Here is a 62,029-nt window from a genome sequence, read left to right as displayed (position 1 = left end):
GAAAGATGTTGATCGGGTTTCTATGTGCACCCCGAAGATGCCTGTGTGTAGACCTTATTTCAGCTGCATTATTTTGTTGTTGTTTTGCTTTGTTCTGTTTTTTTGAGACAGAGTCTCGCTCTGACACCCAGGCTGGATTACAGTGGCTCGATCTCAGCTCACTGCAACCTCCGCCTCCCAGGTTCAGGTGATTCTCCTGCCTCAGCCTCCCAAGTAGCTGGGACTATAGGCATGTGTCGCCACGCCCGGCTAATTTTTGTATTTTTAGTAGAGACAGGGTTTTACCATGTTGGCAAGGCTGGTCTCGAACTCCTGACCTTACGTGACCCACCCGCCTCAGCCTCCCAAATTGCTGGGATTACAGGCGTGAGCCACCGCGCCCGGCCTTCCATTGCATTTACTGCAGGGAAAAGATAAAGATGGAAAACTGTTGGGTAAATGGAACTCAACAAACACCAGAGACAGCCAATTGTGGCAAATGAAGAGGAGGCTTACCATTTAATTTTGTAAAGATGGGGTGTCTGCCTCTAATCATGGTCCAAAAATCCTCCCACCCATGGCCCCAGCCCCCTCTCACAGCTGCCATGGTGGATGAGACAGGGGACTTCTTCAGTCCCAGTTACCCCAGAGCATCCTGCCAGGTAGCTGCTTGCAGACATGGAAGAGGGTTGTGGAAAAGTCCATGAAATTCCAAGTTTGTTCAAATATCCTGTTGCTGGTTAAAATGTCCCTTCAAATTCCAAATTGGCTTTTTAGCAAATTTATGTCTGTACTACTTCTCAGACTTGGAAAACACAATATGCAAATCATGATGAAAAATACGAACCTTTCAGTTTTACTCTGCCCCAAGAACCAGGGACTGAAAACCAGGGCCATCACATGGCTGGCCGCTCAGACAGAGCACGTGCCTCCTCCCGAGTTCCCACTCCAGAACTTTACTTTGAGCCTCTTCCAACTGGAAGGTCTTTTCTCCCAGCCTCTGCCCTCCACAATCCCACACCATCCTTCCTGGTTCATTTCCTCTGTGCAACACCGAGATTTAAGGGTCAGAATTAATTTCTCCTTCTTCTGGGTTCTGGCTCCGGGTTTTGCTCACATCATTATTATAGTTCTCATAACCATCTGCCTTATTTAGGGATTCCTCAGGCACACAAATTTATTGCAACAGCAAAAGTCCCCAAAACGTTTAAATCAATGTGAATTTATGTCAGCTGGGTGTGGTGGCTCATCCCTGTAATCCCTGCATTTTGGGGAGCTGAGGCAGGAGGAATGCTTGAGCCCAGGAGTTTGAGACCAGCCTGGGCAATGCAGTGAGACCCCATCTCTACAAATAAAAATAAAAATTCGCTGAACCTAGTGGTGTGCACCTGTAATCCCAGCTATTTAGGAGGCTGAGGCAGGAGGATCGCCTGAGCCCAGGAGTTGGAGGCTGCAATGAGCAGTAATGGTGTCAGTGTACTCCAGCCTGGGTGAGAGTGAGACTCTGTCTCAAAAAAATAAAGGAAAGTCAAAACTTTTGTATTCTTTTCTTTACCAAACAATAAACTGACTTCAAACAGGCCTTGATAAAGAGGATTTTAAATATAGGTCTTCTTGCTTCATCCTGCCAAGTATTCTGAGATACTTGGAAAACAGCTCCCACGACCTCTCTCAGTGCTGATTTTGTTCCTTTTCACTTAGGAAACAGTGATTTGTTTCCTGTGTTTTGAAAGCAAGAGAACACGCTGCTTTGGTTGCAACAACTCACAATGTAGTCAGTGCCTAAAATATCCCTTCTCTTGGAGGGGGCAGTATCAGGGAAGAACAGTAGCCACCCAGAATGAAGGCCCCAGACCTCCACCCCTTCAGAGCCACAGCCAGGAGTAACGGTCTGAGCCCCAAAAGGGGCCTGAAACAAGTGGAATTATTGTTGAAAACACCCTTACCCAAACTTCGCCACCAAAGGCAAAGCAGAAAGGCTTGGAGCTTTAAACAAAATACACAGCCGCAGATGCAGGGGCCGCAGGTTATATAAAACACCCACGTTTGCATTTCCCAGTTTATTTGTAACTGGTGCATGGTCAGAGGCGGGCAGCAGCAGGACAGGGGCAATTTTCTGGAGTGGTTCAAGCAAATGACTAAAGGCAAAATAAGAAAACAGCTTTGCCATCAGGAACTGAGAAGAGACCTGTGTTCCCGCTACAGCTGGGAGCCTCCAGAAAATGCTACTAGGACTTAATGGTTTGTTTCAAGTGTGTGCCTGACACTTTTTTTTTTTTTGGAGATGAGGTTTTGCTCTTGTCGCCCAGGCTGGAGTGCAAGGGCGCGATCTCGGCTCACTGCAACTTCCACTTCCTGGGTTCAAGCAATTCTCCTGCCTCAGCCTCCTGAGTAGCTGGGACTACAGATATGCGCCACCATGCCTAGCTAATTTTTGTATTTTTAATAGAGATGGGGTTTCACCATATTGGCCAGGCTGGTCTCGAACTCCTGACCTTAGGTGATCTGCCCACTTTGGCCTCCCAAAGTGCTGGGACTACAGGAGTGAGCCACTGTGCCTGGCCAGTGCCTGCCTTTTTTTTTTGAGATGGAGTCTAGCTCTGTCGCCTAGGCTGGAGTGCAGCGGCGCAATCTCGGCTCACTGCAACCTCCGCCTCCCAGGTTCAAGCAATTCTCCTGCCTCAGCCTCCTGAGTGGCTGGGATTACAGGCGATCATGTCCAGCTAATTTTTGTATTTTTAGTAGAGATGGGATTTCACCATGTTGGTCAGGCTGGTCTCAAACTGACCTCATGATCTGCCCACCTTGGCCTCCCAAAGTGCTGGGATTACAGGCGTGAGCCACCTTGCCCGGCCAGTGCCTGCCTTTTGAATCATGTGGTGCGGTGGAAGGCAGAGGCTCCTGGAATCATTTGTCAGATATCTAGGGGGCCACACAAAGGGTCTTATAAAAATGATCTTGCTGCGGGAGGGGATTGCAGGCTGACACCTATACCTTCTCCACACCCAGGGTGCCCTTTGCTGATTTTATTTGCACCCGCATTTAGCAGCCGGGATCTCTCTCCTGGGACCGGCAGGCTGTGCCTGGGGAGTATTTTAGGGCTGTGAGGAGGGTAGGGGATATTGAATCTCTGCATAAGGTGGGAATAATAGGAACTAATGTATCATGCTTAACTCTTTGCTGTACTGCAAAGGGAAGCAGAAGCTTTAAAGCTTAAGGATCCTTAAGGATCTCCACTTCTATCTAAATGGTTTTTCCCAAAGACAGTGACTACTTCACCCCAGCAGTGTCTCATGGGTGGCTTAGCAGGCAGATGAACTTACCTTGGTTGGTGTTTCTTTTTAACTTTTTCTATTTTTGAGACAGAGTCTCACTCTGTCACCTAGGCTGGAGTGCAGTGGTGCAATTTCAGCTCACTGAAAACTCTGCCTCCTAGGTTCAAGCGATTCTCATGCCTCAGCCTTTTGAATAGCTGGGACTACAGGCTTGTGCTTTCACACCTGGCTAATGTTTTTATATTTTTAGTAGAGACAGGGTCTCACCATGTTGGTCAAGCTGGTCTAGAACTCCTAAACTCAAGTGATTCACCTGCCTTGGCCTCCCAAAGTGCTGAGATTACAGGCGTGAGTCACTGCGCCCAGCCTTAACTCATTCTTTATCGAGTCTGCTGATGCATTTTTGGGTGCATTCAGCCTATGTCCCAGAAAAGTGCCCAAGAAGGGAAGGCTGGCTGGGAAGGCAGAGGTGAGAATCTGAGGTTCTGTGGGCCAAGGTAGCACTGACTTCTCATGGATGGGGAAGGTGACCTTCCTTGCTGGAGCAAAGGAGCTTTAAAATATTACTGGCAATACCAATACTCTGTTCTCAAAATAGAATTCATTTGTTTCACATTTTGTAAAAATCCATAGTAAAAAGTATTATTTTTCTTTTCTTTTTTTTTTTTTGAGATGGAGTCTCGCTCTGTTGCCCAGGCTGGAGTTCAGTGGCACAATCTCAGCTCACTGCAAGCTCTGCCTCCTGGGTTCACCCCACTCTCCTGCCTCAGCCTCCCGAGTAGCTGGGACTACAGGTGCCCACCACCATGCCCGGCTAATTTTTTTTTTTTTTGAGACGGAGTCTCGCTCTGTCACCCAGGCTGGAGTGCAGTGGCGCGATCTCAGCTCACTGCAAGCTCCGCCTCCTGGGTTCACGCCATTCTCCTGCCTCAGCCTCCCGAGTAGCTGGGACTACAGGCGCCCGCCACCATGCCCGGCTAATTTTTTTGTAGTTTTTTTAGTAGAGACGGGGTTTCACCGTGGTCTCGATCTCCTGACCTCGTGATCCACCTGCCTCGCCCTCCCAAAGTGCTGGGATTACAGGCGTGAGCCACTGCGCCCGGCCTCTTTTCTTTTTCTTTCTTTTCTTTTGAGAAAGGTCTTGCTCTAATGCCTGGGCTGGAGTGAAGTGGCACGATCTTGGCTCAGTGCAGCCTCGACCTCTTGGGCTCAAGCGATCCTCCCACCTCAGCCTCCCAAGCAGCTGGGACTACAGGACATGTCACTATGTCTGGTTATTTTTTAAACTTTTTGTAGAGAAAGAGTCTTGCTTTGCTGCCTAGGCTGGTCTCAAACTCCTGGCCTTAAGAGATCCTTCCACCTCAGCCTCCCAAAGTGCTGGTAGTACAGGCATGACACATTATGCCTAAGTACGTTTTAATTCATCTTTTTAATTGTTAACTGCTGAGGAACACTAGGAGCTTCTCAGGGCTGTCTTGAGAGGTAGATTAACGCACATTACAAAGATGTCGTCAATAGAGACTATAACTGAGATTTCATTCTCATTTCAAAAGCAGTATGTGTATTCCTGGGAAAACTTCTGAAAATATAGATAAAAGGATTAAGGGAAATTCTACCACTTAGACATCATCATTCTTAACTTTTTATTATATACCTGTGATTGGCAACATAATAGCCCCCCTGTATTAGTCCGTTCTCACACTGCTATGAAGAAATACCCGAGACTAGGTAATTTATAAGTAAAGAGGTTTAATGGACTCTCAGTCCTGCATGGCTGGGAAAGCCTCAGGAAACTTACAATCATGGAGGAAGGCAAAGGGGAAGAAAGGCACCTTCTTCACAGGGCAGTAGGAAGGAGAAGTGCTGAGCAAAGCGGGGAAAAGCCCCTTATAAAACCATCAGACTTCCTGGTAACTCATTCACTAACACGAGAACAGCATGGCGGTAACTGCCCCCATGATTCAGCTACCTCCCACCAGGTTCCTCCCAGGATACTTGGGGATTATGGAAACTACGATTCAAGATGAGATTTGGGTGGGGACACAGACAAACCATATCATTCTGCCCTTGGCCCCTCCCAAATCTCATATCCTCACATTTCAAAACACAATCATGCCTTTCTAACTGTCTCCCAAAGTCTTAGCTTATTCCAGCATTAACCCAAAAGTCCAAGTCAAAGTCTCATCTGAGACAAGGCAAGTCCCTTTCACCTATGAGCCTGTAAAATTGAAAGCAACTTAGTTACTTCCTACATACAACGGGGCTTCAGGCACTGGGTAAATATACCCATTCTAAATGGGAGAAACTGGCTAAAACAAAGGGGCTACAGGCCCCATGCAAGTCCAAAATCCAATAGGGCGGTCATTAAACCTTAAAGTTCCAAATGATCCCCTTTGACTCCACGTCTCACATCCAGGCCTTGGGCAGCTCCACTCCGTGGCTTTTTAGGGTACAGCTCCCCTCCCGGCTGCCGGCTGCTGGCTGCTTTCACTGGCTGGCCTTGAGTGTCTGTGGCTTTTGCCCTACTGCACTCCAGCCTGGGAGACAGAGGGAGACTCTCTCTCTCTCAAAAAAAAAAAAAAAAAAAAAGGAAAAAAAAAAGACTTCAAAAGAACTTTGGTCTCCACAATCTTTGATCTTAACCTCAGTATGGCCGGGCACGGTGGCTCAAGCCTGTAATCCCAGCACTTTGGGAGGCCGAGACGGGTGGATCACGAGGTCAGGAGATCGAGACCATCCTGGCTAACACGGTGAAACCCCGTCTCTACTAAAAAATACAAAAAACTAGCCGGGCGAGGTGGCGGGCGCCTGTAGTCCCAGCTACTCGGGAGGCTGAGGCAGGAGAATGGCGTAAACCCAGGAGGCGGAGCTTGCAGTGAGCTGAGATCCGGCCACTGCACCCCAGCTGGGGTGACAGAGCGAGACTCTGTCTCAAAAAAAATAAAAAATAAAATTAAAAATAAAAAACAAACAAAAAAACCCTCAGTATTCCCTTTCTATCAATCCCGTGTCTTTAGACAAACTCAGCCAATGGTCAACCAAAAAATCTTTAAATTCACCTATAGCCTGGAATCCCACCCCTGGCTTTGAGTTGTCCCACCTTTCTGGAACAAGCAAATGTATTTTTTTTTTTTTTGAGATGGAGTCTTGCTCTGTTTCCCAAGCTGGAGTACAGTGGTGTGATCTCTGCTCACTGCAACCTCTGCCTCCCGGGTTCATGTGATTCTTCCACCTCAGCCTCCCAAGTAGCTGGGATTACAGATGCCTGCCACCACACCTGGCTAATTTTTGTATTTTTAGTAGAGATGAGGTTTCACCATGTTGGCAAGACTGGTCTCAAACTCTTGACCTCAAGTGATCCTCTTGCCTCGGCCTCCCAAAGTGCTGGGATTACAGGAGTGAGCCACTGTGCCCAGTCTCAATGTATTTCTTAAATGTATTTGATTGATGTCTCATACTTCTCTAAAATGTATAAACCAGGCCAGGCGTGGTGGCTCACGCCTGTAATCCCAGCACTTTGGGAGGCCAAGACAGGTGGATCACAAGGTCAGGAGATCAAGACCATCCTGGTTAACATGGTGAAACCCCATCTCTACTAAAAATACAAAAAATTAGCCGGGCGTGGTGGCAGGTGCCTGTAGTCCCAGCTACTCGGGAGGCTGAGGCAGGAGAATGGCCTGAACCCAGGAGGCGGAGCCTGCAGTGAGCCAAGATCGCACCACTGCACTCCAGCCTGGGCGACAGTGCGAGATTCCGTGTCAAAAAAAAAAAAAAATGTATAAACCAAGCTGTGCTCTGACCACCTTGGGCAAATGTTCTCAGGACCTCCTGAGGGCTGTGTCTTGGGCCATGGTCACTCATATTTGGCTCAGAATAAATCTCTTCAAATATTTCACAGAGTTCGACTCTTTTCATCAACAATCATCACCCAGGGCAAGCAGTTATTCCCAGAGCCACTTCCATAACCAATGGCTACAAGATCCAGGCTCTCTAAAGAGAGGCTGAGGACAATGACCCTCGGAAACAATCATTTTTCTTGTTGTCCAACAATGCAAGCCACTTCCTCTCCCTGCAACCAAGAACGCATTTCCTTTCCGGAGCTCAGTCAACCGGCGTAATTACTCTAGCAGAAAAGTCACCTTTCAGAGCTTGGTGTTCTGAGACAGGAACACGTCTTATGTATTCCTTGGAAGACGAAGAATGTTCCTCAATGAAAACCGGGTAAACAACCCCATGCCTCTATTCTGGGTAACATGACAAAAGTTAAAAGGAAGCAGTTGGCCTGAAGTCAGTTCCAACTATTGTGTTGTTTGCACAGAAAGCACAGAATTAAAAAGCATGGGGGAGTCCAGTGGGTGCCAAGAAAATGGTTGCGAGCCCACAAATTATGAATTATGATGCCATTTTTTAAAAAAGAGGCATATTAGGATATCAGCATTTTATACATTTAGTTAATATAACAGCTAACAGTCTGCTAAACTCTGATGAGGCTGGGGACTCTAGTGGCTGGGAATGAGTAGATGCTAAGCACTGGCAGACTGTTTTGTTCCTTTTAGAACATATGTAACAGCATATCTTTCCAAGGCTAAGCATTAAACAATAAAAGCTACAGAAAGCAAAGAGAAAATATACCTTTGAACAGTTAGTTTCAGTTCATTCTCTTTCAGAGTGTTAAACAAAAATTATAGGAGGCCCTTGTTTTGGACTAAACTCCTGCACTAGGCCCCAAAAGACCAGACTAAAACCAAAATGGAGTCACCCATGCTCAGCAAACCAACACTGAGTTGTTGTCTGACTTCCCAAGAAATCAGGCGAGAGAAATAGAAGCCTAATTTCCCAGGCAGGCCAGTTTTAGTCTCCAGTCAGCACGCTAATGAAGTTCCCTCTGTTTTAACCCTTACAACAAAGAGTAACATGGTGGGCTCCGTGGCCCACGCCTATAATCCCAGCACTTTGGGAGGCCCAGGTGAGAGGATCACATGAGGTTAGGAGTCTGAGACCAGCCTGGGCAACATAGCAAGATACCATTTCTGTAAGAAAAAAGAGATGTAACTATGATTGGTTATCTTTTTCTTGTTGTCTTTGTATTGTCCTGTCTCTCTTTTCCTGCCTTACAAAGAATTTAACTTTGAAATGATCAACATGCTTTTTGTTGTTTCTGCTTTCTTCAGCCCTTAGTCTATAAAGCCAAACTCCAGTCTGGGCGTGGTGGCTCACGCCTGTAATCCCAGCCGTTTGGGAGGCTGAGGCGGGATGATCACCCGAGGTCAGAAGTTTGAGACCAGCCTGACCAACATAGTGAAACCCCATCTCTACTAAAAATACAAAAATTGGCCGGGCGCGGTGGCTCATGCCTGTGATCCCAGCACTTTGGGAGGCCAAGGCGGGCAGGCAGGCAGATCATGAGGTCAGGAGATCAAGACCAGCCAGACCAACATGGTGAAACCCCGTCTCTACTAAAAAATACAACAAAAATTAGCTGGGTGTGGTGTCAGGTGCCTGTAGTCCCAGCTACTCGGGAGGCTGAGGCAGGAGAATGGTGTGAACCCGGGAGGCGGGGCTTGTAGTGAGCCGAGATCGCGCCACTGCATTCCAGCCTGGGTGATAGAGCAAGACTCCATCTCAAAAATAAAAAAAATAAAATAAAAATTAGCTAGGTGTGGTGGCCGGCGCCTATAATCCCAGCTACTTGGGAGACTGAGCCAGGAGACTCGCTTGAACCGGGGAGGTGGAGGTTGCAGTGAGCTGAGATCACGCCACTGCACTCCAGCCTAGGTGACAGAGCAAGACTCTGTCTCAAAAAAAAAAAAAAACAACCAACAGATGACATATACATTCTTTTTTTTTTTTTTTTGAGACAGAGATGAACATATATATACATGTCATCTGTTTCTTTTGCTTGAGACAAGGGTCTGGCTCTGTTGGCCACACTGGAGTGCAGTAGCATGATCCTGGCTCACTGCAACTTCCGCCTCCCAGGTTCAAGTGATCCTCCTGCCTCAGCCTCCTGAGTGGCTGAGACTACAGGCATGCACCACCATGACTGGCTAATATTTTTGTATTTTTAGTAGATACGGGGTTTTGCCATGTTGCCCAAGCTGGTCTCAAACTCCTGACCTCAAGCCATCTGCCCGCCTCTGCTCCCAATGTGCTGGGATTACAGGCGTGAGCCACCACACCCAGCCTATACATTCATCTTTTATGCTGGGGTCCCATCCCTCTGGCCCTCTGTTTCGGTTACCTGTGGGAAGGACCCACACTAAGCATGGGGCTTCCACCTCCCAACTGTCCGGAGGAGACGTGCTGGACCCAGGTCTGCAGCAAGGGTTTCTTGCCCGATGGATTTGGGTTATGACGACCATGTTTAACGCAGAAACTCGGGACTCTGGATGGGGACAGTAGAGGAGCTCACAGAGTGCTGAGCTGAGTCATCACCATGGGCTTTATTGAGCATATTTATATGGCACCAGTACACACTTACCCAAACAGTTGGAGGAAAGCTGCTCAAATGGGGAGAATCTAAGTCCGTGTGTGTGTGTGTGTGTGTGCACACGTGTGAGCACGCATGTGTGGGGGCGGGGGTGTGGAACAGGGGGCTGAAAATTGACACAAACATTAATACCGGCTGGGAGCAGTGGCACACACCTGTAATTCTAACACTTTGGGAGGCGGGGGCGGGAGGATTGCTGGAGCCTAGGAGTTTGAGACCAGCCTGGGCAACATAGTGAGACCCCCATCTCTGTTTTTAAACAAATAAATAAAAAGTCAGTACCAAATTGTGTTCAGAGACTGTGGGCTAAAACCAACCTGCATGGCTCCTTTCTCAAAGGGACTTTCAGGCCTCTGTGATAGTGTCAGCCAGCTCTAAGTAAAGCTTGAAAACCAACTCAGCCGTCAGCACGTGGGAAACCTTTAGAACGCCACTGTGGAGCGGGCTTCATTGTTGTTAGCAAGAAAGTCAAGGAGGGCACCTTTACGTCACTGGGAGTCCCCCAAGCCCCTCGGTGTGTGAGGAGGCTGCGGTTTATTCTGCTATCCTCCATCGTGGGTGGGGATCTTCTGACCTGGTCTACGGACTCCTCTGTGTCTCATTTCTCTTTCCTGTTTTCTTGGACTTTCTCAATCTCTCTCCCTCTCTGCTTTTCATCTATGTCTTCATTAACTGGCGTAACACAGAAGAGAAATATATAATAGATTTTTGTGTACCGAAAATACTTTTAAATATTTTTACATTTTTCATTAGTTTGAAACTACATGAATGAGACTTTCTTTTCGTTTCTACTCAGTGCTCACTGGCTGTGTGACCTTGGCAGGTGGTGGTCCCTGGGCCTCCATCCCTGTCTTTCCAGTGGAGATAAGGATGCCTGCCTCAGAAACCGTTCTGAGGATTAAATACCAGGAGCCTGGAGCCTGGCGTGGGCTAAGTGGTCCTGAAGCGGAAGTGAGTTTTTGTTTGTGGCTCTTTGTTCTTTCCCCTGTGGGTCCACAGTGGCTGGCTGAATAAATTAGATTCTCCCCTGCCCCAGACTCTGAAGTCATTAAAGCTCTTCATTGATCAGCTGCTTCTCTCCAGTACTGAAGTGATCCCTGATGGTATGTTACACCTCATGGGGGATGTGTGAACTCTTTTAGGTGATGTGCAAATTACTGCTTTTCTGCAAAATGCCACCCTGGTGGCCGGATACAAGTATTCATGGGGAGTCAGCAAGGTGAGCAGAGAAGAAAAGCCCGGGGCTGGAGAACACAGCCTGTTTCTCTCCTGCGAACCAAATAATTTCTTTTTCTTTTATTTCTTTTTTTTTTTTTTGAGAAAGGGTCTCACTATGTTGCTTAGGCTGGAGTGCAGTGGTGCCATCAGGGCTCACTGCAGCCTCAACTTCCTGGGCTTAAGTGATTTCCCCACTTCAGCCGCCTGAGTAGCTGGGACCACAGGTGCGTGCCACCACACCCAGCTAATTTTTTTTTGTTTTGAGATGGAGTCTCGCTCTGTTGCCCGGGTAGAGATGGGGTTTCACTATATTAGCCACGCTGGTCTTGAACTCCTGACCTCAGGTGATCCACCCGCCTCAGCCTCCTATAATTTTGTTTTGTTTTGTTTTTTGAGACGAAGTCTCACTCTGTTGCCCAGGCTGGAGTGCAGTGACACGATCTCGGCTCACTGCAACCTCTGCCTCCCAGGTTCAAGCGATTCTCCTGCCTCAGTCTCCCGAGTAGCTGGGACTACAGGTGTGTGCCACCACGCCCGGCTAATTTTTGTATTTTTAGTAGAGACGGGGTTTCACCATATTGGCCAGGCTGGTCTCAAACTCCTGACCTTGTGATCCGCCCACCTTGGCCTCCCAAAGGGCTGGGATTACAGGTGTGAGCCACTGCACCTGGCCTCCCATAATTTTGAAATTATTTGTAGAGACAGTCTCACTATGCTGCTCAGGCTGGTCTCCAACTCCTGGGCTCCAGCCATCCGCCCACCTCGGCTTCCCAAAGTGCTGGGATTATAGGCGAGAGCCACCATGCCCTGCCAGAACCAAATAATTACAATGTCCCCTGACCAGGGAGAAGGAAAGTACAGGGTGATTTACTTGATTCATGGCAAAATTAGGTAGAGGAACTGATATCCAGACTGACTTTTCCTTTTTTTTTCCCTCTGAACTCTACTTATCTGCTTAAAAAACAGAATCTCTCAAAAGAATTCAACTGCCGGCTGGGCGCGGTGGCTCAAGCCTGTAATCCCAGCACTTTGGGAGGCCGAGACGGGCGGATCACGAGGTCAGGAGATCGAGACCATCCTGGCTAACCCAGTGAAACCCCGTCTCTACTAAAAAATACAAAAAACTACCCAGGCGAGGTGGCGGGCGCCTGTAGTCCCAGCTACTCGGGAGGCTGAGGCAGGAGAATGGCGTGAACCCGGGAGGCGGAGCTTGCAGTGAGCTGAGATCCGGCCACTGCACTCCAGCCCAGGCAACAGAGCGAGACTCTGTCTCAAAAAAAAAAAAAAAAAAAAAAGAATTCAACTGCCACAAATCCCCGCCCTGGGGATTTTTAGGGAGTTTTGCACGTCTCACCAGTCAGTCACTCACCAGGATAAGCAATCACCTAGGCAGCTATTGTCACAAGACTGACATAAATCCCAGCTGTTCTCCTCCGGACCCCGTTCATCCTTCCTAAGAGTCCCCCACTCCATGAAGATGGTATACAAGCCCCAAATCCTAACCACTTAACCTTGAGTCACATTTTTCTGTGAACTCTGGTATACCTGAATGTTTAAAAGTCTTTTCTCCTGTGAATCTTTCTTTGGTCAGTTTAATTTGCAGGCCTCCAACCATGAACATGAGGGTAAAGTTTTTCCTCCCTGACACAGGAGTTCACATCTCTGCATCATTTAATTTTGTTGTTGTTGTTGTTGAGACAGAGTCTTGCTCTGTCCCCCAGGCTGGAGTGCAGTGGTGCGATCTCAGCTCACTGCAAGCTCCGCCTCCCGGGTTCATGCCATTCTCCTGCCTCAGCCTCCCGAGTAGTAGCTGGGACTACTGGGACTATAGGTGCCCACCACCACGCCTGGCTTGATTTTTTGTATTTTTTTTAGTAGAGATGGGGTTTCACCGTGTTAGCCAGGATGGTCTCAATCTCCCGACCTCGTGATCCACCTGCCTTGGCCTCTCAAAGTGCTGGGATTACAGCCGTGAGTCACCGTGCCTGGCCACCATCATTTAATTTTTGGGATCTGAATGTTTCTAAAACATGGGGGAATGGGACTGTATCACCGAAAGAGGGTGGTAAGCATAATATATAATATTACAGACTTACTAGGTACCCAGTACTTTGCAAATGGGACCTCCTTGAACTCTTCTTTTTACGTGGGGCGGGGGAGGTGGTCAGCAAGGAGCATGTCACAGGCTAGAGGCACTTTCTCGCTCACGAACACTGACCACACACTCGAGCACTGTCTGGGGTATAGGCACAAACCACAAAGTCACCATGGCCCTGGAGTGGACTTTCTAGTTGAAGGTGTGAAAGGAAAATATCTTGGGCCCCCAAAATCACTAAGGAAAAGTCCAGCTGGAAACTGCTTAGGGCCAACTTGCCTCCCCTTCCATTCAAAGTCCCCGCTCTGATCGCCTTCTTTGGAAAGGCTCATCAGAAACTCAAAAGAATGAAATCACGTCTCACCTATCTGTGACCTGGAAGCTCCCTTCCTGAGTCTTCCTTCCTTCGCATCAAGTCGTCCTGCCTTTCCAGAGACTGATCCAATGTACTTCTTAACATATACTGATGGATGTCTCATGTCTCCCTAAAATGTATAAAACCAAGCTGCCTGACCACCTTCGGCACATGTCCTCAGGACCTCCTGAGGCTGTGTCACAGGCACGTGTCCTCAACCTTGACAAAAAACAAAACAAAACAAAAAAACAACTTTCCTTTTTTTTTTTTTTTGAGATGGAGTCTCACTCTGTCACCCAGGCTGGAGTACAGTGGCACAATCTCAGCTCACTGCAACCTCCACCCCCAGGGTTCAAGTGATTCTCCTGCCTCAGCCTCCTGAGTAGCTGGGATTTCAGGTGCCTGCTACTAGGCCCGGCTAATTTTTGTTTTTTTTTTTTTTTTTGAGACGGAGTCTCGCTCTGTCACCCGAACTGGAGTGCAGTGGCCGGATCTCGGCTCACTGCAAGCTCCGCCTCCCGGCTTTACGCCATTCTCCTGCCTCAGCCTCCCGAGTAGCTGGGACTACAGGCGCCCGCCACCTCACCCGGCTAGTTTTTTTTTTTTGTATTTTTTTAGTAGAGACGGGGTTTCACCGTGTTAGCCAGGATGGTCTCGATCTCCTGACCTCGTGATCCGCCCATCTCGGCCTCCCAAAGTGCTGGGATTACAGGCTTGAGCCACCGCGCCCGGCCAATTTTTGTATTTTTAGTAGAGACAGCGGGGTTTCACCATCTTGGCCAGGATGGTCTTGATCTCCGGCCTCGTGTTCCACCCTCCTTGGCCTCCCAAAGTGCTGGGATTATAGGTGTGAACCACCGCACCCAGCCAAAAAAATACACTTTATAAATTAACGCAGAACTGTCTTAGATTTTCTGGGTTCACAAAGGGAGACAAAAAAAAAAAAAAAGTAAACACAAGGCCGGGTGCGGTGGCTCACACCTATAATCCTAGCACTTTGGGAGGCTGACGCAGGTGGATCACCAGGTCAGGAGATCGAGACCATCCTGGCCAACAAGGTGAAACCCCGTCTCTGCTAAAAATACAAAAATTAGCTGAGCGTGGTGACAGGCACCTGTAATCCCAGCTACTTAGGAGGCTGACTGAGGCAGGAAAATTGCTTGAACCCGGAAGGTGAAGGTTGCAGTGAGCTGAGATCGCACTACTGCACTCCAGCCTGGGCGATAGAGGAGACTCTTCTCAAAAAAAAAAAAAAAAAAACAAAGTAAATACAAAAAAGATTCCTTTGGATATGGTCTCTGCTCTGATGACCTTGGGACAAAGTGAAGATGGGGTTCCTACTTTAGGGTGGGAGGAGAGGGAGGACCTCCCTGGTGGTATTGAGCTGTGAGCTGACTCACAAGAGGGAGTGGGAAGGACAGGGGCAAGGGCATGCCAGGTGGCAGGGTGAGCGAGTGCACGGGCTCCGGAGCAGGTCATAAGCAGGTGGCAATGGGATCCCAGCCAGGTACCACCTGGATCCATGGTCTTCCCACTAGGTGTTGAGACTCTATCCTCTTAACCCCATGGAGCTGGGCCTTCTGGCTGCCCATTGTCAAATGAAAAACAAATCCAGGCGTTGGAAGAGAGGCTATTGGAAAGGATGACTGCAAGGGCTGGGGACAGTAACTACCGCCATGGAGAAGCTCTGGCTGGATGGCAACGGGTTAAACCAAAAGAGAGGCAGGGCACGGTGGCTCATGCCTATAATTCCAACATGTTAGAAGGCAGAGATCGGGAGATCATGAGGTCAGGAATTTGAGACCAGCCTGGCCAACATGATGAAACCCCGTCTCTACTAAAAATACAAAAAAGTAGCCGGGTGTGTTGGCACGTGCCTGTAATCGCAGCTACTCAGGAGGCTGAGGCAGAAGAATCGCTTGAACCCAGGAGGCGGAGGTTGCAGTGAGCTGAGATTGTGCCACTGCACTCCAGCCTGGGCAATAGAGTGAGACCCTGTCTCAAAAAGCAAAATAAAACAAAACAAAACAATAAAACCAAAAGAGAGAGAAGCAGCCTAGGAAGAACCAGAGAAGTGGGTGGAAGGTGGGTAGGGAGAGACAGAGCCTGAGGTGACCCTATTCCTGTTGGAGCCTCTGACAGGTGCCCCGTGCTGGCTCCACTGAGGTGGGGCTTAAGTTCAGGGACCTGCAGGAAGGTGGGGAGTGCGGGGAGGTTAGGAAAGAACCAAAGTCTCATGAATGAGCATTTTTTCCCCCATTGATCAGTGGGGACGAGCAGTTCAGCAAATCACTTGCCAGACAAAGAATGGGAATTTGGGGGTCTGGGGCACCATAGATCAACAAGGGGGACACCTGTGAGTAGGGCCCAGGTAAAATTCAACATGGCCAGTCCCTGCTTTTGTTGAAGACATCACTGAGCAACTCAGAGGAACTAGGACTGAGCAGGGTCTTAGAAGCAGCCAAAACCCATTTCAGGCCAGGCAGGCTCACACCTGCAACCCCAGCACTTTGGGAGGCCGAGGCGGGGGGATCACAAGGTCAGGAGTTCAAGACAAGCCTGGCCAGCATGGTGAAAACTTGTCTCTACTAAAAGTACACAAAATCAGTTTGGCATGGGGGCGCATGCCTGTAATTCCAGCTACTCGGGAGGCTGAGGCAGGAGAATCGATTGAGCCCAGGAGGCGGAGGTTGCAGTGAGCTGAGATGACACCATTGCCCTCCAGCCTGGGGTGAGATTCTGTCTCAAAACCAAACCAAAACAAAAACAAAAAAAATAACAACAACGAAAAAAGAGAAATCTGGCTGGGCAAGGTGGCTCACGCTTGTAATCCTGGGACTTTGGCAGGCCAAGGCAGGTGAATCACCTGAGGTCAGGAGTTCAGACCAACCTGACCAACGTGGTGAAACCCCATTTCTACTAAAAATACAGAAATTAGCCAGGCATGATGGCATGTGCCTGTAATCCCAGCTACTCGGGAGGCTGAGGTGGGAGAATTGCTTGAACCAGGGAGGCAGAGGTTGCAGTGAGCTGAGATCGTGCCACTGCACTCCAGACTGGACTACAGAGCAAGACTCCCTCTCAAAAAAAGAAAGAAAGAAAGAAAGAAAAATCATTTCAGGCCAAGCAGTGCTCATGCCTGTATTCTCAGTACTTTAGGAGGCCGAGGTGGAAAATCACTTGAAGCCAAGAGTTTGAATTCAGTCTGGGCAATATAGTGAGACCTCGCTTCTACTAAAAAATAATAATAAAACAATTAGCCAGGCATTGTGGCATGCACCTGTATAGTCCCAGCTACTTGGGAGGCTGAGTAGGGAGAATCCCTTGAGCCCAGGAGTTTGAGGTCACAGTAAGCCATGATCACGCCACTGCACTCCAGCCTGAGCCACAAAGTAAGACTCTTTCAAGTAAACAAAAAAGGCCAGACACAGTGGCTCACGCTTGTAATCCCAGCACTTTGGGAGGCCAAGGTGGGAGGATCACCTGAGGTCAGGAGTTCGAGACCAGCCTGGCCAACATGGTGAAACCCCGTGTCTACTAAAAATACAAAAATTAGCTGGGCGTGGTGGCATGCGCCTGTAATCCCAGCTACTCACGAGGCTGAGGTAGGACAATCGCTTGAATCTGGGAGGGGGAGGTTGCAGTGAGCCATGATCATGCCACTGCACTCCAGGCTGGGTAAGAGAGCGAGACTCCCTCTCAAAGAAAGAAAAAGGGAAGAGACCCTTCACCTCCACCTCCTTCTCTTTCAGAATTTCTTTCTCTGTCCTTTTCAAAAGTGTACACATCTTTTATGTGGTTATATGAGTCTCCTGCCAGTTTCCCAACTCAAGTCGTGTTTCCCCAAGGACCTGAGCCGCCCACCTGAACTGTAATCATCAAGGAACATAACTGTTTTCTGGAGAGGTGATCCCAACTTCAGCTGTCACCTGATCCTAAATGGCAAAACCCACTTACACAGTGCATGGGCTCTATCCACTTAGCTGTATCAAAGGAGGAGATTTGTCTTTGTAATTCTTTCAGCAGGCTGCCTGTGATGCTCATCACGTTTTGGTTTAATGCTTATTCAATTGTAAAATTGTTTTCTTTTGCTTTTACTTTTGTGGCGGGGCTTTCTGGGTTGGGGATTTTGTTTGTAAATTATATTTCCCCAACAGGTGATGGCAGTTTTATTAAGCAAACAGCAAAGAGGTCTTTGGATGTTAATCATTGCCTCTTGACGTACCTATGTAAATAAGAGACCTCAGAGAACCCAGCTTGCATGACATAGAGACCCAGGTGAATAAACTACAAGAAATGGTGACTGCAATGGGACTGTTGGGAACGTTTTCCCTAATACAGGACACTGGCTTAAAGGAATTACATCAATGTGTAAATAAGCACCACCAATAGTCAGGATGATGTGTTCTACAAAGTAAGTCCACACCTAAGTCCCACCATCCCTGAGAAAGGACAAAGTGGTCCTTAGACCAGCAGTATCAGCATGGCCTGGGAGCTTGTGAGAACTGCCAAATCTCAAGCCCAGGCCAGACCCACAGAACCACCAGAAGCTGCATTTTGACGGGATCCCCAGGGAAGTCCTTTGCAAATAGTCTGGGAAGCATTGAGCTAGACAACAAATTCACTTATGTTCTTAGACCAAAAATGCAACAAGGTGGGCCTTCTGAACCAAGATAGGGATTCAACCATGACAGTTATGATGTCTGGTCAAAAAAGAGGGGCCAAGAACAGTGGCTCATGCCTGTAACCCCAGCACTTTGGGAGGCTGAGGTGGGTGGATCACCTGAGGTCAGGAGTTCGAGACCAGCCTGGCTAACATGGCGAAACGCTATCTATACTAAAAATACAAAAATTAGCTGGGCGTGGTGTGCACCTGTAATCCCAGCTACTCAGGAGGGACAGGATAATTGCTTGAACCTGGGAGAACGGGGTTGCAGTGAGCCAAGATTGTGCCATTGCACTCCAGCCTGGGCAACAGAGCAACAGAGTGAGACCCTGCCTCAAAAATAAAAAAAAAAAAAAAAAAAAAAAGGAGGGACTATATGCTTAACACTAAACCAGGCTTGGGACAGAGCCCTTTCTACCTGGTATAATTAATAAATTCATAACTTCCTTCTGGGTGGAGACTGGCAAGACTCGGAAGGAGTTTTCTGGGAAACCAGTTACTCACCCACCCAGCTGCCTGTCAGAACCATCAGTCGGTGACTCTAGATTTGGTCTAACCACAACAATCCAGCGCTTACATTTTCCTATAAAATATCCCTACCTAAACATGAACTTAGGAATTGGACTACTACAGACTGACCCCGACACACAATATTGTAACAAAATTTTAATGCAACTGTCTGAAAAGTCTTCTCTCACTTATCTAAGAAAAAAATCGGAATGGATAAATTAACTTGATCGACCTTACGGAAAGTTACGCTGAGAAGCCACCAGGAAATGTGGCAAGAATTTAGCAGGAGGTTCAGAGAAAGAAAGCCCAGTGAAAGAAAAAGCAAGCCAGGCTGGGCGCCGAGGCTCACGCCTGTAATCCCAGCACTTTGGGAGGCCAAGGTGGGTGGATCGCTTGAGGTCAGGAGTTCAAGACCAGCCTGACTAACAAGGTGAAACCATGCCTCTACTAAAAATACAAAAATTAGCCGGGCATGGTGGCGGGCGCCTGTAGTCCCAGCTACTCCAGAGGCTGAGGCAGTAGATTTGCTTGAACCCAGGAAGCAGAGGTTTCAATGCGCCGAGATCGCGCCACTGCAATCCAGACTGGGCAACAGAGTGAGACTCTGTCTCAAAAAAAAGAAAAAAAAAAAAGAAAGAAAGAAAGAAAAAAAGGCCGGACACGGTGGCTCACATCTGTAATCCTATCACTTTGGGAAGCCAAGACAGGCAGATCACGAGGTCAGGAGATCGAGACCATCCTGGCTAACACGGTGAAACCCTCTCTCTACTAAAAACATAAAAAATTAGCCGGGCGAGGTGGCGGCGCCTGTAGTCCCAGCTAATCGGGAGGCTGAGGCAGGAGAATGGCGTGAACCCGGGAGGCAGAACCTGCAGTGAGCCGAAATCGCGCCACTGCTCTCCAGCCTGGGCGACACAGCGAGACTCCGTCTCAAAAAATAAATAAATAAGTAAATAAGTAAAAGAAAAAGTCAGCCAAGGAAGGGGAAATTAAGAGGGACAACAATACAGAGTGCGCACGGCAGTGCGAGGCGGAGGGCAGCTTTTGCGCATGCGCACTAACACCGCATTGCACAGAGGACCATAGTGCTCGGAGGGTGCGGAAGGGGACGCAGAGGAAGGTCAGGCAGAGCTCAGTCCACATCTACCAGGAAGGAAGTCAACAGGCGAGGACCCAGATGAGTCAAAGAGAAGCAGCGCAGCACGCCCGCTCCTCGGAAGCAAACCCGGGCAAGCTGAAGGAATGGAAAATGGCTCCCGCTGGGAGTGCCAGAGCAGGGAAGTTTAGCCTAGTGTTAGAAGCCTTTTAGTTCCATGAATTTTTTTCAACTAATGCACATATTACTTTGGGAAAAAAAATTTTTTTAAACAAAAAGAAATGTTTTTGTTGTAATGTTGGGGCATGCTAAAAAAAAAAAAAAGAAAAGAAATGCGTGAAGCCTTTATTTCATTTTGATCTGTTAATACCTCCTTTTGCTCTTCCCCGTTAACTTTCAAAGGGGTTAAGTATCTCGGAACAAAAGAACAAAGACAGTACATTAGTGAAGAAGACTCATGCGCCTTAGGATTTTTTTGTTATTGTTTGAGAGTCTCTCTCTCACCCAGGCTGGAGTGCAGTGGGGTGATCTCGGCTCACCGCAACCTCCACCTCCTGGGTTCAAGTGATTCTCCTGCCTCAGCTTCCCGAGTAGCTGGGATTACAGGCATGCGCCACCATGCCTGGCTAATTTTTGTATTTTTAGTAGAGACGAGGTTTCACCATGTTGGCCAGGCTCGTCTCCAATTCCTGACCTCAAAGTGATCCACCTGCCTTGGCCTCCCAAAGTGCCGGGATTACAGGTGTGGGCTCGACCATGCCTTTGGATTTTAGGGGCTTCGAGATGTGCCTTAGGATTTATGGGGGTCTTTGCCCATAACTCATCCTGATAGAAGATGACAACTGAGCAAAGTTTTCAAACAGGCTCATGTCAGACATTTGACTTTCAGAAATCTACTCAATGGGGCCAGTCACGCACAGAGGGTGAAATGTGGCTTACAGAGCCTAGCGTGGGAGTTGACACTAAAACCCAAGTCTTGGTTTTGTTAAAAGGGATTTGTCATTCAAAGAAAGTGGAAGTCTTATTTTAATTCACTAAAATAATCTAAATGTTTTGCTGCTGGGGCTATAGTTCTAACGTGGCATTGCATAACCACTGTTACATAACCCTCCACAGCTGACAGTCTCTGAACATGTGACCTTCCAATGACTTACATGGAGCTCCTCTCATTGCAATAAAAAGAACTTGGTTTTGGCTGTAGCTGCATAATTGATCTGAAAAAAAAAAAATCACAACAAATAATTATTTCAAATACATTCATTACATGTAACCACATCAAACCCAAACAGGCTTCTATGAGAATGTAGTTTTTGTGGTCTTGTTGCTAGCAATTTAAATACTGATGTAAATGAAACACACATATCTATGTTGAAAAAGCAAGTAAGTCCAGGGTTCCCACCCTTAAGGAGTTAGTGTAGAGGCAGCATTCAGGGAAGCTAGGGCACAGGCAAGGAAACAATTCCAAAATGAGGGGGTGAGCTCTGTGAATGAGGTGGGCACTAGGAGAAGACAGATCCAGGGCTAAGGTCCTTGTCACAGAGAAAGACAGTCTCCAGCTTCATCACTGCAGTGAAGGGCATGCGATCTTTACGTGAACAAAGTCTATCCCAGAACACTTCCAAATATTGCAAGACATGTGGCTCAACATGAGCCAAAAAGACAGTGTCCCCATGCATAGAACTGGGATCCTCTCAATGGGCCAATGTGTAGGAACAGGAAATACTTTTTTTTTTTTTGAGATAGTTTCACTTTGTCGCCCAGGTTGAAGTCCAGTGGCACGACGGCTCACTGCAACCTCTGCCTCCTGGGTTCACGCAATTCTCGTGCCTCAGCCTCCTGAGTAGCTGGGATTACAAGTATGCACCACCATGCCTGACTAATTTTTGTATATATATTTTTTTGAGACGGAGTCTCTCTCTGTCGCCCAGGCTGGAGTACAGTGGCACGATCTTGGCTCACTGCAACCTCTGCCTCCTGGGTTCACACCATTCTTCTGCCTCAGCCTCCCGAGTAGCTGGGACTACAGGCACCTGCCACCACACCCGGCTAATTTTTTCTACTTTTTTTTTTAGTAGAGATGGGTTTCACCATGTTAGCCAGGTTGGTCTCGATCTCCTGACCTCGTGATCCGCCTGCCTTGGCCTCCCAAAGTGCTGGGATTACAGGTGTGAGCCATCACACCCAGCCTAATTTTTTTAATTTTTAGTAGAGATGGAGTTTTGCCATGTTGGCCAGGCTGGTGTCGAACTCCTGACCTCAGATGATCCATCTGCTTTGGCCTCCCAAAGTGCTGGGATTACAGACATGAGCCACTGCACCCAGCCTAGAACAGGAAATACTTCTGACATAAACTGCTATTGTGGGGGAAATGGTTCCTAAAAGACATGAGTAGAATATGGAAGCTATGGACAGTATTCAGAGAAAAGGCTGAAGTCCCACATTTTCCTCCATGTGAGGCCCCATGAAATCTGGCCTCAGTTCCCCCGCCCTCTCATCAACCCTTTTTGCTTGTGTGCCACGGCACTGGCTGCCTCCTCTGCTTAGGGTACTTTTCCTGGCCATCATGTGACTTACTCTCACTGAAGGATTTGGTTAAAGGCCACCTACACCCATCTAAAGTTGCAAACCCCACCACCTATTCCTCTGTAGCGGTGGGGTTGCTCTTTCTCTTCATAGCACTCATCTGTTATTCTGCATATTCTAATGACCTGTTTCCAGTCTCCACTATCCTGGGATGTAAGTTCTCTGAGAGGAGGGAGTATGTTTTGCTTCTGGCTGTATTTTAACATATCCAGCAGTACTTTTCAATTAAAACCATCAAAAAGCTGTTCACCAGGCTAATAAACCAGAGAACATACAGTACTCTATTGAAGATTACACTTTCAGAATGGTCATTCTCCCCACTCCCCGCCCCTGCCCAGCAAGTCCACTTTCCCACTGGCTAACAATTAGCACTCTTAACTGTGCTGGCTTATGTGCAGACTTTTTTTGGTCTTGATAGGTACCCGTCAATTTCAAGTATAAGCAATGTTCATGCCGGAGACACTTCTAAACCCTTAACGCACACTGTCTGGGATTTCAAATACTGGTACATGTTACACTGGATTCATTACAAAGAAAATCTTTCCCGATGTTCCCACCAGCTGGCACTGGGAATACACTGGAATGGATAAATGTATTAGAACACACTCTTATCTCTACATGCGGTGGCTGTGCTTGGTTCACGACACGATAAATGCTTCCCAGGAAAATGCTTATCTTATCACAAATCAAGACACCCGGACTGATTCCACTGGGACACCTGGACAGATTCCTAAGAGCCCAGCCCTGCAGATGAATCTTCTGCATAAGATTTTCAGTGAAAGTCTTGGCTAAATTATACAAATCAAAACAAAACAAAAAAACCTCAAAACCCAAACTCTGTACCAAGTTACAAAGAGAACACAGTCTGGTGTAGGATTACATCCTCTAGTGGACGAAGAGAGAAATTAAAAATCTTGACTTGCTGTAACTATTCTTTAGTTCAATTTCTATACCTTTTCTGATACAGGGCTTGTGTCCCACAGTGACTTTTTTTTTTTTTTTTTTTTTTTGAGATGGAGTCTCGCTCTATCACCTAGGCTGGAGCGTAGTGGCACTATCTTGGCTCACTGCAACCTCTGCCTCCCAGGTTCAAGCGATTCTCCTGCCTTAGCCTCCCGAGTAGCTGGGATTATAGGCACACACCATCACGACCGGCTAATTTTTGTATTTTCAGTAGAGACAGGGTTTCATCATGTTGGCCAGGCCGGTCTCAAATTCTTGACCTCAGGTGACCCGCCTGCCTTGGCCCAAAGTGCTGAGATTACAGGTGTGAGCCACCGCGCCTGGCATCACAGTGATTTTTAACCTTAAATACAACTTCTTAAACACATATTTAATTATCCATTGCCAACACTGAAAGCACCATCTGTAGATAGGCACGGTGGCTCATGCCTGTAATCCCAACACTTTGGGAGGCTGAAGTAGGAGGATCACCTGAGCCCAGGGGTTCAAGACCAGTCTGGGTAACACAGTGAGACCTCGTCTCTATTTGAAAAAAAAAAAAATACTCACTGCAAGCAGCTGGAACTGAATGACAACAGGAAGCAACCAGGGCCAGGGAATGTTCCCAACAGCCACATAAAACCTTCCTAGGCCTCCACCCATGGAGTCTAGACCTCCCTGCCATCACCCAAAAAGATGTTCAGCATGCCAGTCACTCGCGTCCATTACTGTGAAGGCTATTAATTTTTTTTTTTTTTGAGACAGGGTATTGGTCTGTTTTCTACGCTGGAGTACAGTGGTGCGACCCTTGGCTCACCAAAACCTCCTTCTGGGTTCAACTGATTCTCATGCCTCAGCCTCCCGAGCAGCTGGGATTACAGGTGCCCGCAACGACACCCGGTCGATTTTTGTATTTTTAGTACAGATGGGGTTTCACCATGTTGGTTAGGCTGGTCTCGAACTCCTGACTGCCCGCCTCGGCCTCCTAAAGTGTTGGGATTACAGGTGCGAGCCAGCATGCCCAGTCAATGAAGGCTATTTATTGTCTTGGGGTCTAGTGACAGAGAAAAGGCGAGCAGGTTCATTGTTAAGGAGCCACTTTTAGGCAGTGTTTTTGAAGACACTTCAAGCAGAGACAAGGCGGCACCCGGAAGGTGGAGGATTCCTGGGAAGGTGCAGCCTCAGCTCCTGTCACTGCCTCGGGACACTCACTCATCCTGTCCTGATTTCCCCGTTACTGACAGACTTCCACCTTAAGAGGTCGCAGACCAACAATGTCCTCCTGGGGACTCAGGCACCCTCCTTGGGGTGATAATGAGGAAAGCTCTCCTAAGTATCAACAGCTCTGTCCATTTTCCACACTATAAATAAGATGTTACTGCTCAGGGGGGGCCTAGGATCTAATTCTTCCAATCAAACTCCCAAACCAAGATTGAACCAACTCCTTGAGGAACTGTGCACATGGGCAGCAGCTGCTTGCAGAGACTCATATTCCAAAGACAGACAAGGCAACCCCAGTCCCTGTGGGGAAGCCGGCCTTCTGCATACAGGAAAGACACCACACAGAAGAATGAGTCAGTAACTGGGCATCAAAGTGGTTTATTCCAGAAATGTATATATCACATCTTAACACAATGTATTACTTTGGGAAATACATTTCCTTCCTCTAAAGACAAGCATGCAGGGGAGAACATAGGTAACTGTTCATTGCGGGGTATACACAACTGTTCATTGCAGGGTATATACTCTTGTGAGTGGCCCAAATCATGAAAACAAGGAGGTAAAAAAACATCGGCCGGGCACGGTGGCTCACGCCTGTAATCCCAGCACTCTGGGAGGCCGAGGCAGGCGGATCATGAGGTCAGGAGATCTAGACCATCCTGGCCAACACGGTGAAACCCTGTCTCTACTAAAAGTACAAAAAATTAGTCAGGCGTGGTGGTGGGCACCTGTAGTCCCAGCTACTCGGGAGGCTGAGGCAGGAGAATGGTGTGAACCCAGGAGGCGGAGCTTGCAGTGAGCCAAGATCACGCGACTGCACTCCAGCCTGGGTGACAGAGCGAGACTCCGTCTCAAAACAACAACAACAACAACAACAACAACAGCCTGGCTGGGCACAGTGGCTTATGCCTATAATCCCAGCACTTTGGGAGGCTGAGGTGGGCGGATCACCTGAGGTCAGGAGTTCAAGACCAGCCTGGCCAACATGATGAAATTCTGTCTCTAGTAAAAATAAAAAGTTAGCTGGGTGTGGTGGCGGGCGCCTGTAATCCCAGCTACTTGGGAGGCTGAGGCAGGAGAATCGCTTGAACCTGGGAGGCAGAGGTTGCAGTGAGCCGAGATCGTGCCACTGCACTCCAGCCTGGGTGAGAGTGAGACTCTGTCTCAAAAAACAAACAAACAAAAACAACAGCCTGCAGTAAAGTCTTACCTCGGCTCTCCTGCCCTGGGAGCAGGAATGCATCTTCCTGTGGCAAATGGCACCCGTCAAGACCCCAAACCTTCCTCTACGGCAGCACCCCAGGGAATTTCACAGCTGAAAATGCTTTGAGCCAGGCACGGTGGCTCATACCTGTAATCCCAGCACTTTGGGAGGCCGAGGTGGGTGGATCACCTGAGGTCAGGAGTTCGAGACCAGCCTGGCCAACATGGTGAAACCCCATCTCTACTAAAAATACAAACAATTAGCCGGGCGTCATGGTGGGCGCCTGTAATTCCAGCTACTCTGGAGGCTGAGTGAGGCAGGGGAATCACTTGAACCCGGGAGGCGGAGGTTGCGGTGAACCAAGGTCGCGCCACTGCACTCCAGCCTGGGCCACAAGAGCGAAACTCCATCTCAAAAAAAAAAAAAAAAAAGCTTTGAAAGTCAGAGAAGTGACAACAACATAGCTACCATGTCTAAAGTGCTCCCAGGCCCCAGCCCAACACCCCTAGCCCTCTCCTGAGTGCTTTATAGGATCTGCTCATTCAACCCTCAAATGTGCTAATCTGGGCCAGTGCAGTGACTCATGCCTGTCATCCCAGCATTTTGCAAGGCTGAGGCAAGAAAACTGCTTGAGGTTGGCCGGGCGCGGTGGCTCACGCCTGTAATCCCAGCACTTTGGGAGGCCGAGGCAGGTGGATCACAAGGTCAGGAGATCGAGACCATGGTGAAACCCCGTCTCTACTAAAAATAGAAAAAATTAGCCGGGCGCGGTGGCGGGCGCCTGTAGTCCCAGCTACTCGGGAGGCTGAGGCAGGAGAATGGCGTGAACCCGGGAGGCGGAGCTTGCAGTGAGCCGAGATCGCGCCACTGCACTCCAGCCTGGGCGACAGACCGAGACTCCGTCTCAAAAAAAAAAAAAATAAAATAAAAATAAAGAAAACTGCTTGAGGCCAAGAACTTGAGACCAGCCTGGGCAACACAGTGAGACTCTGTCCCTTATTAAAAAAAGAAAAAGGCCGGGCGCGGTGGCTCAAGCCTGTAATCCCAGCACTTTGGGAGGCCGAGGCGGGTGGATCACGAGGTCAGGAGATCGAGACTATCCTGGCTAACATGGTGAAACCCCGTCTCTACTAAAAATACAAAAAAAACTAGCCGGGCATGGTGGCGGGCGCCTGTAGTCTCAGCTACTTGGGAGGCTGAGGCGGGAGAATGGCGTGAACCCGGGAGGCGGAGCTTGCAGTGAGCCGAGATCGCGCCACTGCACTCCAGCCTGGGAGACACAGCGAGACTCCGTCTCAAAAAAAAAAAAAAAGAAAAAAGAAAAAAAAGCACCAATCTGGTGGGAGGCATGGCCATCTTCACTGTCCCATCTTACTGAAGAAGTAATGGAGGAAGAAACAGGGAGGGACCTGCCCCAGGTCGGGCAGGCTGGCGGGGAGCTGGGAGCTGATCATGTCAACAACGTGGTGGCCGCCGCTTCTAAGTGCTGAGGAGGCACTTGCTGGGTTGTTAGAACCCACCTGCTGCTGTGCTCCCAAAACTTCCCATGGGACCAGGCCTCCCCTCTGCAGACAAAGTTCCCTTAGATGATTAGAGGCTACACACTCAGACACATGGCCGGTGGGCACGGGAAGCGCGGAGCATGTGAAAAGTCACCTTGGCGTCTGAGTCTATTTATAGCCATACACAATAGGGTCTTAAGCAGTCACCATTCAAAAAATATGTGGTCAAGAACTAAACCAAACAAACCTGGATGATCCTAGGCCAAAATGATTCCTTTCCAGGCACACAGGCCCAGCAGAGACAAAACCAGATATTCATTCACTACACGCACAAGTCTTCCAGAAACTGACCTGCAAAGAAAAGTATATGCATCAGTTTTTATTCTACTTTACCAAGTCTGAATATTTAAAACTGTGAGCACTACGAAATGCTCTCTAAAATCTAAAATCCACCCTCCACCTAGAAAAACATAATAATAATAAAAAAAAATAGAGACGAGGTCTTACTACGTTGCCCAGGCTGGTCTCGAACTCCTGACCTCAAGTGATCCTCCCACCTTGGCCTCCCAAAGTGCACCCTGGCCTCCCAAAGTTACAGGCGTGAGTCACCACACCCGCCAGATCCTTGGCATATATGTTCTTATGTTGCCTTCCTTCAGAGCACTCACCTTGACTTGAATTATGCCCTTTTTTTTTTTGAGATGGAGTCTCACTCTGTCACCCAGGCTGCAGTACAGTGGCGCGACCTCGGCTCACTGGAACCTCCACCTCCCGGGTTCAAGCGATTCTCCTGCCTTACCCTCTTGGGGTTACAGGCATATGCCACTACGCCTGGCTAATTTCATGTTGGCCAGGCTGGTCTTGAAGTCCTGACCTCAGATGATCCACCTGCCTCGGCCTCCCAAAGTGTTGGGATTACAGGTGTTAGCCATGGCGCCTGGCCTGGATTATGCCCTCTTTTTTTTTTCGGAGTTTTGCTCTTGTTGCCCAGGCTGGAGTGCAATGGCGTGATCTCAGCTCACTGCAACCTCTCCACCTCCTGGGTTCAAGCCATTCTCCTGCCTCAGCCTCTTAAGTAGCTGGGATTACAGGCACTCACCACCACGCCCAGCTAATTTTTTGTATTTTTAGTAGAGACAGTGTTTCACCATGTTGGCCAGGCTGGTCTCGAACTCCTGACCTCAGAGGATCTGCCCGCCTCGGCCTCCCGAAGTGCTGGGATTACAGGCATAAGCCACTGCGCCTGGCTGAATTATGCCCTCTTAAGTGTGATCATTTAACCTTGTCTCCCTAACTGGGCTGTGGCTTCCAGAGAACAAGGGCCATGACTGTTTTCTTCATCGCTGTATCCCTAACATTTAACATATCAGGTCAATGTATCAACAAATGTTTATTGAAAGAAAGACATGACAGTAACATTGTTTATGAAATTTTGAAAAGCAAGTGCTCTCTGATACTAACTACAACCATTTTCTTTAAACGTAGGTCCTGTTTGCAGTATCATACATGATCACCAAACTGCTGCTAGAATGCTCACACCTGTTACTGCAAATTCAAAACCCAGGAAAGCCTTCTCCCGGGAATTTACTGTAGGTCAGGGTTGGGCTGCCTGGTACAACGCTGCACCCACAATTGGCAGGTTCAACAACACAGGAGCCTTTCCCGAGACCATCTGCCCTGAACACTTTGTCTCCATGCTTGACATACCTGGATCCCCCGCTGAGGTCACTTCCAATGCTCTTACCAACGAGGAGCAGGAAAATAGTGGTTGCTGCATGTTTTCAGTCAATCGTCAGGGGATATTTCTCATTTTCTGTTGAAACCTTGGGGAAAACTAACATAATGTGCCTTAAAAGGACAAAGGTCATTCGATGCTTACCACACTCCTAGAAACCTGGGCTAACCCAGCCAGGGACTCCAATGCTTTTCTGCTAGCTACGGGGCCTCCCTACAGCTCCTTATTCCAATTCCGGTGGCTGTGTGCGGACCAAGTTCTCTTTTGTCGCCTCCCGTCCAAGCCTTAGTTGCGATGGGAGGAGCCGTCCCTGAAGTCCCGGGCGCCGTGGAGGGGCTCTGGTCTCTGGGTCTCTGGTCACCCGGTCAGTGCCTCCAGTCCCCCGGCAGAGCTCCGTTATCGTCCCGGGGCGGGCCCAACTCCGCAGGCTACGGCCGGTGGCGGCGGAACTGTGGCCAGGGCTGCCCTGAGTCATCCTGCGGGCCGCGAGTAGACGACCACCAGGAGGCGAGAGTGGGTTTCCCCTCCAACAGGACAAAGCACATGTCTCCAGTTCCTTCCTACTCCCCTGGGCGGAAGTAGCTCCGCCAGCAACTTCCGACCGGAAGTGCGACTTATCATAGAGACAGCAGCTAGAGGGTCGCCCTGACATTGGCTCTGGGTCCTCCAAGGCAGACTTAAAGGGGTCGCACCCCACGGGATGTAATTAATGGGGACTAGAGACTGGGCCAAAGGAGAGGGCCCTGGAGGGAGGGAATCAGAAGGAACATCCCAATTCTTGAAAGCCCGCTGGGTGTCTGGAGCCGTGAAAGCATTATCTGTCTACTCCTCATGCAACCCTCTGAATTAAGTGCAAAGACCACTCTTGTCTTGCGGATGAGAAAACGGGCGCTGCGGCATTGCTTGGTTACTTTCCCAAGCACAGCCGGCCAGGAAGTGGCAGAGCTGGGTTCACACCTAAGTCATTTCTGCTCCAAACCCAATGCCCTTTCCACCACCCCGGGTGGCAGGAAGGAGAGAGCTTAAGAGCAGAGGGGCTACGTGAAGATGCAGGCTGTCCTGGCCTATTGGGATAACTCCTGGAAAGCCTATTGCTCCAAAAGACCTGGTCGATTCCCTACAGTTCAGTGTCTGTGGGCAGAGGAGGCAAGGAACAGGAATCTTGCTCTGAGTCTAATCCCACAACCAAAGAAGAATTGCTGAACCTTGTGTCAGAGGTGTTTGAACCAGAGCAACTCCATCTTGAATAGGGGCTGGGTAAAATAAGGCTGAGACCTACTGGGCTGCATTCCTAGTTCATGCAGGTCATAAAGACCTTGCTGATCAAACAGGCTGCAGTAAAGAAGACGGCCAAAACCAAGATGGCTATGAGAGTGACCTCTGGTTGTCCTCACTGCTACACGCCCACCAGCGCCGTAACAGTTTACAAATGCCATGGCAACGTCAGTAAGCTACCCTACATGGTCTAAAAAGGGGAGGCATGAATAATCCATGCCCTGTTTAACATATCACCAAGAAATAACCATTAAAAAAAAAAAAAAAAAAAGCCGGGTACACTTTGGGAGGCCGAGGCAGATGAATCACTTGAGGTCGGGGAGTTCAAAACCAGTATGACCAACAGGAGTTAGAAACTAACCTGACCAACCTGGTGAAACCCCATCTGTACTAAAAATACAAAATTAGCCAGGCATGGTGGTGCGCACCTGTAATCCCAGCTACTTGGGAGGCTGAGGCAGGAGAATTGCCTGAACCCAGGAAGGGGAGGTGGCAGTGAGCCAAGATCGCGTCACTGTGGCCGGGCACAGTGGCTCACGCCTGTAATCCCAGCACTTTGGGAGGTCAAGGTGGGCGGATCACCTGAGTAAGGGAGTTCAAGACCAGCCTGACCAACATGGAGAAACCCCGTCTCTACTAAAAATACAAAAAATTAGGCGGGCATGGTGGTGCATGCCTGTAATTCCAGCTACTCAGGAGGCTGAGGCAGGAGAATTGCTTGAACCGGGGAGGCGGAGGTTGTGGTAAGCTGAGATCGCACCATTGCACTCCAGCCTGGGGAACAAGAGGGAAATTCCGTCTGAAAAATATAAAATAAAATAAGGATCGTGCTGTGGGGAAAAGAAAAATCAGACTGTTACTGTGTCTATATGGAAAGTAGTAGACATAAGAGACTCCATTTTGTTCTGTATTTGAGATGCTGTTAGTCTGTGACCCTACCCCCAACCTTGTCCTTGCAAGAGCTATGTGCTGTGGTGACTCAAGGTTTAAAGGATTTTGGGCTGTGCAGGGTGTGCTTTGTTAAACAAGTGCCTGAAGGCAGTATGCTGGTTAAAAGTCATCACCATTCTCTTAATCTCAAGTACCCAGGGACACATACACTGCCAAAGGTCGCAGGGACCTCTGCCTAAGAAAGCTAGGTATTGTCCAAGGTTTCTCGCCATGTGATAGTCTGAAATATGGCCTCGTGGGAAGAGAAAGACCTGATCGTCCCCCAGCCTGACACCCGTGAAGGATCTGTGCTGAGGAGGGCTAGTGTAAGAGGAAAGAAGCGTCTTGGTGGTTGAGATAGAGAAAAGCATCCGTCTCCTGCCCGTCCCTGGGCAATGGAACATCTCAGTGTAAAACCCGATTGTAAAGGAGAAAACCGCCTTAGGGCGAAAGGCGGGACGTGCTAGCGCAATGCTGCTCTTTATGCACTAAAAAGGTTTATGGAGATGTTTACATATGCATATCAAGGTACAGCACTTTTCCTTAAACTTATGTCACAGAGATCTTTATTCATATATCTTACTGCTGACTTTCTCCTTATGATGATCTTATTATCCTGCTACTTCCCTTTTTCTAAGATGGTAAAGATAATTGTCAATAAATACTAAGGGAACTCAGAGACTGGTGCAGGACTCTGTGTGCTGAGCACCGATCCCCTGGGCCCACTTTTTCTTTCTCTATACTTTGTCTCTGTGTCTCATTTCTTTTCTCAAGTCTCTCGTTCCACCTAATGAGAAACGCCCACAGGTGTGGAGGGGCAGGCCACCCCTTCATCGTGCCACTGCACTCCAGCTTGGGCGACAGAGCTACAGTCTGTCTCAAAAAAAAAAAAAAAAAAAAAAAAGAAGAAGAAGAAGAAGTTAGAAGAAGAAGAAGAAGAAGTTACCGGGCCTGGGAAAAGTGGAAGTGGAGAATGAGGAATTATTGCTTAATGTATAGAGTTTCTGTTTGGGATGATGAAGTTTTGGAAATAGTGGTGATAGTTGCACATTGTGAATATAATTAATGCCACAGACTATACCTTTAAAATAGTTAGAATGGTAAATTTTATATTATGTATATTTTATCACAATAAATTTTTTCTCCTGTTTTTTTGTTTTGTTTTGTTTTGTTTTGAGACGGGGGTCTCACTGTCACTCAGGCTGGAGTGCAGTGATAGGATCACAGCTTACTGCAGCCTTGACCTCCTGGGCTCAAGGGATCCTGTCTCATCAGCCTCCTGAGTAGCTGGGACTACAGGTGCGTACCACCACACCCAACTAGTTTTTATAATTATCATTTTTTGTAAATATGGGGTCTCACTCTGTTGCCCAGGCTGGTCTCAAACTCCTAGTTTCATGTGAATTCCAGCCTCCCAAAGTGCTGGGATTACAGGTGTAAGTCACTGCTCATGGCCTACATTCACCAACTTTTTGATATGAAGTGAAAGCCTTTTATTTTCAGCATGAATCTCTCTTTGTCGGGAGGTCTTAAAGTCACCTGTAAAATAACGCAAGAGCAAATTTGTCTGGATTTTTATGACCTCGCCTTCTTCGCAATCTCTTTGAGTTGTCTAACATTCAACAATACATACCGTTAGCTTTATCAACTCGGAAATATTCAACTTAAATTTTTGTTTTGATGCAGGAGCCACACTTTTGTTTTACCCTATTTCATGAGTTTACGTAAGAATGAAATGATATAATTGTATAATTAGCTTAATTGGACTAAACAGGTTTGTAAACAACCCACGTGGCTTCGGGCGGGCATTGGGCTCACCTGGTTGGAGCAGAAGCCAGGTGCCCCTGGAGAGGAGCCTCCAGGTTTTGTGTGTGTATGTATGTGATCCCTGTCAGTACCACTTGGAGTGGGAGAGGGACTTTTCTCAAAGGAAGCAGGCTTGAAGGCATCCAGGGCAGGTGAAAACTAGAGGCGTCGTCTACGGCCATACCACCCTGAACGCGCCCGATCTCGTCTGAAAACTAGAGGCGTCTACTCCATGACCCTCTGCCCCCTGGTGGTGGCTCTTGGTGGCGCTGCTGACCACAGGTGATGTCAGAAACAAGCCAGCCGTGCAACTGGCAGGTCTTCTCCGGGGCTACCTGTCTGTCCTGCAGAATAAAGTCCACACGATTGCTTTCCCCCCCCTTTTTTTTTCCATTTCTGCTTCATTAGGAAAAAACAAAACTCAACAAGTCACCCTTAGCTGTCCTGGCCCTGTTGATCTGACCTCCTGTTTCATCACCTCGGTCCCCACACAGACCCCTGCTCTGGCCATTCTGCCCAGCTCAGCTCCCAGACACTCCACGCATCTGCACTTCAGCCGAGCACACCTGCCCTTTGAAGCCAGCTCTGGTCTCAGGTGACAGTTTCTTCTCAGATGCTCTCCGGTGCCAATTCTTTGACATATCCTGTGTCCCCTGAGCTATTTGTTACACATCCTTTGATGAACACATCTGGTCTCTGTTGAGTGAGGCTGTTCTCTCTAAAGGCAGGGTTTTGTCAGCATTCTCAGCCTTATCGGGAAGATGAGGTCTGCAGCAGGAGCCTTTGCCCCCACCTCCCCAGACAAGAGAGGAGATATTACCCTGGAAGAATCCCCCAGAGCTGGGAGGGCTGCAGGAAGCAGAGATATACATCTCCTTCCTGGCCAGACGCTTGCTACACCACAGACCCTGCCAGCAGGTCCTGGCACTGCTGCCAGAGAGGCCAGGCATGATGGCTTATGCCTATAATCTCAGCACTTTGGGAGGCTGAGGGAGGCAGATCACCTGAGGTCAGGAGTTCAAGACCAGCCTGGCCAACATGGTGAAACCCTGTCTCTACTAAAAATACAAAAATTGGCCAAGCATGGTAGCACATGCCTGTAATCTCAGCTACTGGGGAGGCTGAGGCAGGAGAATCACTTGAACCTGGGAGGCAGAGGTTGCAGTGAGCCGAGATCACACCACTGTGCTCCAGCCAGGGCCGCAGAGCGAGACTCCATCTCAGGAAAAAAAAAAAAAAAAGAGAGAGAGAGAGAATGTAGTGAGAGAGTTCTTGAGTTCTTGGGAGAGACTTGGCTCATGGCCCCTGAAGGTGACCAAACTTGGAGATAGAGTCTGTTGCTTGTTCTTCTCTGGGGGAGCTCCGAGACCAAAGTCTTCTTTAGTTACTGTGCTCTGCAAGGCCAAAAGGGACAGTGGTATAACAGGTCTGGGAAGGAAAGGATGGTTACTGCGATTGGCCGAATAATGACCCTCACCCCAAAGATGTCCACACCCCAATCCACGGAACCTGTGAATATGTCACTTTATGTGGTGAAAGAGATTTTTGTGGATGTGAAGAACCTTGGGATGGGGGGATTATTTTAGATTATCCAGGTGGGCAAGGTGTAATCACAGTGATCTCTACCAAAGGGAGGCAGGCGACTCCTAGCCATCTTCTGCACCCCACTCCTTGTTTCCAATAAAGTTATATCCTTAGATAGTGAAAAATAAAAAAGGGGGAGGCAGGAGGATCAGCAATAGAGAAGAGACATGAGGATGGAAGGAGAGAGGGAGAGAGAGTTGGAGAAGTGTGGCAGAGGGATTTGAAGGTGGAGGAAGGAACCATGAGCAAGTGTTTTGTGTGGGCAGGTCTATGCAAATCTACCCTAAAGTCCAAGGAAGCTGAGAGGCTAAAGAAACAGGCTGACCCAACAAGTTTTTCTATTTTTTTGAGACGGAGTTTCACTTTTGTCACCCAGGCTGGAGTGCAATGATGTGATCTCGGCTCACCATAACCTCCGCCTCCCGGGTTCAAGCGATTCTCCTGCCTCAGCCTCCCAAGTAGCTGGGATTACAGGCATGCACCACCATGCCTGGCTAATTTATATTTTTAGTAGAGATGGAGTTTCTTTTCTTTTCTTTTTTTTTTTTTTTTTTTTTGAGACAAAGTCTCGCTCTGTAGCCCAGGCTGGAGTGCAGTGGCACGATCTTGACCTCAGCTCACTGCAAGCTCCGCCTCCCGGGTTCATGCCATTCTCCTGCCTCAGCCTCCTGAGTCGCTGGGACTACAGGCGCCCACCACCACGCCCGGCTAATTTTTTTTTTGTATTTTTAGTAGAGATGGGGTTTCACCGTGGTCTCGATCTCCTGACCTCGTGATCTGCCCGCCTCGGCCTCCCAAAGTGCTGGGATTACAACCGTGAGTCACCGCGCCCAGCCGAGATGGAGTTTCTACACATTGGTCAGGCAGGTCTCGAACTCCCAACCTCAGGTGATCTGCCTGCCTAAGCCTCCCAAAGTGCTGGGATTACGGGCATGAGCCACTGTGCCCAGCCCTTTCTTTTCTTTCTTTCTTTTTTTTTTCTTCAAGATGGAGTCTCTGTGGTCCAGGCTGGAGTGCAGTGGCACGATCTTGGCTCACTGCAACCTCCACCTCTCAGGTTCAAGCAATTCTCCTGCCTCAGCCTCCCAAGTAGCTAGGATTACAGATGTGCACCACCACGCCCGGCTAATTTTTTGTGTTTTTTTTTAGAGATGGTGTTTTACCATGTTGGCCAGGCTGTTCTCAAACTCCTGATCTTAGGTGATCCACCCGCCTCGGCCTCCCAAAGTGCTGGGATTACAGGTGTGAGCCATGTGCCTGGCCTAGTTTCTTAGAAAGAAAAATTTAAGGCCGGGTGCGGTGGCTCATGCCTGTAATTCCAGCACTTTGGGAGTCTGAGGCGGGTGGATCACGAGGTCAGGAGATCGAGACCATCCTGATTAACACGGTGAAACCCTGTCTCTACTAAAAATACAAAAAATTAGCCGGGCGTGGTGGCAGGTGCCTGTAATCCCAGCTACTCTGGACGCTGAGGCAGGAGAATGGCGTGAACCCAGGAGGCGGAGCTTGCAGTGAGCTGAGATTGCGTGACTGCACTCCAGCCTGGGTGACAGAGCAAGACTCTGTCTCAAAAAAAAAAGAAAAAGAAAGAAAGAGAGAGAGAGAGAGAGAGAGAGAGAAAGAAAGAGAAAGAAAGAAAGAAAGAAAGAGAGAAAGAAAGAAAAAGAAAGAAAGAGAGAAAGAAAGAGAGAGAGAAAGAAAGAAGAACATTTAGTAGGGGCTTATGAACAAAAGCTATGTTTATGTCTCAGAAGATAGTGGGACAAGATAATGGATCCCTGGGCCATTATCCCTAGGCCCAGGGCTTATGTACCATAGGGAAGGGGTGGTTCAGAAGGGATGTATAGGATAATTAGAGCTGGATTTACAGTAAGTACCTGTCCTTAGTCAAGGAACAACAGATGAATTGGAAATCTTACAGGTGTTCCTAGAACAGGGGTTCATCAGAAGACATGGCAGATTCACATCCAAGATGGAGTTGCTTTGGCCTAAGGAGTGCAGGAGGGCTCTAGAAGCTGGAGAAGGCAAGAACACAGGTTTTCACCTGAGCCTTCGGAAGGAAGCACGGAAGCCAAGACCTTCGTTTGTCACACCTAGAGCTACAAAGGAGTTTGGAAAGTGTAGCGTTTTAACTGGGTGTTCTGTCCAATGGAACTGTGTCTGGAGTTGTCCCAAAGGTGGTGGCAGGGAAATTCCCAAAAGGGACTGCCCCAAACTCTCCCAGGATGGGGCCAGTTGGAATTCCAAAGAAACAAGCATTAAATAGCAGGGTGATGACTCCAGAGCATTTCTTAGGGGAACGTGCACGCAGAGGGCTGCAGCACACTTGAGAGGGTCAGAGAGAAGAGAGATGCTTTGCCCGGGTTTGCCCGGAATGAGGGGTCGGGTTATGGAGTTTACATGGGTTTAAGGAATTCGGCTCAGGGCAGAGGCTAGTTTCTATGTGCGTAGTAACATGGTTCATCTTTCAGTGTTTCAGTCAACAACCTAAACAACTTTATGAGTGCCTGGGAAGGTACAAGGCCGCAGCTTGGGTCCAAGCCTGCAGTGAAAGCAGGCAGCTGGCAGGGTTACAGGCAGGCAGGACACTCTGTGTTTCTCATTCAGGACATGGAAAGCATGGGGCAGCCGGGCACGGAGGCTCATACCTGTAATTCCAGCACTTTAGGGGACCGAGGCTGGTGGATCACTTGAGGTCAGGAATTCGAGACCAGCCTGGCCAAAATGGTGAAACCCCTCTCTACTAAAAATACAAAAATTAGCTGAGTGTTGCAGTGGGTGCCTGTAGTCCCAGCTACTCAGAAGGCTGAGGCAGGAGAATTGCTTGAACCCAGGAGGGGGAGGTTGTGATGAGCCGAGATCGCACCATTGCACTCCATCCTGGGTGACAAGAGTGAAACTCCATCTCAAAAAAAAAAAAAAAAGAAAGAAAGAAAGAAAAGAAAGAAAAAAGAAAAGAAAAAGAAAAAAGAGAAAGCACAGGGCAGCTGGGCATGGTGGCTCACACCTGTAATCCCAACACTTTGGGAGGCCAAGGCGGGTAGATCACTTGAGGTCGAGACCAGCCTGGCCAATATGGTGAAACCCCGTTGCAGGGGCCTTTGAAAACAGTATGCTGAGAATAGATAGGGCTCAAGGACAGTATCTCCAACTGAACTTTTAATGAACTCCCGTAGGCGCCAAGAAGGTGGGCAGATAAGGAAGAGCATAGAAACAAAGAACTGAGTAGAAGGTTACATCTGGGAAAAGAAAGTTTGTTTTGCATTGCATTCTTTCTGCTGACGTGGGGTTTATGGAGTATAAATAAAGTGAGGCGGAGGCTCTGAGTGCGGCTGCCATGTTCTCTGTGTGTCTTTGTCTTTTGTGTGTTCTTTCATTCTCCACCACCCCCGGCACGGACCCCAACACCCCATCTCTACTAAAAATACAAAAATCAGCCGAGTGTGGCAGCGGGCACCTGTAGTCCCAGCTACTCGGGAGGCTGAGGCAGGAGAATCACCTGAAACCAGGAGGCGGAGGTTGCAGCGAACTGAGATTGTGCAATTGCACTCCAGCCTGGGTGACACAGAAAGACTCTGTCTCAAAAAATAAATAAATAAATAGTTTTGTTATAATTTTGTATGCAAGGGGTCAGGGACATATTTATAATAAACATTTTCTTTCTTTCTGGTTTTTTTTTTTTTGAGACAGAGTCTTGCTATGTCACCCAGAGTGGAGTGCAGTGGTGTGATCTTGACTCACTGCAACTTCCACCTCCTGGGTTCAAGCGATTCTCCTGCCTCAGCCTCTCAAGTAGCTAGGATTACAGGCACGCACCACCACGCTCAGCTAATTTTTGTATTTTTAGTAGAGACGGGGGTTTCACCATGTTGGCCAAGTTGGTCTTGAACTCCTGACCTCAAGTGATCCACCAGCCTTGGCCTCCCAAAGTGCTGGGATTACAGGTGTGAGCCACCGCGCCCCTGCAGATTATGTGAAATTCCAATGTAACCGGTGTTCTATACTTTATCTGGCAGTCCTAATTGCAAGGCAAAAGCCACAGTATCCCCCTGCACAGGGCTGAGAGGAAGCAGGTGGGGGCAGGAGAGGTGCTGGCAGTTTGTGGATGTGCAGAGCTGGTGGAAGACATTCCTCAAAGTCCCCATGGTCTGGGAACCCACTTTATTTATGTTTTACTTACTTCATTTTTTTTTTTTTTTTTGTTGCCCAGGCTGGAGTACAGTGGCACCATCAGGGATCACTGCAGTCTTGATCTCCTGGGCTGAAGTGATATTCCCTGTGCTTCAGCACCCAACCCCACCCCTGGCCCCAGCAGCTGGGACTACAGGCACGTGCCACCATGCCCAGCTAATTTTTTTTTTTTTTTGAGACAGTTTTGAGAATTTTGCTCTTGTTGCCCAGGCTGGAGTGCAGTGGCACAATCTCAGCTCACTGCAACCTTGCCTCCTGGATTCTCCTGCCTCAGCCTCCATCTACCACCATACCCAGCTAATTTTTTGTATTTAGTAGAGACAGGGTTTCACCATGTTGGTCAGGCTGGTCTCGAACTCCTGACCTCAGGTGATCCACCCGCCTTGGCCTCCCAAAGTGCTGGGATTACAAGCGTGAGCCACTGCAACTGGCCTTTTTTTTTTTTTTTTTAAATTTTAGTAGAGACAAGAAGGTCTCACTAGGTTGCTGGTCTCGAACTCCTGAGCTCAAGAGATCCTCCCACCTCAGCCTCCTAAAGTGCTGGGAATATAGGTGTGAGCCACTGCACCCGGCCTCAGGACCCCGTTTTAGAGAACAGGGCCAGCCACAAGCCCTCCACAGCAAAGGCTTAGCAGCCTGTGGCTGGCAGCTCCTGATGTTTTGCTCACCTGTGCAGAGGTGGCCACGGCTGCTGCCTGGCATCTGGAATGCTTTTGAGAGGAGGCAGAGGAGAGCAGGTGGGTTGGATTACAGTGTATGGTGCTAACCATTCCACAGTTGTTTTGAGCTCTGCAGGGTGGCGGCTGGCAGAACCCACTGAGGAACCAGGGCCAGGAAGCAGGCCTTCCTCTGGCCCTGATAGCTCTGGGTAGCGCTGGGCCCAGGCTGCAGCTGTGCCTACAGCTGTCAGGCAGGAACCTGCCTCTCAGAGGCACCTGTGTGCAGGAGCCTCCTGCAGTTTGAGGCCAAAGCTCATGCACCACACCCTGCCCTCTGATGATGAGTGACCTTATCGAGTCCTCATATAACCCAGGAGGTGGCTGCCACTAATAGTTTTCCATTTTACAGATGGGGAATCGATAAGGTCACATTGTTAGAGCCTCTAGCCGTGGTAACTACATACTGCAAGGGAGCACTGCAGGAGGGCAGCCAAGCTGTGCCAGGGAGCACCATGCAGAGTGCCTCTTCCAGGTGTCTGAGTCTGTTTTGTGCTGCTATCACAGGATACCTGAGACTGGCTTATTTATAAAGAAAGGAAATTTAGGCCAGGCACAGTGGCTCACACCTGTAATCCCAGCACTTTGGGAGGCCCAGGCAGGTAGATCACCTGAGGTCAAGAGCTTGAGACCAGCCTGGCCAACATGGTGAAACTCTGTCTCTACTAAAAATACAAAAATTAGCCAGGAATGGTGGTGGACACCTGTAATCCAGGTACTCAGGAGGCTGAAGCATGAGAGTTGCTTGAACCCGGGAGGCAGAGGTTGCAGTGAGCCGAGATCCCACCACTGCACTCCAGCCTGGGCAACAAGAGTGAAACTGTCTTTAAAAAAAAAAAAAAAAAAAAAAGGAAATTTATATCTCATAGTTCTAGAGGCTGGGAAGTCCAAGTTCAAGGCTCCATTATCTGGTGAGAGCCTTCCTGCTGTGTCCTCACAGGCAAAGATGGAAGGGGGAACTCACTTATTTAAGTCCTTCTTTTTTGGTTCAAGCAATCCTCCTGCCTCAGTCTCCCAAGTAGCTGGGACTACAGACATGCACTACCACACCCAGCTAATTATTGTATTTTTGGTAGAGGTGGGTTTTCACTATGTTGGCCAGGCTGGTGTTGAACCCCTGACTTCAGGTGATCTGCCCGCCTCGGCTTCCCAAAGTGCTGGGATTACAGGTATGAGCCACCATGCTTGGCCCTTAAATCCTTTTTATAGCAACATTAATCCATTAGCCTCTACCTCACAACACTGTTGCATTAAGGATTAAGTTTCCAACAGATGACTTTTGGGAAACATATTTAGGCCATAGCACCAGGTGAGCACTGGACTGGCTTCAAATCCCCCAGCTCTCCAGCTTTCCCACTCATGCACGTTCTCTATCTCCATCTCTCCCTCTTCTAAGGTAAGTTTATTAACCTCTTGCCTCAGTTACCTCTTCTGTAAAATGGGAATCATAATTCATAATCTCACATGATTTCTGAGGATTCAGTGAGGATTCATGTGTAAAGCACTCAGAAGGCATGCGAGAAGTGCCGGCTCTCCCAGGGAGTTAGACAGGAGCCTCTGGGTGCCCTGGTTAAACAGTCACTGTTTTTCACAGTTCAGAAAAGCCCTCAACATCACAGGTTCATGGAACCCCATTAAGAGCCTGCAACATGGCTTTGGGGATGGATCTATTTGATTCCAGTCGGGGCGGCCCCATCCAATAGAAATATAATGCAGGCCACATACGTCATTTTAGATTTTCTAATAGTCACAGTAAACAATACAAAGAAACAGATGATGTTAATTTTAAGGCCACGCGTGGTGGCTCACACCTGTAATTCAGTTCTTTGGGAGGCTGAGGTGGGTGGATCACTTGAGGTCAGGAGTTCGAGACCAACCTGGGCAACCTGGTGAAACTCCCATCTGTGCTAAAAATACAAAAATTAGCCAGGCGTGGTGGCACATGCTTGTAATCCCAGCTACTCAAGAAGCTGAGGCAGGAGAATTGCTTGACCTAGGAGATGGAGGTTGCAGTGAGCCAAGATCACGCCACTGCACTCCAGCCTGGGTGGCAGAGCAAGACAAAGAAAGAAAGAAAGAAAGGAAGAAGGAAGGAAGGAAGGAAGGAAGGAAGGAAGGAAGGAAGGAAGGAAGGAAGGAAGGAAGGAAGGAAAGAAAAGAAAGAAAGAAAGAGAAAGAAGGAAAGAAAGAAAGAAACAAAGAAAGAAAGAAAGAAAGAAAGAAAGAAAGAAAGAAAGAAAGAAAGAAAGAAAGAAAGAGAAAACAGGTGGCTCACATCTGTAATCCCAGCACTTTGGGAGGCTGAAGTGGGCAGATCACTTGAGACCATGAGTTTAAGACCAGCCTGGCTGACATGATGAAACCCCCTCTCTAATAAAAATATAAAACTTAACCAGGCGTGGTGGCGCATGCTTGTAATCCCAGCTACTCAGGAGGTTGAGGCATGAGAATTGCTTGAACCCAGAGTCAGAGGTTGCAGCGAGCTAAGATTGCACCATTGCACTTAAGCCTGGGCAACAGAGTGCGACTCTGTCTCAAAAAAATTTTTTTTTAACTTTATTTTATTGAACAGATAAAAATCTGACCATAACATATAATCATATAAAAACTATTAGACCAATTTCTTTTCTGTATTAAGTCAGAAATTGGTGTGTGGTTCCTACTTATGACACTTCTCAATTCACACTGACCGCGGGTCAGGGCTTGGTAGCCACATGGGGCTCATGGCTGCCACGGTGGATGGCGCAGAGCTAGGATCTGTTGTCTCCCCAAGCCCAATCCTTGAATTCTTGGGCTATAAAGGGAGGAAAGGAGGAAGGAAATTGTCATGATCGTCTCACTGGCCAGGCGACTGGCTTTGTGCTAGTTATTTTCCTATGCAGTATCTCATTTAACTTCAAAGCAACCCTAGGAATGAGGTATTATTGTGCTTATGTTTCAGGGGTTTTCTTGTGGGGGTTTTTTTTGTTGTTTTTTTTGTTTTTTCTTTTGAGACAGAGTTCCTCTCTGTCGCCCAGCAGGCTGGAGTGCAGTGGCACGATCTCAGCTCACTGCAACCTCCGCCTCCCCCTCCCGGGTTCAAGTGATTCCCCTGCCTCAGCCTACTCAGGAGGCACACGCTGCCACGCCTGGCTAATTGTGTGTGTGTGTGTGCGGTTTTTTTTTTTTTTTTTTTTTTTTTGTATTTTAGTAGAGAAGAGGTTTCACCGTGTTGGCCAGGCTGGTCTGGAACTCCTGAGCTCACGCAATCCACCCACCTTGACCTCCCAAAGTGCTACAATTACAGGCGTGAGCCACCGCACCCAGCCTGTGCTTAAGTTTTTTTTTTTTTTTTTTGAGACAGAGTCTCGCTGTGTCGCCAGGCTGGAGTGCAATGGCGCGATCTTGGCTCACTGCAATCTCCGGCTCCTGGGCTCAAGCAATTCTCCTGCCTCAAGTAGCTAGGATTACAGGTGCGCGCCACCATGCCCAGCTAATTTTTGTATTTTTAGTAGAGATGGGGTTTCACCATGTTGGCCAGGATGGTCTGAAACTCCTGACCTCAGGTGATCCCCCCACCTCAGCCTCCCAAAGTGCTGGGATTACAGGTGTGAGTTACTGCACCTGGCCTTGTCTTAAAGGCTCAGAAAGATTAAGAGACTTGCTTGAGGCCACCCAGGAAACAAGAAACAGGGTCAAGATTTTAAGCTTCCAAATCCCTGATTGCCCCCTATGGCCTGCTGGAATCAATGATGTCCTCAAATTCATCCCAAGGGCCATTTCTCCAAGTTAGCCATTTCTTTCTACCTGTAACACATTCCTCCCAACCTCCACCCCCTGCCTTCTGGCCCAACAACTTACTCAGGTTGTGTGTGTGTCTAGGTGTGTCTGTGTGTGTGTGTGTGTGTGTGTGTGTGTGTGTTTTAAGATGGAGTCTTGCTATGTTGCCTAGGCTGCTCTCAAACTCCTGAGCTCAGGCGATCCTCCTGCCTTAGCTTCCCAAGGTGCTCAGATTACAAGTTGCTCAGGGGTTTGGCTGCCAGGATATCTGGCCACTTCCAGTAATGGCCAGTCCTGTCCTCCCAGACCATTTCTCTGGGCTTGCTCTTTGGGATGAGACTAGGAGGCCTGGGGAGTTGTGTGATATCAGCTCTCCCCAGGCTGCAAACTCACCTGGGCAGCTGAAAGCAGACATCTTCAGTTACACTTTCTGTAAAAGGATCCAGCTGGGAGCTTAAGCCTCTCCTTATGGTGCCTGGATTTATGCTCTTGCAAAGGGGGCTGGCGGGCACATACAGGCAGCCCCAGAGCCCACCCACATCATGATTACAAGCTTTCAGGCTGGCAGCTGGTTCGTTACTATTAAACCTATTTATTTAGCCGGGCACTTTAAGAGGCCTCTGTGATTTCTGTCACTCTGCAGGACAGCCAGGGGCCAATTTTCTGAGGACGATAGATTTCTTCTCATTTGTTGCTCTCAAGCTGTGGGTTCCTTCCGTGTTGTGGAACAAATCACAAGATGCCGTCTCCTGGGACTCCTGGGAAGGGAGCTTCGAAAGGGGAAGTGTCCTGGGCTGCCCCATCAGCCACTTCTGCAAAATAGCAGGGAAGTTTCAGGAGCCGAGAGGCTGCAGTGACTACCCCTGAGACACAGAGGAAGCGTTTCGAGGAGGAGGGAGAGGTGGGAAGGCTGGGGAGGAGGGTAGAGGACACACAGCCTGGAGCTCATGCTTGGATTTCCTCAGAGCTGTGGTTCTCAGCGTTGTTTGCACATCAGAATCATCTGGGAGCTTTAAAAGATACTGAAGCCAGCCGGGCGTGGAGGCTGACACCTGTCATCTCAGCAGTGTGGGAGGATCACTTGAGGTCAGGAGTTCGAGACCAACCTGGCCAACATAGTGAAACCCCATCTCTACTGAAAATACAAAAGTTAGCTGGGCCTGGTGGCAGGCACCTGTAATCCCAGCTAATCAGGAGGCTGAGGCAGGAGAATCGCTTGAATCCAGGAGGTGGAGGTTGCAGTGAGCCGGGGTTGTGCCACTGCACTGCAGCTTGGGTGACGGAGTGAGACTCTGTCTCAATAAAAAAAAAAAAAAAAAAAAAAAAAAAAAAAAGATACTGAAGCCAGGCACCACCTACTGACATTCTGATTTTATGGGTGTGGGCATGGCTTGGGGAGCAGGATGTTTAGAAGCTCTCTGGGTGATTCCAATGTGCTAGATTAGAGGTGCCCTACATGGTCCTGCAGATGTGTGAACAGACTGGGATAGTCCCCCGTCAGGAGAAATTGTCCAAGACTTGGAGATGGACAAGAGGGATTCTGGGCATGCCTTCCATGGGGTTCAGGGCTGGGTTTCAGGGATTGCCTGTTTACACAGGACTCTGTCTGATGTCTTTCTGTTGACCAGGCTATTTAATGAATGTATTTATTTAGAGATGGAGTCTCACTCTGTTACCCAGGCTAGAATGCAGTGGCACCATCTTGGCTCACTGCAACCTCCATTTCCTGGGTTCAAGAGAGTCTCCTGCATCAGCCTCCCGAGTAGCTGGGATTACAGGCATGTGCCACCATACCTGGCTAATTTTTGTGTCTTTAGTAGAGATGGCGTTTTGCCATTTTGGCCAGGCTGGTCTCGAACTCCTGACCTCAGGTGATCTGCCCGCCTTGGCCTCCCACAGTATTAGGATTACAGGCATGAGCCACTACACCCGGACTGACCAGGCTATTTTAATCCTCTGATAAGGGATTAAATAGAAATCATTATTGTCCATAACAAAGTAAATGGATTTTGTCCCACAGAGATACAGTTGGTGTCCATCCCATAGAAAAGATGACTGTAAACATTACATTTTATTGCCCTGTAGGACATTGACCCACTTGGTATCTATTAGCAAATCCATCCTAGCATTCCTAACTGCATCTATATATGGCTGATTTTCAAATTCTGTTTTCAACTGCTCTTCACATCTCATTGGTTCCCTCATTAATTCACAAGTTGAATGAAATTATTTACACATGTTTATTTTCTGGTTGAAAGTCATGTTTGCAACCTTTTGAAAAGTACCATTTGGCTCCCCCCCAGGGAGAGCCGTGCCCCTTCCTCCTTACCCCTCCGTGCCCAGTGCCCCACCTGGCTGTGGCTCTATCACGCTGTGCTGTCTCCCCAGCTATACTAGGGTCCTGGGGACCTGCACTTCATCCTACTGGTTTGGTCTTGTGATGTCTGTATTCACTGCACCTGGTCCAGGGTCAGGGAAAGAGGAGTTGCTCAATAAATGTTTCTGGAGAGCCTCGTCCCATGGGTCACCAGCATGGATTACCCAGCGTCACTTCATCAGCACCCAATTCACTGTTTTGGGTGTTTTTTTTTATTTTTTGAAATGGAGTCTTGCTCTGTTGCCCAGGTTGGAATGCAGTGGCTCAATCTCAGCTCATTGCAAGCTCCACCTCCCGGGTTCAAGCGATTCTCCTGCCTCAGCCTCCCGAGTAGCTGGGATTACAGGCACCTGCCATCACACCCAGCTAATTTTTGTATTTTTGTAGAGACAGGGTTTCACCATGTTGGCCAGGCTGGTCTTGAACTCCTGACCACAGGTGACCTGCCTGCCTCAGCCTCCCAAAGTGCTGGGATCACAATCATGAACCACTGTGCCTGGCCCAGATGGCAGTTTTTATACCTTTACACATGTAAGCAAAGATACTTGCCCAGAAAAATTTGATTTTACCTGGAGAGTCACTCAGAAGGACAATATATATAGGGATTTGAACCCAGAAGACATATTATCAAGTATGATATTTAGGACATGTGGTTCTTCAAAGACTCTCTACGTGTACTGTTTCTTAGCTTCTTGGATGCTCAGTGATGTTTGCAAAAATCTCCATCCCAGCACATTCTACAACATGTCAGCGTCACTGCACCATTCACTACATTTCTTTTCTCCTCGCATCTTTCTTTAAAAACGGCAGCCACAGAAGGAGTAGCATGCCTGTGTTTTATACCTCGTTTCTCTCTCCTGTTGATTTCCTGGCAAGTGTACGATTTCATTATGACATGGAGAATCAACTTTGGGCCGCGGGAGGCTCGTTGAGCTGCTGTAATGCCTGGGCGTTTATTCATCATCCTCTCCCATGCTGCTTCCAGCCTTGACAGTCAGCACAACAAATACTTAATGGCTCCTGACTTCCGTGAGGCTTCATATTTCACACTCGATAGGCTACGGTCTGCAGTGGGTCTGTTCCTCCCTATGTTTGCAGAAAAACTGGCAGAGGCATAATCGTAAAGTTTTATTCTCCTATCTTCTTCTGCTCATTTGTAAGGGCTTCCAGACACACATAACTTACTGATAGTCGGACGCTGAAAGAAGCTTCTCCAAGAATGCCTGCTGCGTAATTGAAATGATGCTCTTCAGAACTGTTGAAGTTTCTATCATTATGCAGCTATTGATGGTGGCATTCCTGAAGAATATATTGCTCTTGCAAGCACTTGCTGGGGCTTTCCAGGGTCTTCTGAATCCATTTTGATTTTGTTTACAGTTGCTGGCTTGTTTGGTGACTTGGAGATGGTGATATGTTGGGATGATGCCCAGGATGTCCAGGAACAGACTTTGCGGGTAGAGAATGACGGGAGAATCTTTCTGCCTTCTTTTACCCACTGTTTCTTCTCCTCTCCTCTCCTCTCCTTTCCCCTTCCTTCCTTCCTTCCTTCCTTCCTTCCTTCCTTCCTTCCTTCCTTCCTTCCGAGAGAGTCTCGTTCTGTTGCCTGGAGTGCAGTAGTGCAATCTCGGCTCACTGCAACTCCCGGGTTCAAGCGATTCTCCTGCCTCAGCCTCCCGAGGAGCTGGGATTACAGGTGTGCACCACCACGCCCAGCTAATTTTTTGGTATTTTTAGTAGAGACTGGTTTCACCATGTTAGCCAGGATGGTCTCGATCTCCTGACCTTGTGATCCCCCCGCCTCAGCCTCCCAAAAGTGCTGGGATTACAGGCACGAGTCACTGTGCCTAGCCCCCCTGCCCAGTCTTTTTAATTTTTTTCGAGATAGAGTCTCACTCTGTCACCCAGGCTGGAGTGCAGTGGCCCACTCTCTGCTCACTGCAACCTCCACCTCCTGAGTTCAAACGATTCTCCTGCCTCAGCCTCCCCAGTGGCTGGGATTACAGGCGCCCACCACCACACCCCACTAATTTTTTTTAAATTTATTTTTAGTAGAGATGGGGTTTCATCATCTTGGCCAGGTTGGTCTCAAACTCCTGACCTCGTAATCCACCCACCTTGGCCTCCCAAAGTGCAGGGATTACAAGTGTGAGCCACCGCGCCTGGCATTTTTTTTTTTTTTTTTTAAAGACAGGCTTTCACTCTGTCACCCACGTTGGAGTTCAGTGCCGCGATCACAGTTCACTGAAGCCTCTACCTCCTGAGCCCAAGCAGTCCTCCCAGCTCAGCCTCCCAAGGAGCTGGGATCACACACCCAGCTAATTTTTGTATTTCTTGTAGAGAAGGAGATCTCCCTTTGTTGCCCAGGCTGGTCTCGAACCCCTGGACTCAAGCAATCCTCCCGCCTCTGCCTCTCAAAGTGCTGGGATTACAGGCATCAGCCACCATATACAGCCCACTCTTTTTTTCTTAACCTAGTTGTTGCCTAGGACAGAAGTCCATGTAGCAGAGGAACAAGCACATAGACGCTGAGTCAGGCAGCCCTGAGTTCAAGTCATGAAGTCCCCAACTGCAGTCCCTGAGATCCTTGCTTCCCATTCTTTACTCCCTCCTGGTCTATGAATGAAAAACTCCCATCCTTCCAATGTGACTTTGCCGCCACAACTCTTGCTAGAAAGTGCAGAGTATGTGGTGGGGGAGGAAATGACGGCGAGCCTGGCCCACAGTGGAGTCACGTGTTCTTGCTCATCTCTCCTGTGCTTCCTCCATCTGCCATGAGAAGAATATGCCCTGGGTGGCTGCTGGGTCCACAGTGATGAAGATGGGGCCAACCTGAACCCAACCTGCAACCTGGAGATGATCCCGCCCAACCCGGAGAGCTGTGCATGAGAAAGATAAGTGTTGACAGGGGTTGGCATAATTTTGTCTGTAAAGGGCCAGACAATCTCAGTTGCAGTTTCTCAACTCTGCCCCTGTGGTACAAAGGCAGCCAGAGACAACACAGAAAACAGATGGCTATGGCTGGGTCCAATAAAACTTTATTTGTGGACACTAAAATTGGAAATTCACATAATTTTCTTGTGTCAGGAAATATACTTTATTTATTTATTTATTTATTACCATTTAAAAACATAAGCTATTCTTAGCTCATGGGCTACAGAAAAGTAGGCGGTGGGCTAGATGTGGCAGTAGTTTGCCCAGACTTGCTGTAAGCCATTGAAATGTGTGAGGCTTCCTCGTTACAGAGCAAAACTGATTAATATACTGTTCCATTTGTGCAACCTTGAACAAATGACTTATCCCCCCTAAATCTCAACTTTCTTTCTGTTTTCTTTTCTTTCTTTTTTTTTTTCTTTTTTTTTTTTTTTTTGAGACGGATCTCACTCTGTCATCCAGGCTGGAGTGCCACAGCGTGATCTCAGCTCACTGCAATTTCCGCCTCCTGTGTTCAAGGAATTCTCCTGCCTCAGCCTCCCGAGTAGCTGGGATTACAGGTGCCCGCCACCACACCCGGCTAATTTTTGTATTTTTAGTAGAAATGGGGTTTCACCATGTTGGCCAGGTTGGCCATGTTGGTCTTGAACTCCTGACATCAGGTGATCTGCCTGCCTTGGCCTCCCAAAGTGCTGGAATTATAGGCGTGAGCCACCATGTTTGGCCAAATCTCAACTTTCTTTTCATAAAATGGAGGTAACAGGGTGGGCACGGTGGCTCACGCCTGTAATCCCAGCACTTTGGGAGGCCAACGAGGACGGAACACGAGGCCAGGAGATTGAGATCATCCTGGCTAACACGGTGAAACCCCGTCTCTACTAAAAATACAAAAAATTAGCCAGGCATGGTGGCAGGCGCCTATAGTCCCAGCTATGTGGGAGGCTGAGGCAGGAGAATAGTGTGCACCTGGGAGATGGAGCTTGCAGTGAGCCGAGATGGCACCATTGTACTCCAGTCAGGGTGACAGAGTGAGACTCCGTCTCAAAAAAAAAAAAAAAAAAGGTAGAGGTAACAGTATAATATTTCTCATTGTAAATGAAGTCATATGCAGGGATTGTTTTGATTATAGATGTTTAATATATTATGGTTTTAGTCTACATACTGTCATTCTAGTAGAGGGAGGGGACAGGAGCTCTTCCCCCAAACCCAAGTCGACTGAGGTTGTGTTTCCCTCTCAGCGAAGTCAAACAAGTGGGGCTCCAGGAAGATAACTCTTCAAGACTGGGGGTGCTGGCAAGCAGAGGCCATGGGCAGCTCACTCCCTGCCAGGTGCTTACAGAGCTGCCAAGTCTGCAGTCTCCTTTGTTCCTGCTCTCAGGACAGCCAGGGGTATGGCGAAGGTGTGCCCAGGAGCGTGGCCTGGGTTCCCAGGAGTATAGTGTATACGTGAGTATACAGACCACGGTCTGCTTCCCATCTGGAAAGAATCTGACTGGAGCAGCTGGTGATGGCTGTGCAGGTAGGGACTGTGATACAATTGCCCAGGAAAAAAGGATGGGGGTCCCCCGCCCATATGTGTACAGAACTTAGAAACCATTGCAGAGGACCTCATTGATTCCTGTGGCTCCGTGTGAATGACCATGATACCAAGGGGAAGTAGGAGCCGCAACCTGCCCAGGGTTCCCTCAGTGAGTTACACCTTACCCAGAGAAGGTGGTAAGGGCATGGACCACTGGAAGAGCTTGAAGGGAAACATGGACATCCCTTTCTTTCTTCTTCCTTCCTTTCTTTCTCTCTCTGTCTCTCTCTTTCTTTCTTTCTTTCTTTCTTTCTTTTTCTTTCTTTCTCTTGCTTGCTTTCTTGCTTGACAGAGTTTTGTTCTTGTTACCAATGCTGGAGTGCAATGGCGCGATCTCAGCTCACTGCAACCTCTGCCTCCTGGGTTCAAGCAATTCTCCTGCCTCAGCCTCCTGAGTAGCTGGGATTACAGGCATCTGCCACCAAGCCCAGCTAATTTTTAGTAAAGATGGGGTTTCACCATGTTGGCCAGGCTGGTCTCGAATTCCTGACCTCAGGTGATCCACCTGCCTCAGCCTCCTAAAGTGTTGGGATTACAGGAGTGAGCCATGCACCTGGCCGGACATCCTTTCTGAAGGTGTCCTCAGTAATGGAGATGTCCAGTGTCAGTCTGAACATCACTCCAGGAAACGAGGTGGGGGGTGGGGGGTGATGGACACACCATCTGCATGGAGACCACCCTGGGGCAGGTGGTACCAGAGCCTCAGAGAGAGATGGAGAGCGCCTCCATTCTTATCTCAGAGCCACAGCTGGACTGCTGTAGGGGGAATGGGACCTGAGAGCTTTGAATTAGACATGGGGTTGTGGTTTAAAACTGGAAGGCTTTCTAATAACTGAAAATGACCAGGAAAAAATATATAGGATCTGCTTAAAATGTTGTTTGGAGATAGAAAGTGGAATTTGACAAAGCATGGCTGAAGGCATTGATTAGAGAAAATATAAAACCATTTTACGTTTATATCCCCTGAGTCTGAGACTGCTCAATAAACCAGTTAAACATTTGATTAGAATCCTCATGTTTTCCCTCCACCCCATCTCCCTAGCTCCCCTGCCAGTGGGAAAATGTTGCAAGCTGGTTTCACACTTTTGCTTAAGGAAGGAAGGAAAAAGAAGGAAGGGAGAGAGAGCAAAAAGAAAAGCTCCGTCATGGCTATTTGCAAGGACACACTTAGGACACACTGTTTATTTCTGGAACTCCCTTGAGTTCGATGTAACCACAGTTATCTTCCTTCTAGGGTGATTTTACTCAAGGAAAAAATGTTATCCCCAGTGTTGACTTGCTTCAGTCCTTCCAGGCAAAGTCAGAAAGATAGAATCTGCTCAATTTGCAGAACAGCAAGGAAGGAAGGAAGGAAGGAAGGAAGGAAGGAAGGAAGGAAGGAAGGAAGGAAGGAAGGAAGGAAGGAAGGAAGGAAGGAAGGAAGGAGAAAGAAAGAAAGAAAAAGAGAAAGAAAGAGAGAGAGAAATGAAGGAAGGAAGGAAGGAAGGAAAGAAGGAAGGAAGGAGAAAAGAAAAAAGAAAGAAAGGGAAGGGAAACAAAGGGGAGAGAAGGGGAAGAGAAGATAGAACCACTCCATCAAAGTCGATCTCAAGTGTCATCTGAAGAAAGCCTAACAAGAAAAGGACCCAGAATCTTTTTTTTTTTTTTTCTATTCTGTGAAGAGTACCTTCTCCAGGTTGCAGACAGTTATCTTGATCTTGAATTTAAAGACCCACTTAAGGCAGAGTCAGGGTCTCAGCCAATCAGGGTCCCACAAGCCCTGGCCACCAATTGGTGCAGGGGCCCAGGCTTGAACCGATCAGAGCAGGGCATGCCCCTGGGACTGTGATTGGCTCAGGAGTGAGCACGTGACCCAAGATGGCTTCAGGAGACCAAGGAAAAGGCGTGTGCTGTGGCTGCCGGAGAAGCCCTGTCAGTGCCAGTCTTGATGTCTCTCTTGATTCCGGCAGGCAAAAGAAGAGGCATGTGGTCATGGTGGTTACAGCCATCCTACCGATAGGGCTGCCAGATAAAATATGAGAAGCCCAATTAAATTTAAATTTCAAAAATAACAAATAAATTTGAATTTCAGATATACAGTGATTTGTGGGGAGGGGCTGTCAATATTTGGGACGTAATTATACTAGAAATATTTTCATTGTCTGAAATTCAAATAACTGCATGACCATCATTCATGTATCCATTTATTCATTTTTTGCTACATCTGGCATTCCTCTACCCGAAGGGCACCTGTGTATAGAGGCTGACTGTGCAGAGGGCCATAGCCAGAGGGAACCGCCGGCCGGCTCAGATAATAATGACAGAGTGACCCTTAAGACCAAGTACGCCAGGCCAGACCCCCCGTGCCAGCACCGTTGAAGGCTCAGGGATTTAGGCACAACCGCTAACTCATAGAGTTGAGGCCCCACCAGCCTGCTTGAAATGCAAATTAAGTTACAACAGCAACAAAAAATGTTTGTTACTTATAAAAAGTTTGTTACTTTACTTACAAAAAGTAAGTAACAAAAAAAGACCAGTGTCCCACACTCCCTGACCATGCCACTTCTCTCCCACCTGTTGGGAAGGCCTCTGCAGATAGAATGCAGTGGAACTGAGGAGAGGAGAATAAGGGAACCCAGACTTGTGTTCTCCAGACATCGTCTCCCTAGAAATAGGGCTCGCTCTGCATGAGCACCTATGAGGAAGATGTGTTAGGAGGAGATAATTGAGGATCCCATTCAACCTGGGCTACTGCAATCCCTCCTGGGTCATGTCCCACGTCAGCCATCACCACACCAATATTCTGTTTCTAACCATGGGTTCCTAGAGTAATGATGGTCTGAGTGGTCGTGTGACGCAGGGTGGAATGAGGTGTGTCCTGCTGGAATCCAGGGAAGAGGTGAAGTGTCATGTGATACTAGCCCCAGAGGGTCTGTACTTCCTTGGCTTGGGCATGGCTGAGCAGGACACACTTCCGATCCATTGGTGACACCTTGCTGATGAGTCACTGAATTGTAACCAGTGTTAACTTTTTATTTACTATTTATTCAGCCCCTGCAGAGTTTGGGTTCCATGAGGGTAGGGAAGAGTTTGTTTGTTTGTTTGTTTGTTTTTAACTATTATGTCCCCAGTAATTAGAGGAGGGCCTGGCACAGAATGACTCAGAAGATATTTTTTGAATGAATGAAGAAAGGAATTTGCAATGATGGCAGTAAATGCTTCTAAAGGCATCACAAAACATATCTGCCCCAGCATGTTTACTTCAGAGTTTGAGAATCACTTCTCCATAGATCATACCCCATTTAGGACCTTTGCCTTCATCTGCCCGAGTAGTTTGGGTGGCCTCCAGGTCCCAAGAGCTCAGATCACCCCTGAGGCTGGCCATCACTATCACCCACCAAATTGCTCTTGAAATCTCCTTTATCCGGTTTTGGTGGGGCAGATATGAAAAAGGACAGGGAAGGTTTGGCCTCCAGGCCCTCCACTTCTGTGTTTAAAATATTCAAAGGACAAGGCGCTTCCGAAGCCAGAATGATAAAGCTGGCTTCACAGATGTCACTGGTGATGAGCAGATGAAAACACAAATGCAGGCCTTGGCTTTGAGAAAGCGAGGGACGTCTGAGAAGGGAATGGTGGATAAAGTGTGCGTGCGTGGACGCCGGGCGCAGTGGCTCACGCCTGTCATCCCAGCACTTTGGGAGGCCGAAGCAGGCAGATCACAAGGTCAGGCTTTCCAGACCAGCTTGACCAACGTGGTGAAACCCCGTCGCTACTAAAAATACAAAAATTAGCCGGGCACGGTGGTGTGTGCCTATAATCCCAGCTACTCAGGAGGCTGAGGCAAGAGAATTGCTTGAACCTGGGAAGCTCACAATTGCAGTGAGCTGAAGTCATGTCATTGCACTCCAGCCTGGGTGACAGAGCAAGAATCTGTCTCAAACAACAAAAAACAAAACAAAACAAAACAAAACAAAAAAGCACACATGGGACCCACAGCTACCTGCCCAGCCCTCAGCACCCTCAGCTTTCAGGAGGTGGGAGGAGTGGGGACAGAGTGGCAGACAGGCTCCGCTTCATGTCTACGTCTCCCACCTGCTTTCTGTGAGCCACCTTCGTCGTCCCCGCACCAGGTTTGCATGATAGCCGTGACAGCTTGTGCTGGAGCCACAGGGTGGGTTGGAAAGGCGTTTATCAGTCCAAAACACTCCAGTCATTAGCATGTTTTATGGGATTCCAAAACCATGGAGAATGGAGGAACGTTCTTCCCCAGAGCTTCCCTCAGGAGATGGGGGAGAAAAAAAAAAAAAAAGAGGAATGGGAGAGATGAAAAGGCTTTTTTACTCCCCAGATTGGAACCACACTTCAGATGAAAATAATGTGTCTTGAAGGCAGTGATAAGATAGAAGAGAAAATTGCTCTAGAAATGTTCACGACAGTGTCTCCCTCTTATCTCTTTGTGCCCCTGTCAGTTGGAAACAGTGTTTTCTGCTGATTGAGAATACCCAGAATATGGAACAAAAGCTGCCTTTAAAGCGTGCTCTCTGAGAACATTAGCCCGTTTTTTTAACGTCTTTAATTTCACAGCTTCAACATGTACGGTTGTTTGACAATTTCACGAGGCAGCTGTGGAGAGAAAACAAAACATGACTGCCAATTAGTGCTGTCTCACTTGCCTGTCCAACTGCTCCATCTTCTCTGAAGCCTTACATGCATTTTTCCAAGCCACTTGGCTTCTTGGGTGCTATTTAATTTGCCTGGAACATTCTCACAGATCAGCATTTCACGAGAGCCGTGGTGCTTGGCTGGAGGGCAGTACTGTACCTTCCTGGCCAGTTCTCATCAGAGAAAAGATGTCACTTGCTGTCATTCACATGTTGGAGTCCTAACCCTCAGGACCTCAGAACTTGCCCTTATTTGGAAATAGGGTCTTTGCAGAGGTAATCAAGTTAAGATGAGGTCATCAGGATGAGCTCTAATCAAAGACCAATGTCCTTATAAAAAGTACAATTTGGGCCAGGCACTGTTCCTCACACTGTAATCCCAGCACTTTGGGAGGCCGAGGCGGGCGGATCACTTGAGGTCAGAGGTTCAAGACTAGCCCGGCCAACATGGTGAAACCCCGTCTCTACTAAAAATACAAAAATTAACCGGGTGTGGTGGCGGGCTCCTGTAATTCCATCTATTTGGGAGGCTGAGGCAAGGGAATCGCTTGAACCTGGGAGGTGGAGGTTGCAGTGAGCCAAGATCACACCACTGTACTCCAGCCTGGGAGACAGAGCCAGACTCTGTCTCAAAAAAATAAATTTTGTTTTAAAATTTGTCTTCATTTAATTGATACCCAGAGTTGGCCCCATGACACAGTCCTCAGAAGGTCCTGAGAATATGTGCCCAACGTGGTCGGGGCACAGCTTGGTTTTATATATTTTAGGGAGGCATGGGACATCAATCAAATACATTTAAGAAATACATTGGTTTGGTTCATAAAGGTGGGACAACTCAAACCAGGGCTTCCAGGCTATGGGTCAATGTAAGCATTTTCTGTTGACAATTGGTTGAATTTATCTAAAGACCTCGGATCATAGAAAGAAAATGTTCAGCTTAAGATAAAGGATTGTGGAGTCTAAGATTCTTTTGAAGTCTTATAGTGGCAGCCCTTAGAGACAATAGATGATACATGTTTCCTATTCAGATCTTTAAAAGGTACTAGACTTTTTTTTTTTTTTTGAGATGGAGTATTGCTCTGTTGCCCAGGCTGGAGTGCAGTGGTGCAATCTCGGCTTACTGCAATCTGCCTCTGGGGTTCAAGCGATTCTCCTGCCTCAGCCTCCTGAGTAGCTGGGATTACAGGCATGCACCACTATATGCAGCTAATTTTTGTATTTTTTTTTTTTTTTTTTTTTTTTTGAGACGGAGTCTCGCTCTGTCACCCAGGCTGGAGTACAGTGGTCGGATCTCGGCTCACTGCAAGCTCCGCCTCCTGGGGTTACGCCATTCTGCTGCCTCAGCCTCCTGAATAGCTGGGACTACAGACACCCACCACCTCAACCGGCTAGTTTTTTTGTATTTTTTAGTAGAGACGGGGTTTCACTGTGTTAGCCAGGATGGCCTCAATCTCCTGACCTCGTGATCCGCCCGTCTCGGCCTCCCAAAGTGCTGGGATTACAGGCTTGAGCCACCGCGCCCGGCCAATTTTTGTATTTTTAGTAGAGATGGGGTTTCGCCATGTTGTCCAGCCTGGTCTTGAATTCCTGATCTCAAGGGATCTGCGTGCCTTGGTCTCCCAAAGTGCTGGGATTACAGGCATGAGCCACCATGCCCACCCGGCCTAAAATTTGCTTTAGTTAATCTCTTTAGGATAGGGAGGGCCTGGAAGAAAAAGAGCTATGTTGTGTTAGCTATGTTAATACAGATAATAATAATAGCTATTAGCTATGTTAATACAGATTCTTTACAGATGCAAATTCTCCCCCACAAAGGACGGCTTTGCAGGGCCATTTCAAGACATGGCAAAGAAACATGTTTCAGGATAAAATATTTTGATTTTCTTCCTTGTCTTGTAAAGTTATGCCAGAGTCAGGTTGGAAAGTAAACCACAATATATAGAGTTAAATAAAACCCATCTGATGAGAATTTTTGATTTGTAGCTCATGACTCCCAGACCCCTTAGGAATTTGGGCAAGATACAAAAATCAATTTAGTTTCTCACCAGAGAACTTGAATCCCAGCCAGAGTCTGGGAGCCACTAGATGGCAGTCAAGACTGAGGCTGGACTAAGTCTAAACCAGCGGCAATGGCCACAGCTGGGCACAGCCAGAGTGGCAGAAAGACCTGGAAGCCCCATGGCGGGCAGAGGCACGGCGGCCCCCTTGGGAGGGGAAAGGGAGGACACCGCAGCCAGTTGTGTCTGTGAGGCACTGGGCAGGGGCAAAAGGTCACTATTCAGGGAGGATGGAGGTTTGAAAGCCCAGGAGCTTTCACGTGAAGAAGAAATCAAATTCAGAAAGGTTCAGAGGCTTACCTGATGTCACAAATCAGCGTCTTGGAGTCAGAGCCCACAGCTGGCCCTGGATCTAGTTTGCCCACCGTGTACAAGAAACATGCATCTTAGTTGGCTCTGACTTAGAAAGAGGAAGAAGGTGCCCTTGGGGAGGCCACCTGGGCTCTCCATTTTGAAGCAGGCAGCTGTCCAGAACTGCAGCTCTTCCCCACAGGGTCTACCTGGCCAGAGGCTGCTGCGTCAGGCAGTGCCCACCTGTCAGGTCAAGGAGGCCCAGGGAGGGGGGTGAGGAGCCACAGCAGCGGGTGACAGTGGGTTCCTGGGGTGGGTGGGATGCCTATGGGTCAGATCAGGGACCTGTGTGTCCCTTCCACGGGCAGCTTTCTGCACAGCCTTCCCTCTCCGTAAGTGCAGAAAGAGATCGAGGCCTCCTGGTCACTTGGAGCAGTGTTCTTTATTCAGACAGGATCCTTCTGGCTTAGTTCATCCAGAATTCTGGAAACTTTGGGAGAAGCATCCATTGTCATTTGCCTGCAAGTCTGGCCACATCTAGTTTCCCTGAGCCAAAACTGCAGCCACCCTGTAAGATGCTTCACAGGCTCTTGGTACCTGGTATTGACAGTGATGAGAAGGCAAAGGGGAACGTTAGTGAAGACTTTTTAGTTCTTATAAAAATAACCATAATGATGAGTAACATTTATCAATTGCAAATGATGGGCCAAGCATTTTGCATGCATTGCCTAATTTAGTTCTCACAACCACCCTTGAGATAACAAACAAAATGAAGAAGAAACCAAGTTCAGAAAGGCTCAGAAACTTGCATGATGTCACAGATCAGAGCCTTGGAGTCAGGGCTGAAGCAGGTCCTGGGCCTGGTTAGCCCACTCTGTACAAGAATTGCTCTCCAGCTGCGCAAAAGCCAAACCTTAAGACAAGAGAAGGGGAGCTAAAATTGTCATGAGAGAGAGTTTAGAGGAAGGACTGAAACTTTAGGGATACAAAAATTGCACAAGCTCCCATTTCACTTTTCCCCAAATATTAATATCTTTTGGAACCTTAGGAGAGATTGTGGGCTGGGCATGGTGGCTCACACCTGTAATCCCAGCACTTTGGGATGCCAAGGCAGGCGGATCACTTGAGGTTGGGAGTTCAATACCAGCCTGGCCAACATGGCAAAACCCCGTCTCTACTAAAAATACAAACATTAGCCAGGCATGGAGGCAGGTACCTGTAATCTCAGCTACTCTGGAGGCTGAGGCAGAAGAATCACTTGAACCTGGGAGGCAGAGGTTGTAGTCAGCCGAGATTGTGCCATTGCACTCCAGCCTGGGCGACAAGAGCGAGACTCCGTCTTGGAAAAAAAACCAAAATGATTATGGGCTGGCATGGTGGCTCACACCTATAATCTCAGAACTTTGGGAGGTTGAGGAGGGCAGATTGCTTGAGCCCAGGAGTTTGTGACCAACCTGTGCAACATGGCAAGACCCTGTCTCTACAAAAAATACAAAAATTAGCTGGGTGTGGTGGTGCACACCTGTGGTCCCAGCTACATGGGAGGCTGAAGCAGGAAGATTGCTTGAGCCTGAGAGGCCATGGTGAGCTGTGATCACAGCCCTGCACTCCAGCCTGGGGTACAAAGCAAGAGCTTGTCTCAAAAATAAATAAATAAATAAATAAATAAGAGAGAGAGAGAGAGAGGTTATGTGAAAAAAGAGCTCCATGGGTAAAATGGGCTGGGAAGCTCTAGTTTAAGTAAAGTGCAGCGGGGTTCTTTGCGGCTGGGCTTCCTTGGCTGTGTCTAGGACAGAGTGACCCCTACCTCACAGCCAGCACAGAGGGGATCCCAATCTTGCAACTTCAAGGAACTGATGGTATTGGAAATGGATTCTTCTTAGAACCCCCTAATAAGAACCCAGCCTGGCTGATGCTTTGACTTTGACCTTATAAAACCTGGATCAGAAAAACTAGCCGAGCCAACCTGGACTTCCGACCTATGAGCTAAGTGATACATTTGTGTTGTTTTAAGCTGCTAAAGTTGTGGCCAATTTGTTACAGTGGCAACAGGAAATCACTATACTCACCTGTCATGACCTTTCTCTGTTCCCATGTCCTAGACAAAGCTGTGTGATTGCTGGCACTCCCCTCAGGGCCTGTCACTCTCTGCCTTAGTGCCAAGGTGAGGCCTGAGGGTCAAAATTCAGAGGTCCTTTTGAAGTTCTCTGTTCTCAGGGGTCTTTGAAACCTGGAACCAGAGGAAGGGAGGCAGAGAATATTTGCTTGGCCAAACGAAGCTTATTTTGAATTCCAACATGAAGATTCAAAATCTAGAAGCCAGCCAGGCGTGGTGGCTCATGCCTGTAATCCCAGCACTTTGGAAGGCCAAGGCAGGAGAATCACTTGAAACCAGGAGTACAAGATCAGCCTGGGCAGTGTAACAAGACCCCATCTCTACTAAAAATAGAAATAAAAAAATTAGCAGGTAGTGGTGTCGGCACCTGTAGTCCCAGCTACTTAGAAGGCCGAGACAGGCATACTGCTTGAGCCCAGGAGGTCGACGCTGCAATGAGCCATGTTCGAATCACTGTACTCCAGCCTGGGTGACAGGGCGAGACTCTGTTTCTTTTTTTTTTTTTTGAGATGGAGTCTCACTCTGTTGCCTAGGCTGGAGTGCAGTGGCACGATCTTGGCTCACTGGAGCCTCCACCTCCAGGGTTCAGGCGATTCTTGTGCCTCAGCCTCCTGAGTAGCTGGGATTACAGGCTCGTGCCACCACACCTGGCTAATTTTTGTATTTTCTGTATTTTTAGTAGAGACGGGGTTTCACCATGTTGGCCAGACTGGTCTTGAACTCCTGACCTTAAGTGACCTGCCTGCCTCAGCCTCCCAAAGTGCTGGGATTACAGGTGTGAGCTACTGCACCTGGCTTTTTTTTTTTTTTTCGAGATAGAGTTTCATTCTGTCCTTCAGGCTGGAATGCAGTGGCATGATCTCAGCTCACTGCAACCTCTACCTCCTGGGTTCGGGTGATTCTTGTGCCTCAGCCTCCCGAGTAGCTGGGATTACAGGCTTATGCCACCATGCCGGGCTAATTTTTATATTTTTAGTAGAGACAGGATTTCACCATGTTGGCCAAGCTGGTCTCCAACTCCTGACCTCAGGTGATCTGCTCGCTGCAGCCTCCCAAGGTGCTGGGATTACAGGTGTGAGCCACCGTGCCCAGCATGCCTAGCTAATTTTTATATATTTTTGTATTTTTAGTAGAGATGGGGGTTTCACCATGTTGGCCAGGCTGGTCTTGAACTCCTGACTGCAAGTGATCTGCCTGCCTCGGCTTCCCAAAGTGCTGGGATTACAGGTGCGAGCCACTGCACCCGGCCTAAGTCCCTGTTTCTTGAAGGAAAAAAAAAAATCTGGAAGGCTTTTCCAGCACACAGACTGCGTGGAAAATTAAAGCTGCTTAAAAATAATTATTTGGCTTTATGCTGAGTTAAAGAAGCCAGACACGAAAGTGTACACGCTGTGTGATTCGATTTCTGTGAAGTTCTAGAATAGGCGAAACTAATCTCTGATGTCAGAAATTGGAATATGGGTTGCCTCTGAGGAGTGGGTGGAGGATTGAGGGCTGGGGGGATTTTATTAAACTAGAATGAGAGAAATGTTCTGGATTCTGACAGGGGTGTGAGATCCACAGGGATGTTCATTTGTCAAAACTCATCCAATTGTATACTTAAGATATGTACATGTCAATGTATGTACATTATGCTTCAAAAGTAAATTAGAAAAAAATAAAAATAATTGTTTAGAAAGAAATAATTGGGTATCGTGAACAATCATTTGTTGTTTAGAGGAAAGGTGCTCCAGCTCTACAGATAAAGAAAAATTTCTCTCCAGCATCCAAGTGACACACACTTCAACAGGCAGGGTTGGCCTTGGGATTCAATGGCAATTGACAGATACTGCTCCATTGCAGCTGCGCTCCATCCCTGTGGATCCTGATTGTACAGGAAGTTTATCAATGTGTCACCAACTGAGAAAGGATGGTAAAGGCTGGGATTTGATGCAGGTCTGACCCAAGCATGAAGTCTGGAGCTGAGGACCTTTTGAGCCTGTAATCCCAGCCACTCCAGAGGCTGAGGCAGGACACTCACTGGAGCCTGGAAGCTCGAAGCCACAAGGAGCTATGTATGTATGTATGTATGTATGTATGTATGTATGTATTTATTTATTTATTTATTTTGAGGTGGAGTCTCGCTCTGTCACCCAGGCTGGAGTGCAGTCGTGTGATCTCAGCTCACTGCAACCTCCCACTTCCAGGTTCAAGCAATTCTCCTGCCTCAGCTTCCCCAGTAGCTGGGATTACAGGTGTGCACCACCCTACCCAGCTAATTTTTTGTATTTTTAGTAGAGACGGATTTCACCATGTTGGCCAGGCTGGTCTTGAACTCCTGACCTCAAATGATCCACCCACCTCAGCCTCCCAAAGTGCTGGGATTAGGGGCATGAGCCATCACACCCAGCCCGCAGTGAGCTCTGATCCCGCCACTGCACTCCAGCCTGGGCAACAGAGCAAGATTTTGTCTCAAAAACTAAATTAACAGGCCAGACATGGTGGCTTATGCCTGTAATCCCAGCCCTCTGGGAGGCTGAGGCGGGCAGATCACCTGAGGTCGGGAGTTTGAGACCAGGCTGACCAACATGGAGAAACCCCGTCTCTACTAAAAATACAAAATTAGCTGGACCTGTTGGCGCAGGCCTGTGATCCCAGCTAGTCAGGAGGCTAAGGCAGGAGAATCACTTGAACCTGAGAGGCGGAGGTTGCAGTAAGCCGAGATCACGCCATTGCACTCCAGCCTGGTCAGCAAGGGCAAAACTCCATCTCAATAAATAAATCAATTAATTAAATAAACAAAGTAAAAAAAATGAAAAGGTCCCCGCTTAAAATTTTTAAAAGAGCATAGATAGCAGTAAAATGTAGTAAAATAATTAGTAGTGATATTTTCAGTATCTACTATCTTTTTATGCAACTGATGTAAC

General features: G+C 48.1%; 2 long non-coding RNA genes and 1 other non-coding gene across 6 annotated transcripts; 1 reads left to right on the top strand and 2 right to left on the bottom strand.

Annotated features, from left to right (window-relative positions):
• Nucleotides 1-4,664: 4,664 nt before the first annotated feature.
• LOC144335984 (uncharacterized) lies at nucleotides 4,665-29,467 on the bottom strand. 4 transcript variants are annotated; one of them, XR_013407338.1, is made up of 5 exons: nucleotides 28,844-29,467; nucleotides 27,384-27,487; nucleotides 20,445-20,898; nucleotides 16,258-16,867; nucleotides 10,555-11,468 (listed from the first exon to the last, which is right to left on the bottom strand). It is a non-coding gene; the product is annotated as an uncharacterized LOC144335984 (long non-coding RNA). The 4 variants fall into 4 exon arrangements; XR_013407336.1 differs by lacking the exons at nucleotides 10,555-11,468; nucleotides 16,258-16,867 and adding an exon at nucleotides 4,665-4,833 and having other exon boundaries at nucleotides 20,839-20,898; XR_013407337.1 differs by lacking the exons at nucleotides 10,555-11,468; nucleotides 16,258-16,867 and adding an exon at nucleotides 17,494-18,177 and having other exon boundaries at nucleotides 20,425-20,898.
• LOC144335985 (uncharacterized) lies at nucleotides 13,835-16,399 on the top strand. Its single transcript, XR_013407339.1, has 3 exons — nucleotides 13,835-14,109; nucleotides 14,547-15,356; nucleotides 16,109-16,399. It is a non-coding gene; the product is annotated as an uncharacterized LOC144335985 (long non-coding RNA).
• LOC114673307 (small Cajal body-specific RNA 16) lies at nucleotides 28,623-28,808 on the bottom strand. Its single transcript, XR_003724026.1, has one exon.
• Nucleotides 29,468-62,029: the final 32,562 nt, after the last annotated feature.

The sequence above is a fragment of the Macaca mulatta genome, chromosome 16 (assembly GCF_049350105.2).
Source record: "Macaca mulatta isolate MMU2019108-1 chromosome 16, T2T-MMU8v2.0, whole genome shotgun sequence".
Lineage (NCBI taxonomy): Eukaryota > Metazoa > Chordata > Mammalia > Primates > Cercopithecidae > Macaca > Macaca mulatta.
This window is presented reverse-complemented; position numbering and strand designations above follow the sequence as displayed.